Source organism: Petaurus breviceps, unplaced genomic scaffold, assembly GCF_028583685.1.
Source record: "Petaurus breviceps papuanus isolate PSGF00001 unplaced genomic scaffold, PetGlider_PUasm1.0 218, whole genome shotgun sequence".
Lineage (NCBI taxonomy): Eukaryota > Metazoa > Chordata > Mammalia > Diprotodontia > Petauridae > Petaurus > Petaurus breviceps.
The window spans coordinates 7,869,210-7,941,298 of record NW_027185872.1 but is presented as its reverse complement, the minus strand read 5'-3'; the positions used below and the strand labels follow the sequence as shown (position 1 = coordinate 7,941,298).

The following is a 72,089-nucleotide window of genomic DNA, read 5'->3' as shown; positions in this document are numbered from 1 at the left end:
GACTGAGTCTACTTGGCTATGGTCACATACCTAGGCAGACACCAAAGGGAATTTCTACATTCATGTAGTCACAGATCCATGGAATGCTGAAATATATAAGACAACTAGGGAGGAATTCCAAAAGGAAGAGGGGGAGAGGGAAGGGAAGGGAAGGGAAGGGAAGGGAAGGGAAGAGAATGGGAGGGGAAGGGGAAGGGGAAAAGAGGGAAAGGGAGTGGGGGAGGGAAGAGAAAGGGAAGAGAAGAACAAAAGGAAGGAAGAAGAAGGGAGGGAGGAAGGAACTGCTTTGCTCAACTGGTACTGGCCAGTACCAAACTACAAGCAGCCCAAACTACTCATTTGTTCTTGAAGAGGAAGGGCTGTGCATATTTACCATCTTCACTTTCTCCACTGGAACTACCTGGGTCCATTGGCAAGCTATAAATCAGGACAACTGGAGATGCCCCCACTACAGGATTAAAGAAGATAGAAGATAGAATTTTCAACAAAAGAAAGAGAAAATACACCAAGGGATGTAAGCAGAGAGGCAGACGACAAATGGATAGGCAAGTGTGCTCTATGCTAGACAAGAAAGAGAAAAAAGAGATGTGAGGAAGAGAGAAGAAGCAATGGATCAGGGTTACTTATCTGTCAGCAAATAATTCTCTCTCCCTTTAGAAATAGAGAAACACATTTGGATCCCTCCTTTCCTGTAGTTCATTGCCCTCGTAGCCTGCTGGTCTACTTTTCACTGGGGTCTTGGTCATCATATCTGGGGGCCCATCCTCTCTACTTTGTGCTACTTCTACCCCATTTCTTCCTCACTCAAAAACTGATGAATTTTCTACACTATTCCCTGGCCACAACCAGCTATTGTTTTTCTCAAGGTCATCTTGAGCCTTTCAGTAAACTTCACCCTTAATGTTAAAAAATGAATCAGGACAGATCAGTGACTTCTTGTGATTTAGAATCCTTTGAATATCAAATCTTGTGGCAACAGAGCAATACTCATCTGCCATTAACAAAAACCTGCCACTTGGATCCAGTACCCCAGACTCAAAGAGTTTCTTCCAATATTATTTCCTTTGACCCAGGCTGTCTTTGTGGGCCTCAGTAAACAGTGTGGGTTCAGCAGCATATTTAAAAGGACAAAGAAAGGGAGGTGGGGGGGCAAGCAGCTCAATCAAGCAGTTGTCAGGTGCATGTGGCACTAAACTGCCCCACTGTCTCTTCCATCTGTAGAACTGGAGGATGGGAACTAAGAAAATTTGTAGGAAAGTTACCTTGATTTTCTGTCCTTAAGAACCTGTGAACTCAAGGGCTAGGTGCAAAATGAATGGACAACAGCTTAGCTAATTTGTTCATTTCAGCTGTCTTCATGATCGATGCGGATCAGTGTATGGTCAATTTGGCCACAGAGATGAGGATCAATCATGAAGACAGCTGAAATAAATAGTTGGCCTGCCCCCAAGATGGTGAGTCTGTCATCTGTAGACCTGGCCAGAGTGTGGTAGCCTTAGAAAAAGTCACCAAAATAATTTTTCACTTAAATGACAGACCTTTATGAAATTGGAATAAATTGGGCTTCTTTTGAATACTCACATTTCATTCTTTCCATACTTTCACTCTTTATTTACTTCCCAAACCTAAAGTTGTTTTTTTCTACAGAAAGTCTTGACATCTTCCAGACCCATTTATGGGCACTCCAGTTTTGTTTTTTTTCCTGTTCCTAGGAACCTTCTTTTTGCATTAAACTGCCCAGGCCAAGATGTGACATCTGCATACCCAGATATCGATTATTATTCCAACTAGGCATCCTTGATGATTTAGATTTGAAGAATACCCCTTCATTGATATGGTTCTTAACATGAGACCAGAAACAATATGTGATAAAACAACATGGGCTATTCACCCTTAACTAGGAGTAGCAAGGTATGACAAGTGATTCCTTCAAGTAGCCTAGTGACAGAGCACATCCAGCTGAAAATCAATTTATGATTTAATTTTTTTTAACATTGAAAGATGTTGGTATTGCTGACAATGCCATCTGTATATTTTGGCAAGCACAAGGTACCTGCCAGTAGTCTTTCTGACCTGAATGGCATGTGGTGAAACCAACCCAAGCCCCCAAACCAGGTTTTGCTCCTCTAGAATCTGTTGACCTTTTAAAATAATTCTACATATATGGATGGCCATCTGTTGACTTCCTACCCACTAAGATATCATGTCATTTATTGTTTCACTCAGATTACAGTAAAAATACTTCTGGATTTTGAATCAAAAAGCCTAGTATAGAGTCCAGTTTCTAGCATTCAGAATCTGCATGATGTTGAACACCTCTCTGTACTTGGCTAAACATCAGTTTCCTTATATACAAATGCACAAAATCACACTCAATAAGTATTTAGTAATTACCTGCCATGTGAAAGCACAGTGGTGCTGTATAGGTCTGTGAACTTGAGGATCAGGTCCTCTATCAGACTCTTCTTAAGTAAGATTTTGAGGTGAAGCTCTTGGTACACAACAGTTCGGGTATGATGATATGAATAGTCAGTGATGAATGTCACAGGTAAAATCCTGATACAACTAAAGCTGTCAAATAGCCAAATGGGCTGCCTTGAAAGGTAGGCAGTTTCCCTCTTGTAGGTACTCAAACACAGGCTTGATAGATACCTGACTAGTCTCCAGTAAAATTTATTTTCTTATGTAGGATGGATTAGGCTGTCACCAAAGTCCGTCCAACTCTCAAAAACATTCTACTAATATAATAATATTACATATATATATATATATATATATATACATATATATATTATATGTATACATTATATTGTAATAGTAATGGAATTTAAAGATCCCCCTGTATAGGCTTGCTTTTCAGGTTTACATTGAAACCCAGAGCTTGTGAATCCCACTTGTGGGATGGACTTGTTGATGTGAAAAGAGAGGGTCTGCACTGGGAGGAGTTGGTGCCCTGGATTTAAAGAGTACAAGCAGAGAGAAGCCCCAAGCAGAGAGAGGCTGAAGAACTTTTGGAAGTAGTATTGTGGAGAAAGAGAGATAGGATTGTTGAAGGCCAGTTCAGGCTGCCCAGGACTTTTGAGAGCTGCCACCTGGAGCTGCCAAGGATTGAGGAGACATGACTGTGGTGCAAGTATTTTGTGTGTCTCTTTTGATGTTATTTTGCCAGATTTGTCCAATGGTGAAGGACAGTGCTGTTGTTGCAGCAGTCCTGGAACCCTGCTATTGGTTCAGAAGCCCTTTTTGTTATATGTTTATAGAAATCCTGGAAGAGGGTTTTGCTGATATTTTCAGGGGTCCTGAGACTGTTCTGCAGGCAGAGAGTAAATTGATGGGGACACCTGTAATGTATATTGTGGCTTTGTTAAGCTTTGTCTCCCTAGGAACAGAGATTGCTGAAAACTTGCCTTGGGTCAAGATGAAGAAAAGACCTCTCTTTGGGTACTAAATGCTGTGATTATATCTTAGCCTTGCTTTAGCTCAGGGGTGGATGGCCTTTGTGCTCTCCACTGCCCCTTTTGAGAAGGTGCTTGTCTTTACCTGATGATAACTGGAATTCAGTTGTGATCCAGGGGTGGGAAACTTGATGTTTTGTGCTCTGTGACTGTAATGGTAATGTAAATTTATGTTGTTGCCATCTTTCTAAGATTGTATTGTGTAAGATCATCCCTTCTCCTAGGCTTAAGTGCACCTGGAGTCTGTGGTGGGAGGCTTGTTTTTCAGGAGATATTTTGTGATTGGGCAGTGGGTCAAGAAGGTTTTTACACACTCTGAGCCAGTAGAAGGCTATATAATCCCTGATGTGAGGCCTTGTTTGGGGGCTCACTTTGAGAAATGTTGGTTGATTTGACCAGTCAAGACTCTGGGCAGCCATGGAGAGCTCCCTGGCTTTGAAAATCCCAGATGTTGATGCTTCCTTCTTTGGAGACTGACTAGGTATGTATGTAATGGTTGGACAGTTAGAGGCCTGTACGCTTGAAATGTTTCTCTGTCTTGTAATTTTTGCTTGTAACCTCTGTATACTGTGAAGTCTGGGGTGCTGACTTTCTCCCCTGAACTGGTTAAATGATATGTTTGATTGATTAAAGCAAGATTGTTAACCCATTTTGAGTTGCTTTCCTTTAGAAAATCAGATCTGAGAACCTGTTCTGGCAGCCACCTGGGGATGCTGGGGTGCTTTCTGCTACAGTGACTGACCAAATGAATGTGCTTTGTTTATGATTGGAAACTAATATCCATTTGAGAAGAGAGACTCTGTGCTTGAATAAATTAATGTACTTTCCAGGGGTGGAGTAGTATTTGGAAATTATTGAATCACTCTTGGTGAATGCTGTATTTTGATTTTCTTTGTTCTGTGAATGTTTTGCCTTAATTTGTCACTGAATAAAATGGAGAGTCACTATGCTGGTATTATGAACCTTGGAAGTTGCCTTTGCTTGACATTACACACACACACACACACACACACACAATAAAAATGACAATTTTACCTAAATTAATTTATGTATTCATTGCACCCCAATTAAATTACTAAAATTATTTTACTAAATTAGGAAGACAAGCAAGAAAAATATCAACATTCATTTAGAATAACAAGTCAAAAATATGAAAGGAGGTAATAAAAAAAATATAAAGGAAGGAGGTTTAGCAGTACCAGATCTTAAGCTATATTATAAGGCAATATACTAGCTAAGAAATAGAAAGGTTTGACAATGACAGAGAGTAGACATACAATTTGCATCAGCAAATAAATGCAGTAATCTTGTATTTGACACTTGTAAAGAACTAGGATTTTGGAATAAGTATTCATTATTTGGTTTCAAATTTGGGGAAAACGAGAAAGCAGCATGGTGGGAACTGTGCATGGACCAGTATCTCACATCATTTACCAAGATAAGATAGGAATGGATACATGACCTCAACAGAGAGATTTTAAAAGAAAATTAGAAGACAATGAGTCATGTGACCTATTAGCCTTATGGATAGGTGAACAATTTATGAATAAACATGAGACACAGAGCAGAGGAGGTGAAAAATGGATAATTTTGATTGTATTAAAATGAAAATATTTGTATGCATAAAACAAATATAGCAAAGATCAAAATGAAAGCAGAAAATTGGGGGGGTATTTATAACCAGATTCTTAGATAAAGGTCTCATATCTCAAATATATTAAGAACGTTGTCAAATCTATAAGAATATGAGTTATTCCCCAATTGATACATGGTTAAAGGGTATGAACAGGCAACTTTTAGTCAAAGAAATCAAAGCAATATAAAGTCATTAATAAGGTTCTAAATCATTAATGAGTAGAGAAATGCAAATTAACACAACCTTCAGATACCATTTGACATTTATCAAATGACTAAAATGATTAAAGGGGAAAATGACAAATGTTGGAGGGGACATGGAAAAGTAAGGGTACTGATTCATTGCTGGAGGATCTGTGAACTGATCCAATCATTTTGGAGAGCAATCTGGAATTATGCCAAAAGAGGTATTTTATAGCCTATACCCTTTGACCCAGCCCAAACAATACTAGGTCTATTTCCAAAGATGATTAGGGAAAAAAAAAGGAAACGAGCCCATATGTTCTCAAATGCTTTTAGCAGCTCTCTTTGTGGTGGCAAAGAAATGGAAATTGTGTGGGTGCTGATCAATGGGGATATTACTGGACAAGTTGTGGTATATGATTGTGATGCCATAAAAAATGATGAGCTCAAGGATCCTAGAAAAAACATGGAAAGACTTGCACAAAATAATTAAGAGTGAAAGGAGCACAACCAGGAGAATGTTGTATAGAGTAACAGCAATATTGTTTTAAGAATAACTTTGAACAAATTAGTATTTTTGACTATTATAAATATCCCAATTGATTTCAAAAGACATGAAGAAGTACATCATCTACATTCAGAGAAAGAAGCATAACTAGAAGTTGTGTACAGAATGGTTTTGCATATATTTACGTGTGTGTAATATACATATACACATATTTGTGTCTAATGATATCCATCTCTTGGTGGGGGGTGAGAACAAAGAAAAAAAGGAAATTTACATGATCGTTTTATTATATATTTAAAAGGAATAGCAAGTTGTAGATAATAGACTTGCAGTTTCATGTACAATGGTGTGTTTTTTTTTCTATTCTGCTATGTTATGGAAATACTTGTTTTATTTCTTAAGTTCAGAACCAAATAAATAAAATTGTAAAAAGGATTCTGAGTCCAACTCTAGAACGATAACAGTAGTAGTAATAGCTAACTATTATATATTAATAGTTATTATATATTAATATAATAAGGTTACTATCGGTCCAGTACTATGCTAAGTACTTTACAATGATTATTTCATTTGATCTTCACAGTGACCCTGAGAAGGAGTTGCTGTTATTGTCAGCATTTTGCTCATGAGGAAACTGAGGCAAACAGAGGTTGTGTGACTCACCGAAGGTCACACATCCAATAATCATCTGAGACCATGAACTCAGGTTATCCTGACTCCAGGCCTGGGGCTTCACCCTTCTACTACCAAGCTGCCTCAGGCTCCAAGTCCCTCAGTGCATTTGCTGCAAATAATATTTAATAGAAGTAAGTCTCCTTGGCACCCTGTTCCCCTGCTGCTGCTGAGGTGAGCTACACGAGATGCTCATTAAGTCTGATGACAAAGTCTGCCTTATGGCATTTTGGCACATGATAGCAAAACTAAAGACCCTCAGCAGTTACCAGAACTTAGGCAGAACAGAGGTAACCATTTGGTTTTCCCCCTAGACTTTCAATTCATACCAGGAAAATTTCCTCACCCTCCCTATGCCTCTGAATCGGCTAGAGGAAAGCTAATGTCTGGTAAATATATATACTCCTACAGCTGCCTTGCAGTTCGAGGGAAACACCATGCAATATTGAATCATAGATGATTCAGAACATCTCTGGACAGTTGGATCACACTATTCACCTGTTTCTAACAGTGTCTAGTACTCTTCTAGTTGAGAGGAGCCTTAGAAATCATCTGTTCCAACTCATATCTGAACAAGAATCTTTGACCTTAATGACCCCCTTGAGTGAGGTCAGGGGGCATCTAATTGAAGAACTTTAGGCAGCCCAGAGCCTCAGCTTACTAAAATGACAACTAGCTGGATGTATCATTGTAAGGGTTATGGGATTTAAGGATCTTCCATGCCCCATTGGACTTACTGATGTAGCAGGAAGGGGCAGAGCAAGAGGAAGCAGAAGCCAAGCTGGAGTTCCTGCGGTGGCTAGTGGTGGCGACGACGGCAGCAGCAGCAGCAGAGGCAGCAGCAGCACAAAGCCCTTTGTGAGTCAGCCAGAATTTCTGCTAAGGACTCCTGCTGAGGACTGCCAGGGGCCTGAGCTGCTGGGAGTGCACTTCCCAGACGCTGGGTGGTTGCTGTGAGTGGGGAGAGGAGGACCTTTGCCTGAGGTAGCCTGTTCTGTTTTAAAGGCTTGAGAATGTGGGTGCTTTCTACTTTATCTACCTGTGCCAATTTCATAACTACTCTGATGGCTTTCACCTTATGGTTTTGGGAATCAGTCTTTTGGTATCTTAATAAATTTTCTAGCTTATTCCCCCATATGGAAAGCATGATGTATTTTGTGATGGATAATTATATCAGCATATTTGTAATTTCCATAGGCATTGTGAATATGGCATTGCTGATACATTTGGCGACCAGGATGGGATCACAAAATGTCAGGCCTCTTTTTGGAAGCAGTGGGGCTTTAGAGGGAGAAATGGCTATTCCAGGATGGGAGGATTTGCCTTATTCCTCTCTAGCCAGAGAATGGGCTAAAAGCACAGGGCCCTGTGAAAACTGGGAACCAAGGCTAAAAGAGGGAGAACCTGGAGATTTGGAAAGATGTTTGAAAGCAATACCCATAGAACCAGGCAAAGAACTGGCAGGAGTGTGCAGGAGAGGCTGGGTGCTGCTAAGAAGTTATTGCCTTATGTGTAAAAGTAGGGATAAGCTGCTGGAGGAAAGATCTCGGATGGCTAGGGAGTCAGCTGGTTTGCCTAAGGATTCTTCTATGTCACAGCACTCAGAAGAGCAAACTGGAGGGACTCATGTGGTCCAGGAGCAAGCTACTGTTCATGTAGCTAAAAGGAAGCAAAAAACTAGCAGAAGGAATGTGCATGCAGCTTTTGTACAGGCTGGGCAGAGTTGCCCTGACAGCTTCCAGGAGAATGTGTGTGAGGAGAATGGAGCAAGGTTAGACGAGGAGTCTTCTAATGTAGAAGCTCTCCCCATACGAAGAGGAAGACAGGAGAACCACCGAAGCAAAACAGAGTCCAGGGAGAGAATTGAGGATTTCACTCAACAGGAGATCACTGATATATTGAGTAGATTTACCCAAAGAATGGGGGAGTCTTTAGTGTCTTGGATAGTAAGAATCACTGATGAAGGCGCCGGAGGAATAACACTGGACAGTGAGGACTGTTTAAAATTCATAAGTATCAGTCAGAATCCTTTTGTACACCAGGCTTTTAGGGATCACCATATGCAAGGAGGAAATAACAAAACTAATCTGCTAGCTTTAGCTGCAGAAGGATGCAAAAAGCAATATCCAACTGAATCTATGTGGCCTAGGGGAGACAGACCCTGGTACTCACTTAGAGACTGTATGAGAAAGCTAAAGGAGGAGGTAATGAAAACTGCTATCCTGATTGGAGATGCAAATGCATATTATGATACCCCCCTAGGAGTTCCTCATAGAAATATCATGGTGAAGACGGCTCCTCCTGCTTATAAGCATCTAATTCTGACTCTATTAATTGGAGAAATAGGGCACCCTCTTTCAGAGGTGCTGGATAAGATTTCACAATTAAGCAATTTAGGGGAATGGGAAAAAGACAAATTGCCTGGAGAGAGAAGAGTAAACAGCCAGAGGATTCAAAGTCAAAATAGACCAACAAGAAGGGAACTGTTTACTGCTCTATTAAGAGCTGGGGTGGACTTTAGAAGAATAGATGGTATTCCAACTGAAGAGCTGCATAAGCTGTACCAAGAAAAGGTACTTAGCATTAGAATGAACAGGGAAGCAGGAACCACCCCTGCAGATATTTCTGAATCTGAATCTTTCTATCCAAGTTTGCCCCACCTTCAGGGGGAATAGGAGATAGGCCAAGCCCCAGCCCAGATAAAAGAAATATGCAGAAGAGATTGCAGACCCCATGTTGGTTTAACAATATATTGGAAGAATGGATCAACTACTGTGACTAGGGCACTGATTGATACTGGGGCTGAGGCCACACATATCTATGGAAACCCTGATAAGTTTAAACATGGAACTCTTATTACCATCACAGATCTAGGAGGCGCTGAAATATCAGCCAGACAAGTTAAAATAACAATGAAAATTGGGCAGTTACCTAAGAAAGAATATACTGTGGTTGTTGTACCCATTCCTGAATACATCATTGGAATAGATGTATTGAGAGGCATGACTCTGAATTTACCTGAAGGGAGATACCAATTTACTGTGAGGAAGATAGGAATTAATACAGTTTTAGTGGGAAAACTAAAAATGGACCCAATCACTTTACCTGAACCTTCTGAAGTAATTACTTTAAAACAGTATCGTGTGCCAGGTGGGCAAGATGAAATTACCACTACTATAAAGGAATATGTTGAAGCAGGAGTGTTAGTCCCTACAACCATAAGATGGAATAATCCTGTCTGGCCAGTAAGAAAATCAGATGGGAAATGGAGAATGACTGTGGATTATAGACAGTTGAATAAGGTGACTCCTTCTTTGTATGCTGCTGTTCCAGATACCATCACCTTAATAGAAAGGATCCAGAAATATGATGGGACTTGGTATGCAGTTATTGACTTGGCAAATGCCTTCTTCACCATCCCAATAGACCCTAAACAATAGGACCACTTCGCTTTCATTTGGCAGGGTAGACAATATACTTTCACCCGCTTGCCACAAGGGTACATGCATAGCCCCACTATTTGTCACAGGATTGTGGCTGAACAGTTGGATGAATGAAAGCTACCTGGTGTACAGCTTACCCACTACATTGATGATTTCATGATACAGGGAAAAGATGTAAAGAAATGGAAAGGAGTTTGACCCTTCTAATTGAACATATGAAAAGTAAAGGGTGGGAAAGTAACCCTGCAAAGGTTGAAGGACCACCTCAAAATATGAAATTTTTGGGTATACAATGGAACAAGGGGCTACGGGAGATTCTTCCTCAAGTCCGACAAAAGATTCAGGATTTTCCTACCCCTACCAATAAGAAGGAGGCCCAAAAGTTCATAGGATTGTTTGGATACTGGAGTCACCACATTCCACATTTGGGACAGATTTTAAAACCTTTATATAAGTCACACGGAAGAAATATGAATTCGATTGGGGACTTGAGCAGAGTAAAGCTTTTGAAGAAGCCAAGGCCGCCATACAATTGGCCCTAGATTTGTGGCCCATGCAAAATGGTCCAGTGGAATCACAAGTGACTGCACAAGATGTACAAGCTTATGGCAAAAACAACAAAGCCGAAATGTACCTTTGGGATTTTGGTGTAGGAAACTCCCTTCATCTGGAGTCCAGTATACACCTTTTGAAAAGCAGTTGTTAGCTGCATATTGGGCTTTGGTGGAGACTGAACAACTGACCCTGGGCCATGAAGTGATATTAAGACCTGGAATCCCAATTATGACCTGGGTAATGAGTACCCCAGCTTCTCACAGAATTGGACATGCCCAAGAGGCTAGTATAATCAAATGGAAGTGGTATATTCAAAATAGAGCGAAAACAGGCAAAAGTGGAGTCTCTGCTCTACATGAATCTGTAGCAAACATAGAAATTGAGAGGAATGACACACCTCCTGAGCCAAAGCAACAGTTGGTACAGTCCACTGTAAAATGGAATGAGGGATATGATGTATTAACTGAGGAACAAAAGAGATATGCATGGTTTACTGATGGGACAGCAAAATATTTGGGGCAAAAAAGACATTGGAAAGCAGTAGCCTATAACGCATGTACTAGAAGAACTTTGGAAAGTACTGGGATAGGTGAAAGTAGCCAATATGCTGAACTTATGGCAGTATATCAAGCCATCAAAATAGAACAAGGAGGACAGTGTCATATATTCACTGATTCATGGGCGGTAGCTAATGGGTTAGCTACATGGATGCCCATGTGGAAAAATGAAAATTGGGAAATTCATGGCAAACAAGTCTGGGGCAAAGAATTATGGGAAGATATCTGGAACATGTCTTTAGTCACTGACTTGTCAGTTTTTCATGTAGATGCTCACATGGCCCCCACCACACCAGAACGTGAGTACAATGCTCATGCTGATCGACTGGCAAAGATTGCTACTGAACATATTGTCCCTACTTTGACAACAACTGATGATCCGGTATTAGCAAAATGGGTCCACCAAACGGCAGGCCATTTGGGGGTCCAGGCCACACACCAGTGGGCACAAGATCGAGGTTTTAGAATCTCTCATTCACTGTTAAAACAGATAGCAGAAGAATGTCATATATGTTTATTGGAAAAGAAGCAAACTGTTCCTCGGGTAGTAACTGGAGAGATAGCAAGAGGAAAAGTCCCAGCCCAAATCTGGCAAATAGATTATATTGGTCCACTACCACTGGATAAAGGATGTAGATTTATATGTACTTGTGTTGACACCTATTCAGGTGTACTAGTAGCATGTCCTTATAAGAATGCAACCCAGAAAAACACTTGTAAAACTCTAGATCTCATAAGTCTATATTATGGAACCCCAATGCAGATTCAAAGTGACAATGGGTCACATTTCAAAGGCAATGAAATGAAGAAGTATTGTATACTAAACAATATAGAATGGATATATCATATTCCATATTATCCAGAAGCATCTGGGTTAATTGAAAGAATGAATGGATTACTGAAAGAACAGTTGAGGAAGTTAAGTTCCAATAATTCATATCAACATTGGAAGGATAATTTGTTCATGGCTTTGCATAATTTGAATAATAGACCATTGGGAGGAAGTACACTTCTAGCCAGAATGATGACCCCCAAATCTGCAAATTAGAAAACAACAAACACATAAGATCCCAAATATTGAGTATTGGACCTTGAGGCCAGATGTCCCAGCACTGTACCCAGGACCACCTGGTTTGGTGGGGTATGATTTACATTGTTTAGAGGACTTTTGGTTGGACAGAAAAGAAATAAGAAAAATTTCCCCTGGGATATGCATAAGAATCCCTAAAAATCACTTTGGACAGATTTTACCCAAATCAGGATTAGCAGCTCAAGGAATACATGTATTGGCTGGAGTAATAGATTCTAATTATCAAGGAGAAATTGTTGTAACATTCCATAATTTAGGTGAAGGGCCCATACAGATTCATAAAAATGATAGGATAGTTCAAGTGATTATCATTCCTTGTAAAACAATACCACTTGTAAAAACTGACCCTCCTTCCAAAATAACTGTCAGAGGAACTGAAGGATTTGGTTCTACTGATAGAATAAAATCAGGAGCTAAAGTATGGGTAAAACGAAAGCCAGATGATGTTCTAAAAGCTGCAGAGATTATAGCACATGGGAGGGATAACACTGTAACTATTGTTTATTCTGGAGAAGATGTTTACAAAATTGTACCCTTAACTCATTTATTCTACTGTGAGTGAGGCTACAATAGCCTGGTTATTTTCTCTTTGCTTCTTCTTGATTTTTTGTTTCTTCACCTTGTTTGCCTGCTACCACAGGCTTGGTACCCTCCATCTGTAGATGCCTGATAGCTTAAACTGGATGTCACCCCCTGTCTGCAACTGTGATGTGTCACCCTTGGACCTGGCATCAAGCATATTAAGAACTGACCTCTCAAATGGGACCCCTCAGGACAGGGACAGCTCCACATTCGATTTCAGCAGCAAGTAACCATGGAAGAAGAGATCTTCACCCCTTACCACAAGATTGTGGGGCCCCATTTGTTCAGGGTGGGGGGAATGATGGGGAGCTTGTGCTCAAGCCCCACCCTAAAATATGGTTTTCTGTGTTTATTGTGTGCTATTCTTGTTATATTGTTGTGAAATTTTGTTGACACCAGTTATTCCTACTCTATTTTTGCCAAGTAAGGGCCATGAAAGATCTTGGGGCCGAATGTAAGGGTTGTGGGATTTAAGGATCTTCCATGCCCCATTGGGCTTGCTGACATAGCAGGAAGGGGCAGAGCAAGAGGAAGCAGAAGCCAAGCTGGAGTTCCTGCGGTCGCTAGCGGTGGCGATGACGGTGGCAGCAGCAGCAGAGGTAGCGGCAGCACAAAGCCCTTTGTGAGTCAGCCAGAATTTCTGCTAAGGACTCCTGCTGAGGACTGCCAGGGGCCGGAGCTGCTGGGAGTGCGCTTCCGGGATGCTGGGTAGTTGCTGTGAGTGGGGAGAGGAGGACCTTTGCCTGAGGTAGCCTGTTCTGTTTTAAAGGCTTGAGAATGTGGGTGCTTTCTACTTTATCTAGCTGTGCCAACTTCATAACTACTCTGATGGCTTTCACCTTCTGGTTTTGGGACTCAGTCTTTTGGTATCTTAATAAATTTTCTAGCTTATTCCCCCATATGGCAAGCATGATGTATTTTGTGATGGATAATTATATCAGCATATCTATAATTTCCATAGTCATTGTGAATATGGCATTGCTGATACAATCATAAACCTTTGGGCAAGTCAAGATGAGTCTTTCAATGATAACAATATTGTGCTTGATATTTATATAGGCAGCTTAGAAAAAGAACTTTATAATCACCATCACATTTAATTCTTAAAACAATCATCCCATATAGGTGGGATTGCAATCTCCATTTTATAGATGAAGAAACAGGCTTAAAAAGATGAAATGATAGACCCAGGGTCACATTCCTAGTAACTGTCTGTAATGGTAATGTAATTTGAATTTGAAGATCCCTTTGTGCTGGAAAAGGTAGCAGGTACTTAGCACTTAGTCACTGAACAAGCCTCTGTTGGGGAAACAGAAGGTATGAACTCCTGTATCCTGTTCATATAACAGGAAGGGGTTGGCTGAAACAGGAAGCTAATGCTGTGTGTATATAAGGAAAAGCCCCAGAGAGGCACAGTCAGAATTTCTCAGGACTAACATCTGGTGGCAGAGCAGCTACAGAAGAGAGAAGGGAGAACTGAGCCAGAATTTCCTTAAAACTTGTCGTGGTGGAGCTTCTTCCAAAAAGGTGCCCTGAGCCCTGAGCCCTGGGCTCTGAGCTTGCAGCCAGCCCACAGCCAGCAGCCCAGAGGTAGGTGACTGAGGAAGCATAACTGGGATGCTGAGACTTTGTTTGTGGCTTGAGTCTTTATTTCCTAGGAACAGAAATGGTGAAGGATCTAACATGGACCAGACCCTGTGAATGCCAGTGTGGAGCAGGGCCTGCCCAGACAGCTGGACAAGGAACTGGGAGCCTCTGCCATGGAACCCAGGTGACAGTCTGGTGAACCCAGGTAGAATCTGGGACCATGGAAGGGGATCCAGGTAATCTGAGAACAGGCCCCAAGTCAAGATGGAAAGACTTCTCCCTGGGTACTGAGCACTTATGGAATTGTAGTTTACTAGTGACCTAAAGGGTGGAGGGTTTGTATATGATACTTAGTAATTGATTGCTGAATAAGTTACTGATTGAGTTAATCAAGATTTTGACCCAGGAGTGGAAGACTTTGACTATTGTACTTTGAGACTATATTGTGATCTTACTTAGTGATTGATTGCTGAATGAGTGACTGACTGAGATAACTTAAGACTTTGCCCTGTGAGTGAAAGACTTTGACTTGTACTTTGAGATGGCTGTCCTTTGTTCTAAATATTGTGATCACTTTGGTGAACACAATGTGGCCATTTTAAATGATAAGCTATTTGTGAATATAAGTTGTAACATTGTGAATGATGTTACTTGATTTTCTGTGAATGTTTAGCTTTGATTTGTTATGGAGTAAATAGCGTTCACTATACTGTGTAATCAGAATCTTAAAAGCTGTTCACAGTAGCAGCCCTTCTGGAAAGCTTCTGTGCATGGTATTACACTGTCTCAACAAAGTTCCTTGAGTGGGGGCACCACAACCTGCCTCTGAATCCTTGGCACCCAGCACAGTGCCTAATGCAGAGTGAATTCACGATAGATATTCATTGATGTATTTGGACTCGGCTCCTGATTTCCAGTCATTGCACACAGCACTGTACTTGTATTGATTGACAAGTGCATTTATTTTTGATCAAGGACTAGAAGAAATGTTAAAAAAAAAAACAACGATCTGGGGCAAATATTCCAATACTTAGAGAAACTGCTTAGCCTTGCCTTCTTCACCAGGAAGAAGAAAAATGTGTGCCCGAGTCAGCTGCAGATTTCAGTTGGTTAGGGAATTCATTGGCTCCCAGAGAAGTTAGACAAGCGTGCTCTCCCATTCCTCCTAATGTATCCAGATGTAAGAAATTTAAATTTTGTTTCAAATATAGTAAACATTCTATTGTAAGGACAGAGTGTCTGCCAAATACTAACCTCAGCTATTTTGGTATTTTGCTTTCAGTATGAAAAAAGTGTGAAACTACATAAAACTAACTACTTTGCTCTCAAATATTGTATTTAATTTGCTTGAATTGTATCAAATTGTGAAGTGGCAAGTCCCAGTCAGGCCAAGTGCCCAGAGAATAAAAGGGAGCCTGAGGGACTCTCTTATGGGACAGCAAATGCAGAAAATGCTCCCTCTGTTGCTATTTTCATTCTTGTGGGCTTAGCAAAAGCCTTGGGAAAAGTGCCCGTGCTTCTAATTCAGCTGGAGCCCCCATTTGGAAGAGATATTAGTATCATAAGGAAATCATGAATTTCAATCTGTGGTTTATGTCGTCCCTACCATTAATGAACTCTGGGTATGGAATATTTGCTATTTAAATGCCCAATGTCTCTAGAGAAAAAAAAATGTAGATCTTGTTTGGTTATTTCTTCCAAGAGTACAATAATTGTAGCCCTCAAAACTGTTGGCCTTGTCTTACTGTGCTCAGTATTCTGTGGCCTCATTGCGTCTCTTTACAGACATGTATGTACATAAGCATATCCATATGTGTATTTGCAGACAGTCAAGGATGTGGAGAGTACCCTGGCCTTAATGCCTTTTACCTTCTCTATTGCTTATTTGTACTGAGTTGGACATGTTGTCACCTGTTAGACTGGGAGCTCCTTGAAGGAAGGCACTGTCTTATGCCTTCCTTTGGATCTCCAAGAATCAGTGTGTAGCATAGAAGAGGAGCTTAACAAATATTTTTTGACTAAATGACAAGAGAGAGAGAGCGAGAGAGAAACAGACAGAGAGAGAAACATAGAGAGAGAAAGAGAGACAGAGAGAGAGAGAGAGAGAGAGAGAGAGAGAGAGAGAGAGAGAGAGAGAGAGAGAGCACGGTTTCATTAATGTAGAGAATCCTCTTGAGGGAATCTCTCATTACAACAGTTTAGTGTCTGCTATACAATGTCTAGAAGGAGAAAGGTATCTCAGTTCCCTTGTTTGTAAATGAGGATGATAGTAGCAACTATCTCTCAGGTGCTTGTGAGGATCAGATGGGATAATATTTGTAAAAGTGTATATGCGTGTATACATACATACATACATGTATATATATACACAAACACATATATACATATGCACATGTACAATTTTTATTTTAAAAAGTTTCATTTTTAATTTATGGAATAAAACAAGAATTTCCATAATATAGTACAATAAAAGAGATAATTGTACATGATACTGCAAATCTAGTATGCACAACTTCCTATACCTTTCAAATATACAGGAAAATTATCATATACATTCCTTTTCTTTTTTTCCCCTCCGCCAACCCTTACCTTAGAGATGACTACCATTAGACACAAATATCTGTGTATGTATATAGAGATGTATGTATGTGTATATATGTTTATGTATATGTAAAATTAGTCTATAAAATTTTTCTATTCATAAGTTCTTCCTCTGGATGCAGATAACATCTTTCTTCATATGTCCTTTATAGCTAATTTGGGTACATGTAATAGGCAAAATGACTTATTCATTCAGATTAAATCTTAAAACAATTTTGCTCTTATTATATACAATGGTCTCTTGGTTCTCCTTTCATTCTTCATTTTGTGCAAGTCTTTTCATGATTTTCTTTTCTAAAATCGTTAAGTTCATCATTTCTTATAGCACAGTAGTATTCCATCACAACCAAATGCCACAACTTGTTCAGTCATTCCCCAATTTATGGGTACCCCTGCAATTTCCAGGTCTTTGTCTCCACAAAGAAAGCTGTTATAAACATTTTCAAACACAAAGGCTATTTTAGTTTTCACTTAATTATCTTTGGAAATAAGCCATGTAGTGGTATTTCTGGGTCAATATAGGTACTTTAATTACTCTTTAGAAATTATTCCAGATTAACTCTCCAAAAAGGTTGGATTAGTTCATAATTTTACCAACAATGAATTAGTATCCCAATTTTATGTTTGCTGCTTTATCCTTCAATCATTTTAGGAAATCTGATAGGAGCAAAATGATATTTTAAGGTTGCTTTAATTTGCCTTTCTCTAATCAATAATGACTTAGGCATTTTTGTATGAATTTACTTTTTTTTTAATTTCTTCATCAGAAAACTGCCTATTCACATCCTTTGACAATTTATCAATTGGGGAATTACTCATATTTTTATAAACTTGACAAAATTATATACATATATATTATATAATATGTTATAGGTCAAGATGGTGGAGTAGACTGGCTCTGGCTCCCACCACCTCCAATTTGTGTAAAATGGGATTCTGAACAAACTTTGGAGATACAGAACCCACAAAATGACACAAAGAAGCTAACCTCCCACTGAGGAGAGGACCAGCACAACACTCTGGAAGCCAAGCCCAGCCCCACACCAGCCAGAGGTTTTAGCCCCACGGTGGACCTGACCAGCCCCTGGCAGGAGGGACTTCAGATCACCAGAAGATGTGGCAGTTTCCAGAATTATCAACACATAGATGCAAAGGACAAAATGAAAGGTCAGTGTAGTGTGAAATTTGGGATCCAGTAGTTGGGAGGGCATTGGCTTTTGCCACTAGGGTGAGAAGCAGCTGAGGCGCTGAGGCCATGCAGCTACCCTCACGTGGCAGCTTCAGCTCCTGGCCTGCAGAATGCAGGGGGATGAATCAACCAGTCTGAGGGGTATTCGCTCTTGCTTTAACCTGCTTGGATCTGGATTGAGGTCTAGGGTGGATGTCCTGGGGTGTGTGATCAGCTTGCCAGAGCATGTGGAGACCTCAGAGAGTACACCCAACTAATACTTTTGGCACCTGAGAAAACCCCAGCATTTGGGATGAAAGCTCCACTGTCTGACAGCGGAGTCTTACTGTCGCAAAAAGCCCAGGGGTCAAGTGACTGAGTGGTGACATAAGCAGGCAGAAGAAGCAAAATAAACAGAGTACCCCAACTTCACACTCCTATTTTGGCTACCAAAAGTATCAAATCATGGAACAGGAGGAATACAGTGAAGTCGGAATTCCTGCATCAAAAGCTTCAAAGAAAAATACAAACTGACTACAGGCCATAGAGGACTTTAAGAAGCAAATAAGAGAAGTGGAGGAAAAATCGGGGAGAGAAATCAGAATGATGCAAAAAAAATTATGAAATGAGAGTCAACAGCCAGGCTGAGGAAAATAACACCTTAAAAAATAGACTAACTCAAATGGCAAAACAGGCTCAAAAAGGGACTGAGGAGAATGCCTTAAAAAGCTGAATTTGCCAGATGGAAAAAAGAATCTCAAAAGCTCACTGAGGAGAATTATTCCTTCAGAATTAGATTGGATCTAATGGAAGCTAGTGATTTTATGAGAAATCAAGATGCTGTTAAACAGATCCAAACAAATGAAAGAATAGAAGGTAATGTGAAATATCTCATTGGAAAAACCACTGACCTGGAAAATAGATCAAGGAGAGATAATTTAAAAATTATTGGACTACCTGAAAGCCATGACCAAAGAAAGAACCTAGAGATCATCCTTGAAGAAATTCTCAAGGAAAACTGCCCAGATGTTTTGAAACAAGAGGGCAAACTAGAGGTTGAAAGAATCCATCAATCACCTCCTGAAAAAGATCCCAAAAAGAAAACTGCTAGGAATATCATAGCCAGATTCTGGAATTCCCAGATCAAGGAGAGAATATTACAAGCAGGCAGGATGAAACAATTTCAATATATTATATGTTATATACATATATATATATATATATATATATACACACACACATATATATCACATACACACATATAAATATAAAAACCTTTATCTGATAAACTGTTTATACTTTTCCCCCTATTTTCTGTTTTCCTTCTGATCTTGACTACATTTGTTTTATTTTGTACAAAACCTTTTTTAAAATTTAATGTAATTATTACTATCACTACCAATACTACTACTACTACTGCTACTACTGCTACTATTGCTATTATTATTGAACAGGTTAATTTCCTTGGCCAGATCTTTTAACCAATGCATTGCATGTCAGAGGCAGAGTTTGTACCTTCTGAAATATTTCACATTTTCTTCAATTTTTTTTCTTCTTTTCATTTTGTTTTATTGTTTATTTATAACTCTGAAGTCACAAGTTTCTCTTTGCTCAATTGTATTTTTAATGGGTTATTTTCTTTCTTTAGTTTTCCCCCCAAATTTGTGCAGTTATTCTTTTTAAGAGTTATTTTCCTCAGTGATTTCCCCCCTTTTTAAATAAATTAATTTAATTATTTTTAGTTTTCAACATTCTTTTCCATAACTTTTAAATTTTCTATACCTTCCTCGCCTGCCCAAGATGGCATGCAATCTGATATAGGCTCTACATATACTTTCTGATTAAACATATTTTCACATTAGTCTTTTTGTATAGAGGAATTAGAACATATGGTAGTAGTCATGAAAAAGAAAAAAGCAACACAAAAAAGAAAGCAAATAATATCCTTCTATCTGCATTCACACTTCATATTTCTTTGTCCAGATATGGATGACATTTTTCATCATACATGTTTTGGAGTGATTATATGTCCTTGAATTGCCTTCAGTGAATTGTTGTTATGTCTTTTTCTATCTGGTCCATTCTGTTTTGTAAGGTTTTATTTTTGCCATTATTTTTATGCTTGTTTTATTAAGCTGTTAATTCACTTTTCATAATTTTTTTACCCCATTCTCATTTCTTTTTCTATTTTTTCCAATACCACTCTTAACACTTTCTTTAACTCTCCCAGGAATTCTTAGAGTGGTTGGGTCCACTTTGTACTTTTTCTTTGGGGGTCAGGCCTTTGCCTGCAGTGGTTTTGAAATTGTTGTTTTCTTCTGATTTTATACCTTCATCTTCTCTGCCACTGTAGTAGCTTTTTTATGCTCACATTTTGTTTATATTGTTCATTATCTCCAGCCTATGGTTAACCTTGAACTTTATGTTAAAGTCGGACTCTGCTTACCTGGGGTGGGGAGGCACTTTACCAAGCTTCAGCCATTTTTTGCATTGCTGTTTTCAGAATAAGTTCTGGGCATTTGCAATTTTTGATGTTTCCAAGGTGGTGTGACGTCTTCTTACTGTTTTCTTGGTCTGCACTCTGGTGTTTACCCTGGAAGGGCCCCGGGTGCCCGGAAACTACATGAGTCAGTGTTCTCTTTGCTTTGGAACTGTGATCATGACCCCTGTTCCCTGATGACTGATCACCAGTGCTCCTCTTTCATGTGGAAGTGCAATTCAGAACTGTACATGGCCAGTGGTTGCCAATTAGTTACCTTGTGCTAATCCCCTTAGAATCTCTGAACTAAAAGCTCCTGAATGTTGCCTGTTGCTGTTGCTGTTACCACTACTATCATTACTATCACCTGTGTGGGCTCCGGACAGTCCTCCACCAACTTCTGCTGCCAACATCTTAACTTTTCTTTGACCCAAAGAAGGCTCCCCCTTACCTTTTGTTAACTCTGCCACTCAAAATTTTAATTTGAAGCTTTATTTTAAATTTTTTAGAGGGGTATATTTGGAAAGTTCAGCTTAGTAGCCGTTCTCAATCTGCCATGTTGCCTACATAAAAATCTTTTAGCTCCCATTGACTTATTGAGATATAGTGCAAATTTTATTAAAATTTATCTCCATTTTGCCAATGGGGAAACAAGGCCTTACCCAGGTAAGGAATTCACCAGAAGTCACACAGCCAGTGAGTAAGTGTATATGTATATGTAAGTAAGTATATGACTGTGTGTGCAAATATGTCTGGATTGAGAAGCAGGGACTACACCTTTTAGTTTTCTCTTTCTACTTCATTGTCTTGCACTCAATTGGTCCTTGATAAATTCTTGTTTAATTGGAGTCCCTGATTTCCTTAAGGTCAGAAATCACTACTCTGTCTTCTAAAACTACAGTCAGTCTTCTAAAACTACATCCGAACTTCTCTTTCTCACTAGCGACTCATAATTTATGTCAAAAAGGCAAGAGACTGAAAATGCTCATCAAATGCTTTTACATAAGTCATCTCTTCTTTGGCAAAGTCAAGTGTAAAAGAGAGGAAATAATCAAGGGCATTGTAATAAACAATGATTATTTGAATTATTACGACACTTTTCCACATTTTACTTTTCATTGAAGCAGGAATAATCTTAATGGAACTATTTTGTGAGTTATCCATCTACTTGTATATTTCAATAGATCAGTGATCTGGTTTTGGACACACACACACACACACACACACAGCAGGAGAGATTAGAGTGGATTAATGCCTTCTTTCCATCGTGGCTCTCATTCATATCTTTACACACTTCCTCCATTAGATTTCTATGTAACATTCTAGGGCCCTTGGGCTAGGACTCAGCATTATTTAGCTCCCAATGGAGCATTTCAAATGTTCCATTTTCCCTCACCTTCTAGATATTATGACCAACTATGTTTTTCTCATCATACATCTTTTTGCTAATGTCTTTGATACCATTAAAAAATCTTTTTGGTGCAGAATTCCTTGGTATTAATATTCTATGTGTTAATATGATCACCAATGTCCTTCAGGTGATCCATATTTTGTCTCCTTGTGTATTGTGCTATTCTGTGATTCACCTTTATACATCATCAAGGGATTATTAGTGTTAAAGTTTATGCATGTGTGTGTGTGCATGTGTGCACACCTATAACCTTTCTGTGAGAAAATACATCACTGTGGATGCTATAATATATGTTTTATATATATAATATATATACACACATATGAGAGAGAGAGAGAGAGAGAGAGAGAGAGAGAGAGAGAGAGAGAGAGAGAGATGTAGATACAGTGTAGATCTACTGACCAGATCAACATGGTCTGGCAAAGAATATTGTTGATGGAAGCCACTTCTTCCTTTCACATATTTTCATTCCTTTGATACATGAGTAAAATATTCTTAACATAGGTTTTGCAGAGTTGAGAATATAGACAGATGGTTTACTGGTTATTTATATCTTCTTGCTAGCCTTTTTTGAAAGCAACCACATCAATATTTTTTCCCAAAATTTTAGTATGACAGATTCATAAAATCCTTATTTTAGAAAAGACCAAAGCAGAAATCTAGTTGAACCTGTATTTGAAAACCTATCCTCCCTATAATATCTGGAAAAATTAATGTTCATCCCATTTTAGGTTGAAGACCTCCAAGAAAGAATATAAAACAACACCAAGCAAACACTAGCATCTCAGGCAGTTCCTTTCACTTTTAAAGTTCTATTCGTTACGCCCCAAACCCCCAGCCCTTACATATTTTTTTCTCTTTTTTCTTCCATCTGGGGACAAGTGGAACAAGTCAGTTGTTGCTTCTACATTGCAGTCTTTTAAAGACTTGATCGATACTCACATGGCATTGAATCAAAGCTCTTCCTTTCTGGTTGTCTTCCTCTGTGTAGCCATAAGTTTATCGATCCCCTTTCTAAACAAATCTGCAAAAACAGTTCCCCAGAGGGAGTGTGATAAGGGCCACCATTATAGCGCCTTATCGCTCCCCTTTGTCCAGGAAGCTCTTTACTCTTTCATGAAATATCTTGCAGGATAATCCCTTCATTTTCTCCAGATTGTGATGCCTCCATCATTGGTTGGGTCCATCTGCTCTTCCCATCTTTGGCTTCTGAAGCAGTTTGCATGCTCCCTCTCACAGCACATTGGACCTGTCAGGGTGGAATCTACATGTGATGATATCTCCTTTTACTGAGGCAGACTAACTTGTGGCACTTACTTGGCTATCTCTTTTTATTTTTCTCACCTTTTCTAAGAAGAAAACAGAACAAAACTATTCTTCTGTGTTTATCCCTTGATGTTCTGGCTTTATTATTATTATTTATCTGAGCTTCTGCTAAGCTCATTGTAAGTAACGCAAGGAAGTGAGAAGAGGGAGGCAGAGAGATACCATGGATTTAGATTCTACCAATTGGGAAAAGCAAAGGGAAGGTGAGAAAAGAAGCCCCATTGCCTTCTAAGCTTTGCTGCCTATTCAAACAAAGCATGAAGCCCTCCAATGTTCAGGGGTGAGAGTGTGACCTTTGAGGATCTTCTATAGCTTTTATGGCTTATGTTCCTGTAATTCTGCCAGGGTACCCCAGGAAATGATTTTTTTAAAAAAAACTTCTTTACTCAGTCTTCAGTAAAATGCACAAAAGTCCACCATCTAGAATTGTCATCCCTTCCATTTTACATCTCAGATGGAGAGGTGCATAAACAATAACTGAATTTGAAGTCAGAAAAACATTTTAATGCAACTTTTCTTCTTCTATTAAGTCCTCCCCCGGTCCTCCATGTTGGGGGAGGACCCCAGGTATATCAGCAATGCAATATTCACAATGCCTACGGCAATTAAAATATGCTGATGTTGTTATTAATCACAAAATATATCAGGCTTGCTGTATGGAGGATAAAGCTAGAACATTTATTAAAATACCAAATGGCTGAGTCCCAAAACCAGAAAGTCAAAGCCATCACAGTAGTTATGAAATTGGCACAGGTAGATAAAGTAGAAAGCACCCACATTCTCAAGCCTTTAAAACAGAGCAGGCTACCTCAGGCAAAGTTCTTCCTCTCCCCACTCACAGCAACTACTCAGTGTCCAGGAAGCATGCTCCTAGCAGCTCTGGCCCCTGGCAGTCCTTAGCAGGAGTCCTTAGCAGAAATTCTGTCTGGTTCAAAAAAGGGGTTCGCACCTCCACCTCCACCTCGGCACTACTGCTACCACTGCCACTGCCACTGCTAGTCACTGCAGGAACTCTAGCTTGGTTTCGGCTTCTTCTTGCTCCACCCCTTCCTGCTACATCAGCAAGTCCAATGGGGCATGGAAGATCTTTGAATCCCATAACCCTTACACCAGGGCAGTAGTCTTTCACTCTCTGCACTGAGCTCCACCCCCTTTACTGTTGGGCTATCTTCCACCAGTAGATTGGAAGGTCCTTGAGGGCAGGGACTACCCCCTTTTGATTTCTCTTTGTGTCACTGGTTCTTAGGACAGTGCCTGGAACATAAGAACATTTTAAGAAATATGTGTTGACTGACTAACTTAAAAACTGATGACTGAGGACTTTAGACAAGCACTTGCTGCGTGGCCCTAGGCAAGTTATTAATCCTCTCTCAGTCTCACTTTACCCATCTGCTAAATTGAAAGAATTAAACATAAAACAATATCCCAAGGAGAAGGTTAAAGGAGATGATATATGCAAAAGGCAAACCTTAAAAAGCCATATTGTGTAATGGAGGTGGTGTTGCCTTTAACTGTGGTAAGAAGAAGGTGGATCTTTCTCTCCTACCCTTAGAATTTTTTCTGGAAGTGTTGGGTTTTTTTCTCAAAAGTTTTGTTTGGCTGCTGCCTGTCTGTAGGTGCCAATATCTTTCCCTACTCCAAAACCTCTCAAATAAGGCTGCCTGTCTCATTGGTGGGCATTTCTGGCTTTTCCACTCTGATCTCAATCTAGATATGAAGTTACTAATAAACCACCATGATTCATAAAATAAAGTTCCTTTGCATTAATTTTCAACTCTTTAGGCCTTTGAAGGTTTCACTTCATTAAAATTGTTAGTTGACAACAACTTTGACATTTATAGCTTATAGATAAAACTGACGAAAGGTGAATTTTCTCCTCATACTATTAAAATACTAATGATAAAAGATATTTAGATATTTACTGGTCATATATGTATAACAAAGGTAACATTAGAATGAAGTACCTTTTCTCTCATTCCTCATTGTCTGGGAACACATTTGATTTGATTTGATTTTTTCTGATGTTAAGTTGAACACAATATCTTGATCTAAGTTTACATATGCACATATGCACATATACATACATACACACATACACATATATGTTGTATTGCTTTAGTTGTTGATATTATTTTTAATTTTCTTGGCAAAGATACTGACTGCAATGGTTTGCCATTTCCTTCTTCAGGTCATCTTATATTAAAGAAACTGAGGCAAATAGGTTTAATTGACTTGTTCACACAGCTCATAAATGTCTCAGTTCAGATTTGAAAGCAGGTCTTCCTGACTCTACAATCAGTTCTTTATCCACTGCCCTCAATTGTCCATAAACATTTGTCAAGTTGTTAATAAATGCAGAGTGTTAGGAATGAAAATAAAATTTAAGTTTTTAAAATGAAGGAGCTAGCAATGCCTTGAGAAAGAAATCAGTCTATACACAAGGGAGGAGATCCAGAGCCCATGGAAAGTCAGACAAAGTGATTCCAAGAGCTAGAAGGCAGTGAAGATGGCAGTGGTTCTAGTGATGGGGGAGGCAGGTGGAAAGCCTTCCTGTAGGCTCTTTTTGAAGGGAACCACAGATTTTAAGAAGGGGAGGATGGATTGAATTCCAGACATGGGGGACATTTGCTACAAAGTCTCTGAGATGGGCTAAATGGGACTGGAGGGTCTTTAATTTATCTAAGTGTTTTCTTTCTCTTCCAACATTTAGCGGTTAATATTTTCTCAAGGGCTTTTGATGTTAGCCAGCGGCTCACATCAGGGTATAAAAGACAACTGTAATAGAAACAAACACACTTGAAGTCAAATTTATTGGAGGATATTTGGGGGGTATAGTTGATTCATCTTTGCTCCCCAGGGAGGAGGTACAGTACCAGTGAGGGCTCTCAGAGCACTTGCACTTGGAGGGCATACTTCAAGACCTGCAGAAGTGCTCTGGCACCCAGTAGCTGCTCAGCTTCTTCGTTCTTCTTGCCCCACCCTGACCCCTCAGGTTAAGATGAGATTCTAAGTGTGAAGTCCGGGCAGAATAGGGCCTGGACTATTTCCTCATATGCTGTAAACAGGCTTCCTTCTTCTTAGCAATCAGGTACTGAGGATTTTTTCTTCCCCAAGATCAACACTCTTGGATGGCAGCATCAGAGGGCCAATGGATCTGTGAAAGATCTTGGCCCTGGAGCTGTGGAAGGACAGCCTGAGTGGGACATAGATAAATACAGGTAGTGCTTCATTTGTGGACTCAGAACAGTGCATAAACTGCTGGCTGTGAGTGCAGATGAAAGGAGCAGAAACCCCAGGGTCAGAGAAAGGAAAGTGTGGACAGATCAAATCTATGCCCCTCATTCTTATGTTTTTTTCTTAATAAAATTGTAGAGTTAATAAATATATGTGTCTAGATACCCATTGGCACAATCCTCCATAGGCAATTCCATCTGCTTTTATAAATTTGGCAACTGTGATTAACAAGTCTCTAATAAGGGCATCAGACAGCATCCCTCCTGTACTTAGGCTAGTTTAGTTTAACAGACACCAAAGAAAGATCCCAATAAGAATCCTTGTGTGACCATGAGTAGTGATGTCTCCCCGGGATGTCTGGGCACTAGCTGTACTCCTGGGGTGAGATACTGAAGGGAAAATCAGTGACCAGGGAGCTGTGGGAGCAGTAGAGTGCTGATGACTGCCTTAAGACCAGCAGATGTGTTCTGAGAAGTTTGTCCTAGAACTGGAAACAACACTGAAAAGATTTAAAAAGGTAGTTGCCTGTGCACTTGACCCAAGGCTAGTCACTGATCCTTACAAAAGAGTCTAGGCAATCCAACTCCAACTAGTGGGTGACACTGTGCTGAAAACCAACTTGTCATTCCTTGCTACATGCCTGGCAAAATTGCCTCATCAGATCTCTTCCTCAAGGATCTTCAAGCTGTTGCTGCATAGATCTTAGGTTCTCTGATTGCAAAACCAGGAGACAAGCTACACTGGAGATGTTTCATTGACACCAAGTTACTATCATGAGTGGATCACCTGATGAAAGCTGGGAAGAACAACTTAAATCTTCCACCAAAACTTGAATCAAGTATAGCGAGGATAAAACCCAAGAACCCACCAGCAAACTACAATTTCTAGAAGTGGGGTGGTCTACGTAGGTAATGGTTGTGAGGAAAAAATAGGACTCTGCAGCATTTAAATCAAGTGTAGTGTAACACTTGGGGGGAATTAATTATTGCATCTCCTGAAAATCCATAATATTGTAACACAGGAAGATTTCAGCATTACAGAAAAAAACATTATCTATCTGTCTGTCTTTCTATCTATCTATCTATCTATCTATCTGTCTGTCTGTCTGTCTGTCTGTCTGTCTGTCTTTCTATCCATCCATCCATCCATCTATCTATCGAGAAACCCCTGATGGATACAGGTTTCCTTGAAAACCGAGCAGTCCCACAGGCATTGAAGATTTCATTAGATTACTGCGTGGATTTCCCACAGAAGGCAGCCGTTTTTCTTAGGCAGACTAAAAAGCGGATACTCCAGACTTAGCAAGAAGCTGTAATTGCATTTTCTTGGACTACCAATACTGAAGAAGGCAGACCTCTATGTTTTACAACGATGATAACCACCAAACACCTTGAATGTTTTGCACTAAAAACCCATCCTCTCATCATGCAGTATCTTTTTGTGCTGTTCTATTCTTTTCTAAGTGTTCAGACTCTGTGTAACTTTGGGCATCATCGACCCTTCAGATCAAATACAATTCTCTCCAAAAGTTAACAACCACAACACATGCACAAACGACACATGAATCTTCCTGAATCTTCTCATTTCTTCCTGTCCATCTCCTAAAACTAATATCTTATTTATTGTGGTGATAGGATACAAGCTCTGAAAACCCCACCCTGAACTCTCCTTGAATTTCCCCACTTAATTTGGGGTACCCCTGAGGTTATAATTATCTCCTCTGGCCTTTCATTAAATCTATGCCCAATTCGCTGTTACCCTTAAGGTAGCCTAGGCCTTCATTGTACTTTACCTCTGGAGTGCCTCTGGCTACTTCCCATTCTTTATCCTACATAACCTCCATTCTCTTGGTTCCTGGTCTCTAGTCACCTGAGCCTATTGACAGTTGCATCAAGATCCTCCCTGGACCCCTCTTCCAGTCACCCCACACTACTTAGCCAACCCTAGATCCCTCCCACAGTCTTTCTGTATAAAAGATGCATCTTTTTTTCCATAAAAGTGCTCAGATGGAATCTGGCCTTCATACATTATCAACATAAAAGCTCAGATTCCTTAAGAGTCTAGCCAATATGGCAGATCTTTAGAAGAACTCCCACCTTCTATCCATGTTCTAATAAACCTTTTCTTTGGCTTAAAGAAAGTTGGGGTAGAATTCATTTGGGCAGCACCTGTGTGTCACTGTTTCAGGGTCCCAGCACCCCTAAATCTCAACAGTGGTACTTATAGCTATAAGTATGGACCTTTTCTTTTGCTTGTATTTTGGGATTAATAAGAGGAATGCCTTTTAAATTGAAAACAGGCTTATTATTGTTCTCTTTCCTCACACAATCTTCTCCCATTTATCTAACATTCATCTCCCTCATTCCCTTCTCATGAACTTATCTTTGTCATTTATTCATCTGCATCCTTCTGACTCTCCTTTCTTTCTTGAGCTCAGTTTCTTTTCCCATTGCAGTGGGTAGAGTGGGGTGTTGAGAGAAATACAGAACCTGGGATTCTCAGCTTATCCTTTGATACTCTATAGCTGTGTGATTTCATGCAAGGCCTTTCACCTCTGCACCTCAAATTTTTTCATAGGTGAAATGAGGAAAGTAAAGCTAGATGATTTCTAAGATATTTTCCAGATATGAAAGTTGGTGACTACCCAGAAGTCTCAGTGGTAGGATTATCAATCACCTCACAAAAACAATGCCCTCCAGTGTTACATTTTTTTTTGTGTATTTTATTTATATACATACAAATAGCCTGAAAAATAAAATGATCCAAATAAAAAAAGTAAAAAAAAACCGGACACAGGAAATTATGTAATTATTTGTTATTATTATTGTTTTATCTTTTTATTGGGGATGCTTAGGCAAAGTGATTCTATCTTTCAGCAAAAAAGAAATGCATTTTGTCTCAAAATTGAATTATACACACATATATTTGTGTCTATCACATATAGACAGATGAAGATTCACAATATGTATATAATGAATACTTATAGATACATTATTGTACAATATACAAAACATGTGCAGAACATTTTAGGTATATATGTATATATACATGCACATATATTCATATACATATGCATATGCTTATGTGTGTGTGTTTGTGGTGTGAATGTATCTGTGTGTTCTCTACCCATGTAGGAATGTATAGCTATATATTGCACTATATTACTTCATATTACAATATGTGTTAAACTCATTATTTTGTATTATATTGATAGTATTTTTTACAATATAAGATGCCATCCTGTCCTATCTTATCCCAACATAACACTAGCCAGGCAGGATAGTACATGGGATTGAGAGCTGGTTTGCGAGCCAAGAGAACCTGACCCTAGTTCCATCTCTACAAATCACTGGCCATGCTGTCTTGGAAAAGTCACTTGACCTTTCAATACTTTACGTAGTTCTCCAGCACTTTGGAAGAAAGTCAATTTGCTTTGGTAGACAAAGTTTCCTCATCCAGGATTTTATTCTGCCAGTCAAATAAAAGACACAAGTCAGTCCTTCTCCACTCATGGCATATCATTGCTGAATTTCCAATGTTAAGGTAATGCCACCATGCATTCTGTCCCCACATCCACACACTCTTTAAATAGTATTCATTTTTTCCCCAATTACATATGAAGAAAAATTTTTAGCATTCATTTTTATAAGACTTTGGGTTCTGAATTTTTCTCCCTTCCTCCCTCCCTTCACCTATTCTGAAAATGGTAGGCAGTTGGATACAGTTTATACAAGTGCTATAATGTAAAAAGATTTCCATATTTGTCACAGTTGTGGAAGAAGAAACAGATGAAAAGAAAAAAATAAACATGAGAAAGAATAAAGTAAATGAAAATATTTTGCTTTGATTTGCATTCAAAGTCCATTAGATCTGGATAAGGATAACATTTTTCTTGAGTTCTTTATACTTGTCTTAGATTATTGTGCTTCTGAGAATTGCTGAGACATTCATAGATGATTATCACACAATGTTGCTGATACTGTATAAAATGTTTTTCTGTTTCTGCTCATTTTATATTACATCTGTTCACATAAGATTTTCCAGGTTTTTATTAAATCTTCCTGTTCAACAGGAAGATTCAACCTTCCTGAGCTACAGCAAGGTTAAGATATAATCACACCATTTAGTACCCAAAGAGAGATCTTTTCTTCATCTTGACCCAAGGCAAGTTCTCAGCAATCTCTGCTCCTGGGGAGACAAAGCTTAACAAAGCCACAATATACATTGCCAGTGTCCTCATCAATTCACTCTCTGCCTGCAGAACAGTCTCAGGACCCCTAAAAATATCAGCAAAACCCTCTTCCAGGATTTCTGTAAACATACAACAAGAAAATCCTTCTTCAGGGCTTCTGAACCAACAGGAAGGTTCCAGAACCTCTGCAACAAAAGCACTGTCCTTCACCAGGGGATGAATCTGCCAAAACAACATCAAAACAGACAGACAAAATACTGGCCTCACAGTCATGTCTCCTCAGTCCTTGGCAGGTCCAGGTGGCAGCTCTCAAATTTCCTGGGCAGCTCGAACTGGCCCTCAACAGGCCTCTGTCTCTCTGTCTCTGTCTCTCTGTCTCTGTCTCTCTCTGTCTCTGTCTCTCTCTCTCTCTGTGTGTCTCTGTGTGTGTGTGTGTCTCTCTTTCTCTGTGTGTGTCTCTCTCTGTGTCTCTCTCTCTGTCTCTCTCTCTCTCTGTCTCTCTCTGTCTCTCTGTCTCTCTCTCTCTGTCTCTCTCTGTCTCTCTCTCTCTCTCTCTCTCTGTCTCTCTCTCTGTCTCTCTCTGTCTCTCTGTCTCTCTCTCTCTGTCTCTCTCTCTTTGTCTCTCTCTCTCTGTCTCTGTCTCTCTCTGCCTCTATGATGCTGCTTCCAAAAGTTCTTCTGCCTCTCTCTACTCAGGACTTCTCTTTGCTTGGGCCTTCTCTTTACATCCAAGGCACCATCTCCTCCCAGTTCAGCTCTCTCTTTTCATGACAACAAGTCCATCCCACAAGTGGGCTTCACAAGCTCTGGGTCTGAAGACTCAACCTGAAAACCAAGCCAACACAGGGAGATCTTTAAATTCCATTACAGTTACAGCAGCAAAGTTCTTTTAACACCACTTGCTCAAGAAGACTAAGCTTCACACCTGAAGGGGAAGAAGACTGAGCAAGTTTGCTTGTTCTGCCAGTCAGTGGAAGGAGTGATTCTGAGAGTGGTCTGGGGGGTTTCATGCTTTTGAAGAAAAGTGGACTAACAGGAAGAAGAATTGTGAACAAACTGAGCAATTGTTCTATTTTTCTTTTTAATTACAGGCTTCATCTTTCTGCACTTGGTATCCATCTAACAGATGAGTAAACGTATTCAGTAAAGCTGTAAACGACTAAAGTCCGGCAATGGGAATGACATTAAATGGGCAACATCTAGCAGGTTGTTTTACTAGGAAGGCAAATTGCATTTAGGGGTGTGTTGTCCACTGCATTTAAGAGGAAGCACAATAGAAATAAAGGAAAATCTTTCAGGAATTGTCTGTAAGTTTGCATAATTGCCTTCTTAGATCTGAGTCTAAAGTTCTATTCACAAATACTATACTGAAGCAGCTTCAAAGCCTATTTTCCCTGTTACCATGCGTCTTTCTCCCTGACCTCCCAAATTCTGGTGGAAGGCTGATTCTAAGCAGAGAACTCTGCTTTGTGCATTTTATTGAGAGTTTTGTTTTAACTTTCCTTCAAACTCCAAATCTTCATATAATTAAGAGAGGTCACCACAGGTCATGAAAGACAAAGTTTGAACTGTCACACTACATTTCAACTAAATTCCAGTAAATGAAGAGACCCCACAGTGCCCAAGGGACCATCATTTTGCATGGGAACAGATCTCCAGTGCTAATGAATCTCTTTTCTGTTGGTTATTTTAAGGACTTTCATGACCAGGGATTCCTACATAATGAGGACCTTTGGCATGCATTACAAATCCTTGTATGACTTCTCCTGCCTCACTTCAAGGACTAACTCATAGATTTATGTAAACCCAGGAATATAGCCAGCAGCACAGGACAACAAATCTTGGTCTTGCTTGGTTTCCAACTCAAGGGTGCAGTAATTCGGAAAGTTTCTACTTCATATTTTTCTTTTTGACATTAATGTACATGCATATGTATAAACCTATATATACATTTACATTTATACATATATTTGTATACATCTTCACTACTATATTCCCAGATAAAGTCCTTACCTATACAAGGTCATCCCTTGTAATAAAGGGGAAAAAAGAAAAAGTCATTAGTTGAATTTGAAAGCATGTACTGTGTTCTGAATTCCATCTTGAGAAGTTAGAGAATCTTATCTCTTCTCTACGGCCTGACAAGGTCATTACCATAAGAAAATATTCAGTTTAATTTATTTTAGTCTTTTTCTCATGCCATTTATATTGTTATAGATATTATAGGCATTATTGTCCTGGTTCTGCTTTCAGGCCATTAAAGTCTCCTGTGTTTTTTTGGTATTCCTTATATCTACTTTTTTAGTTAAATTATACTATTTCTCAATTGATGGAAAATCATCTCTTATTTACAGTTATTTACTCTCATGAAAAATACTACTATCACTTTCTGGATGTTTATGAAACCTTCGTATTTTGAACCTTTAATTTGAAATCCAGCAGGTGACTTCTAACAGTGGACTTTGTTGGTCAGAGGTTATGGATATTTTAGACGTTTTTTTGGAATAATTCCTCAATGCTTTCCAGAATGATTGTCTCAATTCTCAATTTAATAGTGATGATTATGATGGTGATGGAGACTATGATGGTGGTGATGATGAGGATGTTAATAATTCATTAGTGTGCTCGTTTTTCCATAGTCATATTACTAACTTTTATCATCTTTTACAGTTTTCTGGGTGTAATGTCTCAAACCTATTTTGATTTGTCTCTTCCTTAGTGATTTAGCACATTCCTTCATATAATTCTTAATAATTCACAATTCTTATTTTCAAAATGATTTGTCCATAAACACTTAAATGTCACATAATTGATTCGGGACTGTATTATATATTTGTGTAAGTTGACTGCACTTTATTTTACCTAATTGTGTTAGGTGACATATATCTATATTAGCTGGCATCTTACATATCAGACTTTTTAAAGAAATATTTTATGCATTTTTCTCCAGATGAATGCTTCTTTGTTGCTTTTTGCTTAATTTTGTTCAGAGAAGAAGTTTTCCATTTCATCAGATATTTTGTATTTTCTTACTATCACTTTTCCATTCACCTGCTAACATTAAGTGTGGTACTATACCTTATGTCTCCCCCACTCTCTCTTTTTCTCTTTCTCATTTTATAATGACCTTTAATATTCTGGGGACACAAAAAGTGGGTGCATCATGAGACATGGGGGGCACTTGCCTCCCCTGGCACATCATACAAGCCCAACTTAAATGCCCAGATGCTGGGCACCACCCTGAACCCTGCTGGGAGCATCCCCTCTCCCAGCAGCATGGCAGCTTCCACCCAGTACCAGCAGTTGATCAATGACTATGGACCACATCTCTGGGTTACACCCAGGGTACTGGGAGCAGCCAGGTTCTCCAAAGCAAACATGCAGAGCTCCTAGCCATCATGGTGGAGCTAGGCAGAGATCAGACCCACGTATGCAGGGCACAAAAGTTCCATGGAAAGGCTGAAGGGAGGCATCATTCATGCTTGAAGATCGGTGTGACAATGCCTGGCAGAGACTGAAGGAAATGCAAGATCCTACTCTCCCACTTCTTTTTTCTTTTCCAAACTTTTCCATTTCTTTTTTTTAATGATTCTGCAGTCTTTTTTTTTTTTTGGTATTTATTAATCTGTTTGTCTACTTTTACTTTACAAGATTCAGTTCCACAACCCCTTGAGTTTCAAATTTTCTCCTCCTCGCTCTCCTCCCCCACCCCATGGCATGCAACCAAGTATATCATCTGCAAATACTTTCACATTAGACATTAGTCAGGTTATAAAGAAGGAGTGTAACCAATGGGAAGAACAATGGCAAAGAGGAAACAAAACGAAACAAGAAAAAGAAAGAGAGCAGGTAATTTGCTTCATTCTGAGTTCAAACTTTGTTCTTTCTAGTTCTTTCTCTAAATGTAAACATCTCCTTCCATCATGAGTCTTTTGGAATTGTCTTATGACCTTGCATTGTTGAGAAGAATCCAGTCTATCAAAGTTAGTCATCACACATATGTTGTGTCTGTAATTGTGTACACATTTCTCTTCATTCTGCTCTTTTTATTCCACTTCAGGTTGCGTAAGACTTTAAAGGTCAATATGAAGTCTTTCTGTTCCTCAATTCTTATAGCTCAATAGTATTACATTACATTTATATACCACAACTTGCTTAGCCATTCCCCAAATGATAGGCATCCACTTAATTTCCAATTCTTTGCCACCACAAAAGGAGTCCAATAAATATTTTGGGACATACAGGTCTTCCTCCCACTTCTATGATCACTTTTTGGCTACATCCCTAGACGTACTATTACTGAGTAAAAAGGTATGCACTTATATATAGCACTTTGGAGATAGTTCCAGATTGCTCTCCATAATGGTTGGATCAGTTCACAACTCCACCAATAATGAATGTGTTCCTGTTTTTTCCACATCTTCTCCAGCATTTGCCATTTTTCTGTTTTGTCATCTTAGCCAATATGACTGGTGAAATGTGGTACCTCAGAGTTGTTTTTATTTTCATTTCTCTAATCAATAGTGATTTAGACCATTTTTCATATGCTTATAGATATCTTTAATTTCTACCTCTGAAAACTGCCTGTTCATGTCCTTTGACCTTTTATCAATTGGGAAATGACTTGTATTTTTATAGATTTGACTCAGTTCTCTGTATATTTTAGAAATTAGGCCTTTATCAGAGACCCTGGTTGTAAAAATTCTTTCCCAGTTTTCCACTTCCCTCTTAATCTTGGTTACATCAGCTTGGTTTGTACAGGAACTTTTCAATTTAATGTAATCAAGATTAACCATTTTACATTTTATAATGCTCCCTAACTCTTGTTTGGTCATAAAGTCTTCCCTTCTCCAGAAATCTGATAGTTAAACTATTCTTTGCTTTCCCAGATTGCTTACAGTATCAGCCTTTATACCTATATCATGCATCCATTTAGACTTGATTTTGGTATAAAGTGTTAGATAATGGTCTATGCCCAGTTTCTGCTATACTATATTCCAGTTTTCCCAGCAGTTTTTGTCAAATAGTGAGTTCTTATCCCAAAAGCTGTGGTCTTTGGGTTTATCAAACAATAGATTACTATAATCATTGACTGCTGAGTCTTGTATACCCAGTCTATTCCATTGATCCACTACTCCATTCTGCAACAAGTACCAAGAAGTTTTGGTGACTACTGCTTTATTTAGGAGATTAAAATCTTGTATGGCTAGGCCACCTTCCTTAGCATTTCTTTTAATTAATTCCCTTGATATTCTGGAACATTTATTCTTCCAAATGAATTTTATTACTATTTTTTCTACCTCTATAAAGTAAATTTTTGGTAGATTGATTGGTATGGAACTAAATATGTAACTTAATTTAGATAAAATTGCATTTTTTATTATATTAGCTCAACCCAGTCATGAGGAATTGATGGTTTTCCAATTACTTAGATCTGACTTTATTTGTGTGAAAAGTGTTTTGTAGTTGTGTTCATATAAGTTCATATATTTGTTTTTTTCAGGTAGATTCCCAAAAACTCTATAATGTCTACAGTAACTTTAAATAGGATTTCTCTTTCTATCTCTTGCTGTTGGATTTCATTAGAAATATACGGGAATGCTGAGGATTTATGTGTTTTTTTTTTTAATATCCTGGCAACATTGCCAGATTTATTCATTGTCTTAAGGAGGCTTTTTACTTGATTCTCCAGGATTTTCTAAGTATATCATAATATCATCCTCAAAGAGTCATAGTTTAGACTTTTCTTTACCTAATTTGATTGCTTTTATTTCTTTTTCTTCTCTAATTACTACTGCTAACATTTCTAGTACCAAATTAATTAAGAGGGGTGAAAGTGGACATCCTTTTTTCACCCCGATCTTATTGGAAATGCTTTTAGTTTATCCCCATTACATATAATACTTGCTGATGTCTTTAAATAGATGGTCCTTATTATTTTAAGGAAAATTCCATTAATTTCTATATGTTCTAGTGTTTTTAGTAGGAATGGATGTCGTATTTTGTCAAAAGCCTTTTCTGCATCTATTGAGATAATCATTTGGCTTCTGCTACTTTTATTGTTGATATTATCAATTATATTGATTCTTTTCCTAACACTGAACCATCCTTGCATTCCTGAAATAAAGACTACCTGATCAAAGTGTATTATTCTTGTAATAAGTTGCTGTAGTCTTTTTGATAATATTTTACTTAAAATTTTTACATTTATATTCATGAGGAAAATTGGTCTATAATTTTCTTTCTCCATTTTTCTCTTCCTGATTTAGATATCAGTACGATATTTGTGTCATAAAAAGAATTTTGTAGGACTCCTTCTTCACCAATTTTCCCAAGTAGTTTGTAGAGAATCAGAATCAATTGTTCTTTAAATGTTTGATAGAGTTTGCTACTAAATCCATCTGGACCTGGAAATTTTTTCCTAGGGAGTTCACTTATGACTTGTTCATTTTTTTTTTCCTGAGATGGGGTTATTTAAGTAATTTACTTGCTCTTCAGTTAATCTGGGCAATTTATATTTTTGTTAATGTTCACCCTTTTCACTAAAATTGTCAAATTTATGTGTATAAAATTGGGCAAAATAATTCCTAATTATGGTTTAATTTCATCTTCTTTGGAGGTAGATTTACCCTTTTCATTTTTGATACTTGTAATTTGATTTTCTTATTTCTTTTTTTTATCATATTTGCTAAGGGTCTAGCAATTTTATTGTTTTTTCATAAAACCAACTCTTACTTTTATTAATTAATTCAATAGTTTTCTTCATTTCAATTTTATTAATCTCTCCTTTGATTTTCATTTTTTCTAATTTAGTATTTAATTGGGGATTTTCCATTTGTTCTTTTTTTTTTTTTTTGCTTTTTCAATTGCATGCCCAATTCATAGACCTCCATTTTCTCTATTTTATTCATGTATCCATTCAGGGATAAAAAACTTCCCCTAAGAACTGCTTTTGCTGCATCCCACAAGTTATGGTATAATATCTCATTATTGTCATTCTCTTGAATGAAATTACTGATTGTTTCTATAATTTATTTTTTGACCCACCCATTCTTTCAGATTAGATTATTTAGTTTTCAAATAGTTTTTTTTTTTATTTTATTAATTTGTTTGTTTCCTTTTAGTTTACAGGATTCAATTCCACAATTACTTGAATTTCACATTTTGTCCCCCTCCCTCCCCACCACCCCTCATGGAGGCTTATACTGAAGTATAGGATCTGTAAATACTTTCACATTATACATTGGTCAGGTTATAAGGATGGATTGTACTGCCTGGAATGAAAAATGGTAAAGAGGACATAAAACCAAATAAGAGAAGGAAAAAGATCAGGTATTTTTCTTCCACCTGGATATAAACTTAGTTCTTTCTCTGGATGCACATTTTTCTCTCTATCATGAGTCTTTTGGGATTGATTTATATCACTGCATTGCTGAGAAGAATCCAGTCTATCAAAGTTGGTCATCACACATACGTTGTGTCTGTAATTGTGTACAAATTTATCCTGGTTCTACTCTTCTCACTTAGGATCAGTTCTTTTAAGCCTCTTCAGGTAAATATAAAGACTGCCTGCTCCTCATTTCTTATAGCACAATAGTATTCCATAACATGCAAATACCACAACTTGTTCAGCCATTCCCCAACTGATGGGCACCCCCTTAATTTCCAATTCTTTGCCACCACAAAAAGAGCTGCTATAAACATTTTTGTACATATGGGTCTTCCTCCCACTTCTATGATTTCTTTGGGATATAACCCTAGGAGTGGTATTACTGGGTCAAAGGATATGAAAGTATTTATAGACCTTTGGGCATAATTCCAGATTGCTTTCCAGAAAGGCTGGATCAGTTCACAACTCCACCAACAATACATTAGTGTTCCAGTTTTCCCACATCCTCTCCAGCATTTGTCATTTTCCTGTTTTGTCATCTTAGCCAATCTGACTGGTGAGATGTGGTACCTCAGAGTTGTTTTGATTTGCATTTCTCTAATCAAGAGTGAATTAGAGCATTTCTTCATGTGCTTAGAGATAGATTTAATTTCTTTCTCTGAAAACTGCCTGTTCATATCCTTTGACCATTTATCAATTGGGGAATTACTTGTATTGTTATAAATTTGACTCAATTCTCTGTATATTTTAGAAATGAGTCTTTTGTCAGAGACATAGGTTGTAAAGATTCTTTCCCAATTTCCCACCCCCCTCTTAATCTTGGTTACATTGGCTTTGTTTGTACAGAAATTTTCAATTTCTTGGAGTCAAAATTATCCATTTTACATTTTGTACTGTTCTCTAATTCTTATTTAGTCATAAAGTCTTTCCCTCTCCACAAGTCTGATAGGTGAACTAGTCCTTGTTTTAGGAGACTGCTTACAGTATCAACCTTTATGCCTAGATCATGCACCCATTTACACTTGATTTTGGTATATGGTGTTAGATAATGGTCTATGCCCAGTTTCTGCCATACTATATTCCAGTTTTCCCAGCAGTTTTTGTCAAATAGTGAGTTCTTATCCCAAAAGCCAGGGTCTGGAGGTTTATCAAACAATAGATTACTATAGTCATTGACCTCTGAATCTCGTGTGCTTAATCTATTCCATTGATCCACTCCTCTATTCCCCAGCCAGAACCAAGTAGTTTTGATGACTGATGCTTTATAGTACAGATTGAAATCTGGTAAAGCTAGTCCACCTTCCCTAGCATTTCTTTTCATTAATTCCCTTGATATTCTGGACCGTTTATTCTTCCAAATGAATTTTGTTACTATTTTTTCTAGCTCCATAAAGTACTTTTTTTGGTAAGTTAATTGGTATGGCACTAAATATATAATTTAATTTAGATAAAGTTGTCATTTTTATTATATTAGCTCGACCCAGCCACGAGCATTTGATATTTTTCCAATTAGTTAGATCTCACTTTATTTGTGTGAAAAGTGTTTTGCAGTTATGATCATATAGGTCCTGAGTTTCTTTTGGCAGGTAGATTTGCAAATATTTTATAATGTCTACAGTAACTTTAAATGGGATTTTTCTTTCTATTTCTTGCTGTTGAATTTCATTGGAAATATAGGAATGCCGAGGATTTATGTGGGTTTATTTTATATCCTGCAACTTTGCAAAATTTATTTATTGTCTCAAAGAGTTTTTTACTTGATTCTCTAGGATTCTCTAAGTATATCATCATATCATCTGCAAAGAGTGATAGCTTGGTCTCTTCTTTGCCTAACTTGATTCCTTTGATTTCTTTTTCTTCTCTAATTGCTACTGCTAACATTTCTAGTACCAGATTGAATAAGAGGGGTGATAGTGGACATCCTTGTTACACCCCTGATCTTATGGGAAATGCCTCTAGCTTCTCCCCATTCTATATAACACTTGCTGATGGCTGTAAATAGATGCTACCTATTATTTTAAGGAAGGCTCCATTTATTCCTATACTTTCTAATGTTTTTAATAGGAATAGATGTTGTATTTTTTCAAAAGCCTTTTCTGCAGCTATTGAGATGATCATGTGGTTTCTGATAGTTTTATTGTTGATATGATCAATTATACTGATGGTTTTCCTAATATAAACCATCCTTGCATTCCTGGAATAAATCCTACCTGATCAAAGTATATTATTCTTGAGATAAGTTGCTGTAGACTTTTTGCTAGTATCTTATTTAGAATTTTTGCATCTATATTCACGAGGAAGATTGGTCTATAATTTTCTTTCTCTTTTTTATCTCTTCCTGATTTAGGTATCAGTACCATATTTGTGTCATAAAAAGAATTTGGTATGACTCTTTCTTCACTAATTTTCTCAAATAGTTTGTAGAGTATTGTAATCAATTGTTCTTTAAATGTTTGATAGAATTCACTAGTGAATCGATGTGACCCTGGAGATTTTTTTCCTAGGGAGCTGACTGATGGCTTGTTCAATCTTTTTTTTTTTTTCTGAGATGGGATTATTTAAGTAATTTACTTAATTTTCAGTTAATCTGGGCAACTTGTATGTTTGTAAATATTCATCCATTTCTCTAAGATTGTCAAATTTATGTGCATACAATTGGGAAAAATAATTCCTAATTATTGTTTTGATTTCTTCTTCATTGGAAGTAGATTCACCCTTTTCATTTTTGATACTCATAATTTGGTTTTCTTCTTTCTATTTTTTTATTATATTGACTAAGGGTCTATCAATTTTCTTGTTTTTTTCATAAAACCAGCTCTTGGTTTTATTTAGTTATTCAATAGTTTTCTGAATTTCAGTTTTATTAATCTCTCCTTTTGTCTTCAATATTTCTAATTTAGTATTTAATTGGGGATTTTGAATTTGTTCTTTTTCTAGGTTTTTTAATTACATGCCCAATTCGTTGAGCTCCCTTTTTTCTAATTTAATCATATATGCACTCAGGGATATAAAACTTCCCCTGACAACTGACTTTAATGCATCCCACAGATTTTGGTATGTTGTCTCATTATTATCATTCTCTTGAATGAAATTGCTGATTGTTTCTATAATTTCTTGTTTGACCCACTCATTCTTTAGGATTAAATTGTTCAATTTCCAATTAGTTTTTAGTCTGTCTTTCCCTGGCCCTTTATTGCATATAATTTTTATTGCATCATGATCTGAGAAGGATGCATTTAATATTTCTGCCTTACTGCATAAAATTGTGAGGTTTTTATGCCCTAGAACATGGTCAGGTTTTGAGTATGTGCCATGAACCGCTGAGAAGAAAGTATATTCCTTTTTATCCCCATTCAGTATTCTCCAGAGATCTATCACACCTATCCTCTCTAAAATACTGTTCACCTAAAAAACTTCTTTCTTGTTTATTTTGAGGTTGGATTTATCAAGTTCAGAGAGGGGGAGATTAAGGTCTCCCACTAGTATAGTTTTGCTATCTATTTCTTCCTCTAATTCTTTTACCTTCTCCTCTAGGAATCTGGATACTACACCACTTGGTGCATATATGTTAAGTAGTGATATTGCTTCATTCTTGATGTTGCCTTTTAACAGGATATAGTTTATTCCTTATCTCTTTAATTAGGTCAATTTTTGCTTTTGCTTTATCGGAGATAAGGATTGCTCCTCCTCCTTTTTTTTTTTACTTTAGCTGAGGCATGATATATTTTATTCCAAACTTTTACCTTTACCTTGGGTGTATACCTGTGTTTCAGATGTGTTTCTTGTAATCAGCGTATTTTAGGATTATGATTTCTAATCCATTCTGCTATCCGTCTCCGTTTTATGAGAGTTCATTCCATTCACATTTACGGTTATGATTATTATCTGTTTCTTTCCCCCCATCCTATTCCTGCCCCTGTTAATGTTCATATTTTCCCTCCTGTCTCCCTTCCCCCCTTAGTAGTTTTCCTTTTGACCACTGCCTCCCTCAGTGTTCCTTTTTCAGCCCCTCTCCCTTTTCCTCCCCCTTCCCCTTACTACTTCCCTCCCTACAAACCACTCCCACCCCCCTTTGGTAACCCTTTCTCCCTCCTACTGCCTGTAGGATATTGTTATACTTAATGAAGTATGTTATTTCTTCTTCGCACCAAGAGTGACAGGAACAAATCTCATGCAAAGCTCCTCTCCCTCCCCTCTTTCCCTCTAAAATGATATTTTTTTGCATTTCTTCTCCATAGAGTCCTATGCTTAACTGGTTGTTATTCCCTCCTTGTATCAGAACCAATGAGGAATAAGCTCATATGCTTCCCAACTTCCTCCCTTTTTTTCCTCTGCTATACAGTTTTTATGCCTCTATGAGTGGCATAATTTACTGTTTTCCACTTCAACCATTCCCTTTCTTCCATTGCAGTCCCTTTGTAGCCCTTAACAAGATTTTTTAAAAATCATCATTTTGTGTATTTTATAGTCATACCCTTTACTTTTCTATAACCCGTTTGCTCTTATCAAATAGCAGGGTGTGTGTGTGTGTTCTCCTTGTTTACCTTTCTAAGTCACTGTTGCATCTCATAATAAGTGGTTGAATTTTTCATTGAGTTCTGGCTTTTTTATCAAGAAGGTCTGGAACTCTGTTATATCATTGAATGACCATCTCTTTGCCTGGAAGAATATGCTCAGTTTCTCTGGGTATGTGATCCTTGGTTGTAACCCGAGCTCTTTTGCCTTCTAGAAAATTGTATTCCTCTGCCTCCAATCTTTCAGTGTAGAGACTGCCAAATCCTTTGCAATCCTCACTGTGGACCGTAAATATTTGAATTGGTTGTTTCTGGCCGCTTGAAGTATTTTCTCTTTTATCTGGTAGTTCTTGAGTTTGGCCACAACATTTTGAGGACTTTTCAGTTTGGGATCTCTTTCAGCAGGTGTCTGGTGGATTCTCTTGATTTCTATTTTACCCTCAGGTTCTTGTATCTCAGGGCAGTTTTCCTTAACGAGCTCTTGGAGAATGTTGTCCAGGCTCATTTTTTCATCATAATTTTCTGGTAGGCCTATGATTCTCAGATTATCTCTCCTGGATCTGTTTTCCAGGTCAGTTATTTTTTCTTTGAGGTATTTTACCTCTTTTTCTAATTTTTCATTCTTGTTGTTTTGCTTGACTAATTCTTGGTTCCTCATAGAGTTATTTGTTTCCATTTGGTTAATTCCGGTTTTTAGCAAATCATTTTCCTTGGTTAATTTTTGAAGCTCCTTTTCCATATCATACACTTTTCTTTTTAGAGAGATGTTTTCCTCATTATAATGTTTTTCTAATTCTGCTATTTTCGTTTTTGAGAGAATTATTCATTTTGCCTTCTATCTCTCTCATTTTGTTTTCAAAGTTCCTTTTGATCTCATCTAGGAGATCCTTCTGTGCTTGGGACCCATTCCCTCTTGAAGTTTCAGCTTTGGGTGTGGAGACCACATTGTCTCCCTCTGAGGTTGGTTCCTCCCTCTGAGGATAGTAGGATTCCAGAGTCTTTGTCTTTGTAGTCTGCTTTCTACCCATTTTGAGGCAGGGTCCTAGCCACGCCCTTCCTCTAGGATCTGAAGCCTTTACTGTAGAGGGTTTTGCCCTGGGGCAAGAGTTACTATTTTTTCAGGGTCAGAGGGGAGGGGATTGGGAACAAGCAAGGTTCACTCTGTCATCCTAATCTTTGGAGGTCCTGAAAGGGGCTTTAAAAAAAAAATTTCTGGGCTATGAAGTGGTAGCCCCAGGAGTGTTTGCTGTGCAGGACAGGGGCCCCTGTATTTGCTTCTTACCTTGCTCTTTCCAGTCCCAGCCCTTTGGTGAAAGGGCTGGTAGTGGACCTTGTGGTTGGTGGGAACACTTGCCCTCCAAGTTAATCAGGCCCCTTCCCGACCTTCATCTGCCACGCTGCGCCTTCCTGGCCTGCGTCTTCCAAATAGTTTTAAACTATCTTTCCATAGTCCTTTGTTGCATATGATTTTTATTGCATCATGACATAAGAATGATACATTTAATATCTCTGCCTTTCTGCACTGAATTGTGAGGTTTTTATGCCCTAGTACATGGTCATTGTGTGTGTGTGTGTGTGTGCTCCATGTACCACTGAGAAGAAGGTATATTTCTTTTGAACCCCATTCATATTTGTCTAGAGATCTATCATGCCTAGTCTCTCTGAAATGTTATTTGCCTCCTTAACTTCTTTCTTGTTTATGTGCAATCCTAACTGAAGTTCCACCATATTTGAATTGTTTCTTGATGGCTGCTTGCTGTATTTTTTCCTTGACCTTGTGATTCTGGAATTTGGCTACAATATTTCTTGGATTTTTAAAATCAGGATTTCTTTCAGGAGGAGTCTGGTGAATTCTTTTAATAACTATTTTACCTTCTGATTCTAGAACCTCAAGGCAGTTTTCTTTGACAATCTCTTGGAGGATGTTGTCCAGGCTGCTTTTTTCCTCATGGCTTTCCAGTAGACCAATAATTCTTTAATTATCTCCCCTGGATCTGTTCTCCAGGACAGTTCTTTTTACAGTGAGATATCTTATACTTTCTTCTCATTTTTCAATCTTTATGTTTTGTTTGACTGACTCTTGATGCATCATAAAGTCCTTAACTTCAATTTGACTGATTATAATTTTTAGTGAATTATTTTCCTTGGTTAGTTTTTGAAGCTCCTTTTCATATGTTCAGTTTCCATTTTAGGGAGGTTTTTTCTCCAATTAGATTTTGAACTTCTGGTCCCAGTTCACCAATTGTACTTTTTAAGGATTTGTTTTCTTCAGTGAAAATTTTTTTACAATTTGGTCATTGTAGATTTAAATGTATCTTCTACCTCCCTAATTTGGCTTTTAAAATCTTTCTTGAACTCCTCCAAGAATGCTTTTTTTTTTGGCTTAAGACCAGTTTGTATTTCCTTCTGTGGTCTCAGGTAGCAGTATAGAGTCATGTTGTCCTCTGAATTTGTTTGCTCTAACTCACCTATATACAATAGGACTGCATTGTTCTTGATTTCACAGATTCCTTCTGGCCCATTGTTATTGACTATGTCCTGAATTTTTAGAGTGGATATATGCTTCTGGGGTAGAGAGGTCCTGAACTTCTCAGGCTAGGAGGTAGGGGTTTGGTTTTTAACTTTTTGTGCTATAGCCTTTGGGTGTCTAGACTGAGCCCAAGGCCAGGACTCTCAGTGTTTCCCCTGGGTTACCCTGAGGCTCACAGAATAATGTGGGGAGGAGGGGTGGTCTGGCCACTTCAGGTTTCCACCTCTTTGCCTCTGGGCTACAGCTCAGGCAGGCTCAACAGCTGGTGGCTGGCAGTGCTGGTTTCTGCAAATTCCCCTGGTGGTGCTAAGGCACACCTGGGCTTGTGTTTTAGGGATTGTTTGCTCCATCCCCCTGGGCTTCAGATGCTCTTGCTGGTCAGCTGAGGTGGGACACCTCCAGACCTTCACTTCAGACTCAGTAAAGCTTCAGTTAAGCCCTTCCTCAATGTTTCCCAAACTGGAGGTTTTTTCCACTAATTCAGGATTTTACTTTGGGTGGGACATTTATCTCTGGGTTTTCTGGGTCAGGGAGGGGGAATCAGAGCAGCTGGGGTTTACTCTTCCATCTTGGCTCCTAGAAGATCAGGTAGGTGATTTTTAAACATACAGACTGTTGGCTGGTAGCCCCAGGAGAATCTGCTGTTGCTGCTGTGGGCCCTGAGCTTTCTCTTATCCATCTCTGACTGATTCTCCATCCTGTGGTGATATGGCTACGAATTGCCCTTGGGATGGGTGAGTTTTCTGGCTGGGGTTCCTTCTCACTCTCCTGTAGTCTGCTCTCAGGTCTGCACTGTTGCAGCCCCTGTATGTTTCACATTCCCCCTGCCCAGACCTAAGTGGGCACTTTCCTGGGCTAGGTATCTGCCACACTCTGTCTCCCAATGGTTTCAGTTACTCTAAAATCCATTTGGATTCGCTTTTTAAAGTTTAGTGATGGAATTCATGGAGGAGCTTAGCAAAGTTATTGCTTCCTTTCTCCCATCAAATCAGCTTTCCATTTCTTTGTGAAAAAGACAGAATGACACTTATTCCTCTGGTGACTTTCAGAACATTCATATGTATCCCTTATTTTGAATGGTCTAAAAGTTTGGGTTCTTCCCCCTTTTCTTCCTCCCATCCCCCACCACACTTTGCAAGAATAGGAGCAACAGCTATCTTTTTTTTTTTTTAAGCAATCGGGGTTAAATAACTTGCTGAAGGTTACACGGCCAGTTATTTCTGGGTGTGGTGCTGAGTGTATGAGCCCGGGATTTGATCTCCAGGTCGTCCCAACACTGGAGCCGGTGCTCTTACTCGCTGAGCCACCTGGCCACCCCTAAGCAATTGGGGTTAAGTAACTTGCTCAAGGTTACAAGGCCAGGTGTTTCTGGGTGGGTGCTAAGTGTCTGAGCCCGGGATTTGATCTCCAGGTCTTCTCAACACTGGAGCCGGTGCTTTTACTCGCTGTGCTACCTGGCCGCCCCAGCAACAGCCCTTTTTTTGTACTTAAGATTGGCCTTGTTAGTAGTTAGGAGCAACCTGGGTCCCTTTTAAAGAATCATCGAGTCCAGAAATTGCATTAAAAAGTTCTGCTTATGTTGCTGCTGTCTGTAGTTTACTGTCCTGTTAATCTGCTCCAGTGTTCTTCTTCCTTTGAGTACAATTAAAACCACCCAAACTGTCATTCTTTTGTACCTTTTCTAAAATCTCCAATAACTCTTAAGGATTTTTTTAATGAGTCAATGCTGACTGGAATTTGGGTATCTCCCAGTTAGAGACCCTGCTTTTATAAAAATAACTTGGGTTTTTGTTTTGTTGTTTTGTTTTTAGTGTGTGAGTATTTGCATGATTTTTCCTGCTTTGAAGTCAATTTAAAATGCATGAGTTATAAATACAAAGGACTGATCAGCCTACTAAAAAATTAAGAACCCAGAGAGATACTTTTCAGAAAAAGACTGTAGATTTCAGGTCTTGAGGTTGCCATAGAGTGATTTTAAAAAATCTGGATAAATGACTAAAACTGTTACAGGCATCTTTGTTTGTATTTATTACTTGATATAATAAAGCTTATTTTCATTAACAACTTGTATAAAAATTTTCTGGGGACTGATTCATTTAGAAATTCCTCTCTCCCCCTTCCTCCTTCCCTTCCTCCCTCTCTCTCCCTCCCTGCCTCTCTGCCTCTCTCTCTCTGTCTCTCCCTCCTCCTCTCTCTCTCTCTCTCTCTCTCTCTCTCTGTCTCTCTCTCTGTGTCCCTGTCTCTGTCTCTCTGTCTGTCTGTCTGTCTCAGTATACTTCAGTCAGTATTCAGACACCATAAGTACTTTCTCTGGGGATGGATAGTGTTTTTAATCATAACTCCCTTCGGAGTTGTCTTGGATCATTATATTACTGGGAATAACTAAGTCATTCACAGCTGATCATGAGACAATATTGCTGTTTCTTTGTACACAATACATTTCACTCTGCATCAGCCCATACAAGTCTTTCCAGGTTTTTCTGAGAGCATCCTGCTCATCATTAGAAAATATTATTTCATTTACATTTAAATAAATAACTTCTATGTCCCATGCATTATTATACCCATGGGGATATAAATAATATAAATTATATAAATATAAATTTATATTATAAATAATATAAAGAAAAAAATAGTCATTGTCAAAAAGGAGCTTACATAATGGTAGAAGAGGAAGGTTGCATTGTGGACACAGCTGCTTGAAGAGAAAAAGCAAAAAGAAACTTGGGGGGGGAGGGGGAAGAAAGCTGAGGAGATAAGTAAGGGCTTTGTGTTGGAGGCAGCTGGTGAGCTGATCATTAATGGAAGGGGGAGATTCCAAAGAGGTAGAGATGAGGAGGGAGTGCATTCCAGGCAGGCATGGGAGAGCCTATTCAGGAGCACTGATGTAGGGAAAACGATGGTTATATACAAGGAACTCATGGGCACTGGCATTCATATATTGCTACTTTTTTGCTACCCTCCGAGCTCTGTTAGGTTGACTGATAAACTTCTGAATAACTGAAAGCAAGCTCAGTTGATAATAACATAAATGAAGCTGACGTTTATAGAGCACTTTAAAAAGTTTGAATAGAGCATTGCAGACCTTCTCTAATTGAATTGTTCACCAAAACAACTTTGTGAGGTTAAAAGCTATGGTTATCCCTTTTTCACAGAAGAGGACACTTCTGTAGACAGAAGTTGTGTGCTTTTCCCATCGGACACTTGGTCTGTCTCTGAGGCTGACTTTGAACTTTGAGATTCATGAGCCCAGTTCCAGCACTTTGCTCTGCAATCTATCTGCCAAGCTGTTCTAATACAGATAGACAATAATAGATTGTATATGACTTCACAACTTCAGTTATCCCTTCTCTGAACTGGCATCATAGATTAGGACCCTAGGTTGTCTGAGAAATTTCTGTAGAAGAACATGATGACACAAGGGAAAATAATCAAAGGACAACATGGCCCCTAACCAATCCAAAATGGATTCCCTCTCATTGGAGAGCTTTTTTTTCATTAAATTTTATTTCTTCTAATTAGCAAAAATCCATTTCTTTCAAAGGATCCTGAATTTTGGTCTTCCTGATCTGGATACCCTCTAGCTTATAAATGCCATTCCTCAAATATGCCCAAAACTGAACAAAATGTTGCAGCTATGATTTGATCAGGCCAGAATACAGTAAGCCTCATCCCCTATTTCTGTGCCTTTGTCCTGGCTATCCCTTACACCTAGAATGTGCTTCTGCCTCAACTTCACCTCTCATAACTCCTGATCCTTCAAGGTTCAGTTCATATATCAGCTTCTACAAGGGTCCCTCCCTGTGGTAGACTACTCAGAAAGCATTCCTTATCCTATCAGATACCCCTCTGCTCAACACACACACACACACACACACACACACACACACACACACACACATACCATTTGCCTCAGAAGCATGTCAGGATCCTTAACTGCTCCCTGAGTCCAGTGATTCCAGAGAGAACAATAGCTAGGAAGGCTCTTCTCTTGTTGGGCTGAGTACTAATGACTTCAGCCTCCTCCTAAAACTCTCAAGCTCCTGGACACTTGGTTGCATGGACTCTGGGACATTGATTAGTAAGTAACTGGCTACACCATTTACCTCTCCTCCCTGGACTTTGCTGGGGTCCGTTGTGAACACTCAGGACAAGCTCAGAACCTGTGGGAGGAAATCTTCCAGGCAGGAAGCCAAACAAAACTTCTCTTTGTCATTGTGCGTTTCTTTTCTTTTTAAATAAACCCTGATGCTTTTGATGCCTCTGGAGCAGCATATTCCATTGTTTGGGTCACCTTGTACACTCTAGGTTTTCCATCACCAGCCAGGTTCAATAGAATGTTCTGCACATAGTAGGCATTTACTGCTCATTGATGAGCATCTCAGAAAAGCATCTGAATATGGCAGCCAGCTGTATTTCCTAATAATGTCAAATATAGATGATTGGAGACAAGAAGACGAAGATTATCAAGGGGGAAGAGAACATGTTTGCTGAACAAGACACTGGATGTGAAATAGAAATTGTTATATAATACATGAAACATGTGAGATATTTGCCCACCATACCTCCACACTCAGACACACATTAACCCGCAGTCTTTTTCTTTGGCCATTTTAAATAAAAAATAACAACGCTGAACACACACATAGGCAGACACACACACACGCACACACAAGCACAAACCCACTCTTCTTTGGCTGCAAAGAATTCTCTTTTTTTATCTTATTAACTTTGTCAATTATTCTATCCAGGGAGATTCTTTATTTTTTCAGAAATGATGAATGGAAGGAGAATCAGAAATGTAAAACCCCAAACAAGGCCTGGCTTTTCTCTGAGCCCCAGTAGTGCATTACCTTAGAGGAGACAATTTAGCCGCCTACAAGAAATGTTTAAAATTAGGCCCTCCCACCTATTCCCCTGCTGGTTAGAAGCAAAGGAGGGGAATGGAATTTAATCACAAAACCCCAGGACTCTGCTTCTTTCACACAAATGTCTGTGCCCAACCACAAGCCCTAGGATACCATCCTTTTCTTCTTTATTTGGTTCCACTTACTAAGTAACAACAATTAGCCTAGGCACAGTGAAATATGTGTCTGAACAGTGGGAACCATGATCTGAAAAGGTTTTAGGTTTATTTAAGTCCAAAAAAGTGAGAGAAACATGCTCACCTAAAGAAGCCAAAGGCAGACAGTATACTCAGAAGTGGAAATCTCCCAGGAAATGATATGGAAAAACCAAATCAAAACAAATCCTGCTGGAAATAGAATATTTTTTCCAACTCAGGGAAATACTTCTCCATTCTAGAGAACAATCTGGAACTATGCTCAAAGGGATATAAAAAAAATGCAAAACCTTTGACATTGCAATAACACTTCTAGGGTTGTATCCCAAAGAGATCATACAAGTGGGAAAAAGACCCATATGTACCAAAATATTTGTAGCAGGTCTTGTGTAGTGGCAAGGAATTGGAAATCAAGGGGATGCCCATCATTTGTGGAATGGCTAAACAAGTCATAGTATATGAATATAACGGAATACTGTTGTTCTATAAGAAATGAGGAGCAGATGGACTTCATAATAACTCGGAGAGACTTAGATAAATTGATGCTGAGTTAGGGGGGCAGAACCAGGAGAACTTTATCTGTGAGGCCTATCTTTGATAGACTGGGCTCCTCTCAGCAATGCAAGTGTATACGACAACTCCAAAAGACTCATGCTGGAGCGGGCTATGCACATCCAGAGAAAGAACTACAGAGTCTGAATGCAGATGGAAGCAAGCTACCTGCTCTCTTTTTCATTTGCTTTGTTTTCATGTATTTGTCTTCCTCATTATTCATTCCATTGGTGGTGATTCTTTTTTTTACAGTTTTACTAATATGTAATGTGAAGGTATATGTAGAAGCTATATTGGATTGCATGTCCCCATGGTGGGGGGAGAGAAAATGCATACTCAGAGCTGGTGGTATTGAATATTGTAAACTGATAGAAAATATCTTTTTAATGTGCAGGTGAGTTAGAGGACTAGATGGAGGCTAGCACTTTTTCTGGTGCTTGAAGACTGGGACAAAATGCTAACAGTGCCATACGAACTCACATGGAAGGATGTTATCATTTTTGGCAGATAATACCCTCACAGACATAATCTAGCTACAAGCAGACCAAGAGATTTACAGTATTGATTTTGTTGCATTGTACAGTATACTAAGGAATTTTGAATCATTAAATGAGCTATATAATTTGCCCCGAATTCAAAGGATGACCCAAAAAGTCAAGGAAAGCCCATTATCCTCTCTTGGCCCACCGCAACTAGAAACAACATATCTCAGGCTTTTCCCATTTCCTACCCCATCGCTGTGTTTGTTTCATTGTATAGCCAGACAGATGATGCAACTAGTTCAAGATGACTGTTTAAAAAGAAATAATATAGTAATGCAAGTGGTAAAAGAACTCTCCTATTTCCCACATGCACAGATGATCAATGGGAAGAATGGGTATTTCTAGAGACATGTTTAAAGAGGAAAGTCCGTGAGGAAAACATGTGGTCAGGGCTACACTCTCCACTACTAGCAAGTAGAAGTAAGGTAGGAATTAAAAATAGGAAAAGGGTGAGAAGGATAGTGAGGAAAATAGGAAGATGGAATATCAAAAAGTAATTATAGCTTAGAATGTGAATGGAATTAATTTTCATTTAAAATAGAAATTGATCAATTAAAAATGTGAATTCAACAATATATTGCTTTCAGGAAATGCTATGAAATGAAATGTACATGCAAACTCAAAATAAAGGCAAGCAGCAGAATTTGTTATGTAAAAATGCTGGGATACACATGTACAGAAATATTTTATAGCAGCTCTTTTTGTGGTGGTGTGATAGAAATGGAATATAAAGATTCCCCTGTATCACAGGTGGTCAAGAACTGGAAATTGAGGATATGCCCATCAATTGGGGAATGATTGAGCAAGTTGTGGTATACTAATGTAGTGGAATACTACTGTGCTATAAGAAATGATTAGCAGGCAGACTTCAGAAAAACTTGGAAAGACTTAGATGAACTGAAGCTGAGTGAAGTGAGCAGAACCAGTAGAACATTGTAGACAGTAACAGCCACAGTATATAATGACTGACTTTGATAGACTTATCACTTTTCATCAATGCAAGGAACTTAAATGACTCCAGAGGACTCATGATGGAAAATGCCATCCACATCCAGAGAAAAAACTATAGAGTCTGGATGCAGAGCAAAGCAAACTATTTTCTTTTTTTTTTCTTTCTCACAGTTCCTCACATTCTAATTCTTCTATACAACATAAGTAATGGGAAAATATGTTTAATAGGAATGCATGTGTGGAGCCTATATCAGATTTCATGCCATCTTGGGCAGGGGGGAAAGGTGGGAATTGTATAAAATTTAAAACTTATGGAAGTGAATGTTGAAAACTAAAAACAAATAAATTTTTATAAAACCAGAGCTAGTAATTGTGATCTTAAAGTTAAAGCTAAAATCAGATTTTATTAAAAGGGAAAAATAGGGAAACTACATTGTTTCAGTGATATTAATCAATAGTTTTAGAACATATAAAATGACTATAAAAAGGGAAAAAGGAAGGTATACCTGCCAAAACAGACACTGGAACTCTACAAATATAAACACAAAACACCTTTCATACAAACAAAGTCAGATTTAAATAATTGAAGTAACATTTATTGCGTGGGTGGGTAAAGCTGATATATAAAAATGACAATTTTACCTAAGTAATCTATTTATGTAATGCCATCCTAATTAAATTACTAAAAATATCTTACTGAGTCAGAAAATATACTAACAGATTTCATTTGGAAGAGCAGAGGGTCAGGAACTTTAAGGAAGCTGGGGGTGGGAGTGAATATGAAGTAACTAGATTCATTAGTATCAGACCTTAAACCATGTTATAAAGTTAGAGCAGGGTTGAAGTGTAAAATAGATCATTTGGATTATTTTAAATTAATTTTTTCTGTGGAAATAAAACCTATGTAGTCAAGAATAGAGGGGATGAAAGAAAATTGGGGGAGGGGAGTCTTGTAGACAATTTCCCAGATAGAATGGGATTGGGTCAGAATATTGTTGTGGTGTAGGAAATGATGAACTGGTGGATTTAGAAAAATATGGAAAGACTTGGCCTTATACAGGAAGATGCTATCTGCTTTCAGAGAAACATGACAAGTGGAAATAAGCATAATCTGGTCTTACATATGTGTGTTTGATTATACATGTATATATGTAACTTTTGAATTTCTGTGCATATGTGTACACATATGTACTCATGTATGCTTACATGTATGTACACAATACACTTACACATGTAATATAAATGTATCCATGATTAATTCTAGCCTTTTTGGGTGGGGGAGATAAAGTAAAAATGTCCAGCAGAAGACAAAAGAAGAGGTACAAGGAAGCAAAGAAAAGATGGACAGCTTTGAAAACAATGGGTAAATTCATTATTTACATTTTCTTGAAATTAATTTTATTTACTTTATATTGCATCCTCTCTTACATTCTGTTGTGTACACTACAATGTATTTTAAAAATGTCTTTTTTTATTTACACTTAAAACAAATTAAAAGGTTTGGTTTTCTGCCCTAAATTAAATTCCGTGAATTTCTGGCTAATTCCTGACTTTTATATTTTTCAGGTAAAAACAGGATGAAGGAAATGCTTAGGTAAACAAGGGAGAAAGAAAAATCACAAGATCTGTTGCTTGACAAGCACAGAGGAGGAAAGTTTTAAAAAATCCCCACAGCCCTTGAATGGGAGGTTTCTAACTAAAGCTTCTTTGAGGCTTCTGCTGCATGATACCCAGAGCAGCCCAATAGGTCAAATTGGATCTCTTCCTTCTCAGTCACAGTTCAGTCCTCTTTTCAGGTTCTCTTTCAGTTTCCTGCCTCTGTGCCATGGATCTTTTCCAGTTTATCTCATTAGTTCTCAGAAAGGAAAGAGGACCTATATATCTCCAATGATGCAGCTACCAATATAAGGTTGTTTCCATTTCTTAGTCTGCCCTCTTATAGACTTTGCTTCTTTAATTAATAACTAAGAGATGTAACTAGATCACATCACCCAGCTAAGAGATCCCAAGAGACAACCCTGCTCTCCAATCCCACTGAATTTAAAACTACCAACTTCAGGCCAGACAGCTCTTAAACCCCTGTTACAATATGGCCCTAGTTTAGTTCTCTCTGGTAGAGCTCTCTACGGCCATTCATCTGAAAAATTAGAAAAAAAAAAAACGAGGCCCCCAAATTTAAATACTTTATCCACACGGACAAGAAGAGTAAGAAGTTACCTCTGATTTCAGTCTGTACACTTTCCAATGTACCAGGACATGGGCATAGAGCAGATACATGTCCACAACGTGTATGTGAAAGGGCAAGATTCATAGGATCCATGTGTCCAGGATAAAGCACAGGGCAAGGGATGGGTCAATCCTAGGATACTTCATGGACACCAGTGTATTATGGCAATACCATTATCATTGCAATGATTGGTTGTTGTACTAACTGGGTGTTATGACATGTTTCTGTTACCCTCCTCTCTCCCTCTCCTCTGGGCTGCAGGTGAAGTGGTACCTACCACCACCACCACCACCACCACCACCACCACCCTCCCAGAGAAGGGAGTGGTCTTGGCCATGTTATGCTTAGCTTATCTCCAACTCCATGGTTAGACGTCAAATGGCTTCACATGTTATTAGATAGTCTGGACTGTCACATATCAAGGCAAAAGACTGGCAAAATATTCTTAGCTTTGTTCACTGTGTAATTAGAGGGAGGTATCGCTTCCCAGAGTTTTGCAACAGGTAAAGCTTTTAGACTCAGCACGTTTGACTCCATTTTGTGGCTATAAAAATGTAATTCAAGTGACCTCCCTCTTCACATCCAGATCTTAGAAATCCTTAATTTCAATTGAAACAGGAATCAAGTACTATGACTTACATAAGACCTTTGATGACCTCTCTTCTTCACTCAGATTACTAAGCTTTAATCCATTCTAAGAATTTTTAGGCACATATTTTCAATTCTCTATTTAATATCCCATTTTCCCCAAATATATATGCTGTTTTTAACATTAATTTCTTAAAACTTTGACTTCTGTAATTTAATTTTAAAAAGTGCATTCTGGGGGGCCAGGTGGCACAGTGAGTAAAGCGCCAGCCTCAGAGTCAGGAGGGCCTGAGTTTGGTTCCAGCCTCGGACACTTACACACACACACACACACACACACACACACACACTAGTTGTGTACCCTTGGGCAAGTTACTTAACCCCGATTGCTCTCCAAAAGGCAAAAAAAATGCATTCTGAATTTCCTTCCTTCCTCCCTCTTCTCCCCAAAACTTTTTTTTTTTGTAACTCCCAAAAGTTTTCTAATTATTGGGGAAATTAAAAGGAATATACATAGACAAAAGGCATGGGTGTGAGTTCAAAGGATGGTGTGATTATCTATACAATAAAACAAAGGGGAGGTAGAATCACAATGGCAGAGTAGAAACAGGATTTCCTTGAGGCTCCAGCTTCCACCTCCTACAATTTATGTTAAAAAAAATGCCTCTAGAAAAATTTTAGAGCTACAGAATCCACAAAATGACAGAGAGAAGTTCACTCCCACTGAGGAAAGTGCAGCAGGCTGGCAGCAAGCAGCTATAGCAGAACTTTGGGAGCGTAGCAAAGCCCTGGGTGAGCCTGATGTTTTAGCCTCAAGGAACCCTGACCAGCCACCTCCTGGAGGGACTTCAGATCACCAGCACCTGTGGCGGTTTCCAGAATTATCAACCCATAGATGCTAAGGAAAAAATAAGAAGACAGTACAGTCTGGTCTTTGGGCCCTGGGAATTTGGGAGTGTGGTTCTGCTTTTACCCCCAGGGTGAGAAGAAGCTAAGGCTTCACAGCTTTGCAGCTACCCACCACATAGCTGCTTCAGAACTTCAAGTATGCAGGTTGTAGTGGGACCAAGTGACTGGTCTTAGGGGTAATCACTCTTGCTTTAATCTTCTTGGATATGGATTGCTGTCTAGGGTGGAGGTCATGGGGTGTGTGAGTAGTCTTCCAGACTATGTGGAGGCTTCAAAGAGGGCACCCAACTAATACCTCCAGAAGCTGGAAAACACCAGAATTTGGGATAAAACTCCCCTTTTTGGAAGGAGAGTTCTACTGTGGCAAAAAGCTCAAAAGTCAAGCAATTGAGTGGCAACATGAGAAAGCAAAGGAAGCAAAGCAAACAGAGGAATCCAACATTAGAATCCTATTTTGGGGACAAAAAGGGATCAAAGCATGAAACAGGAGGAAGGCAATGAAGTCAGAACTCCTGCATGAAAAACTTCCAAGAAAAATATGAGGTGGCTACAGGCCATAGGAGGAGCTTAAAAAGCATTTTGAAAACCAAATAAGAGAAGTGGAGGAAAAATTGGGAAGAGAAATGAGAACCATACAAGAAAATTATGAAATGAGAGTAAACAACCCAACTGAAGAAAATAACAACTTAAAAAGAGACTAACCCAGATGGCAAAAGAGGCTCAAAAAGCCATCAAGGAGAAGAATTCCTTAAAAAGCTGAATTTGCCAGATGGAAAAAGAATCTCAACAGCTCACTGAAGAGAATCATTCCTTCAAAATTAGATTGGAGCAAATGGAAGCTAGTGATTTTTGAGAAATCAAGATACTATTAAACAGATTCAAACACATAAAAGAAAAATAGAAAGCAATGTGAAATATCTCATTGGAAAAACCACTGACTTGGAAAATAGATCCAGGAGAGATAATTTAAAAATAATTGGACCACCTGAAATCCATGATCAAAAAAATGTATCTAGAAATCATAATTCAAGAAATTCTCAAGGAAAATTGCCCTGATGTTTTAGAACCAGAGGGCAAATTAGAGCTCGAAAGAATCCACTGATCACCTCCTGAAAAAGATCCCCAAAAGAAAACTCCTAGGAATATTATAGCCAGTTTCCAGGGTTCCCAGATAAAGGAGAAAATATTACAAGCAATCAGGAAGAAACAATTTCGATATTGTGGAAACACAGTCAGGAAAACAAAGGATCTGGCAGCTTCCACACCAAGGGATTGAAGGGCTTGCAATATGATATTCTGGAGGTCAAAGTAGCTGCTGTTAAAACCAAGAATCATTTACCCAACAAAACTGAGTATCATGGTTCATGGGAAATATGGTAATTCAATGCAATTGAGGACTTTCAAGCACTCTTTATGAAGAAACCAGAGTTGAATAGAAAATTTGACATTCAGATAAATGAAGCAAGAGAAACATGAGAAGGCAAACAGGGAAAAGAAATCATAAAGAACTCATCAAAGTTGAACTATTTACATCCCTACATGGAAAAATGATAATTATAACTTGTAAAACATTTTTTCAGTATGAGAAAAATTGAAAGGAATACACACACATATCTATCTATCCATCCATCCATATATATATATATATATATATATATATATATATATGTCTATATAGGAGGGTAAATAGGCATATGAATACATATGTGAGTGTGGGTATATATGTGTACAGGTATACATAGACAGAGGGCACAGGACCATTTGGAGAGAAAAGAATGATACTTAAAAGGTGAAATTAAATGCTGAGAAAGGTATATAATGAGAGGAGATGGAGAGAGATAGAATGGTGTAAATTATCTCATATAGAAGAGGCAAAGTAAAACTATTACAATAGAAGGGAAAAACAGGAAGGCAAAAGGGAATGAGTCAAATTTATTCTCATTGAAATTGGCTTAGGGATGGAATGACATACACACTCAATAAGGTATCTAACTCTACAGGAGAGTAGAGGGTGTGGGGAAGAGAGGGGGGATAATTGAAAGGAGGGAAGGCTGGGGTGGTGGGAAGTTGCTAGAACCACTTTTGAAAAGGGACAGTATCAAAGTAGAGAATGGAACAAGTGGGGGGGTGGGATAGAATGGAGGGAAATATATTCAGTCTTTCACAATACATCCACTATGGAAATGTTTTGCATAGCTACACATGAACAAGTTATATTGAATTGCTTATCTTCCCAGGGAGTGTGGGTGACAAGGGACAAATGGAAAGAATATGGAATTTAATATTTAAAATCAAATGTTTAATATATATATATGTATATATGCATATATATACATATTATTGTGATTATTATTATTATTATTTTACACGTAAGTAGGAAATGAGATAAACAGGCACTGAGCATAGAGATCCACCATGCCATATAGAAAGTCAGATGGGGTTTGGGGGAAGTTATGGGAGAAAGCAGATTGGGGGAGGGTCTATTCAGTGGAATCACTATTTTGGGGTGGTGGGTAGGGAAAAATGGGGAGAAAATTTGTAACTCAAAATCTTGTGGAAATGAATGATGTAAACAAAAAAAATTTAAAAAGATATAAAAAATGAAAAGTAGAATGATCTAAGAAAAACCTGGAAAGACTTACATGAACTGATACAAATTGAGATGAACAGAACCAAGAGAATATTACACATAATAACAGCAATATTGTTTGATGAAGAACTATTAATGATTTAGTTATTTTCAGCAATACAATGATCCAAGACTTTCCCAAAGGACTAATGATGAAGCATTCTATCCAACTCTAGAGAAAGAATTGATATTGTCTGAATACAGATTGAAGCATTCTATTTTTCATTTCCTTTTTTATTAGAGTCTTCTTCTACAAAATGACTAATGTGGGAATGTTTTACTTGATTGTACATGTATAACCCATATCTGATTGCTTATGGAGGGGGGAGGTGAGAAAGAGAGAAGGGATAGAATTTGCAGCTAAAAACTTTTTTTTAAATGTCTAAAAATTTTTGTAACATGTAATTGGGTAAAATAAAATATTATGTATTTAAAATATAAAATTAATGGGTGATAAAGAAGAATGCACTGGGAGAAGTGGAAAGGAAGAGGTAGAATATGGTAAATTTTCTGACATGAAAGAAGTACAAAAGAGCTATTGTAGTTGGAGTGGAAGATGGGGGATGTGGGGGAAAAGCTTAAACCTTATTCTCATTGGAATTGACTCAAAGAGGGAATAGCATACACATTCAGTTGAGTAGAGAAATCTACCCTACCCTACAGGAAAACAGGACGGGGAGGGTATAAGAGAAGGAAGCACCAAAAATGGATGATTAATTAAGGTGGGGGGGGCGATAAAGTCGGAAGCAATTCTTTTGGAGAATAGACAAAGTAAAGGGAGAGATAGTAGGATAAAAAGGGAAAAAATAGATGGAGAGAAATATACAATTAATAATCATAACTCTGAAAGCAAATTTGCATCATTTATCTCATAAAGATCTTATTTCTCAAACATCTAGAAAACTGAATCAAATTTGTGAAAATAAGAGCCATTTTTCAATCAAAGCATATGAGCGGTCAGTTTTCAGATGAAGTAATCAAAACTATCTATAACCATATGAAAATGTGGCCTAAATCACTACTTATTAGAGAAATGCAAATTGAAACAACTCCAAGGATCACTCTACACCTACCAGATTGACTAATATAATAGAAAAGAAAAATGATAAATACTGGAAACAATGTGGGACTCACCTGAGATCTCTCAAATTCCCCTCCAAACAATGCAGAGTAAATTTGTGAGCACTTAGAATTCCAACAAAGTCAAGAGAAAGGAGGTAAATGCAGGCAAACAGGTACTTATTCATTGATGTCACAGAATCCATGTATGTAAGTCTTCAGGAGATTGAGTTTTAGGGTTTGGAGGCTAAAGTATGGAGCACAAGAAAAGGATAGTCTTCCTAGGGAGTCTTATCTCTGGAATCACCTGGTTCAGAGAGCAGTTGATGACCATGACTTTCTTTCTGAGGTAAATGGTGTGGTGGGGAGGTTGAGATGTGATAGAGGAGAGCAAGTGCTTTGTGAGTAGTCTACTATGGAGAGTGAATGGTATTTGTTGATATAGACTGGATAGAGAAGAAAGTATATCTTATTCCAAAGCATTGAGCAGTAGTTCAGTGAGCTAATAAAGAGAGCACACGGGGAAAGGTGAGTGCATTACTGGGCTGTGAGGAGTCATGTTGTTTTTGAATATTTTCTGTTGTATCATTATGCTATTGGGCAGAAGAGCTCCTAATAATTGTGTTAATTTCAGCTTACTGGTGGTACATTCACCCATTTTGTTTTTAATACCGGTAATTTGGTATTCTTTATTTTGTAAAATAAAATTAACCAATGGTTTATATTTTTCATAAAAAAAGATTAGTTTTATTTCTTAGTTCATTTTTTAAACATTTGGTTACATTAAATTCTCCTTTGTTTTTCAGGATTTCAGTTCTGGAGTTTAATTAAAGGCTTACACTTCCTCTCTCTCTCTCTCTTTCTCTCTCTCTCACTCTCTCTTTCTCTGTCTGTCTGTCTCTCTGTTTCTGTCTGTCTCTCTGTCTCTCTCTCTTTTTCTGTCTCTCTCTTTCTCGCTATGTAAGCATTTAGAGGTATAAAAATTTCCCCTAAATACTGCTTTGGCTGCATCCCACAAATTTTGGTATGTTGTCTCATCATTGTCATTATCCTTAATGAAATTATTGATTGCTTCTATAAATCATTCTTTGACCCACTTATTCTTAAGGATCAGATTATTTAGCTTACAATGAGTTTTTGATCTATGATTTGAATGTCCTTTATTGAATTAATATTCAATTACTATTACATTTGGTCTAAAAAGGCTCCACTTAATATTTCTGTTTTTCTGCATTTGGTTGTGAGTTTTGGGGGCCTTAATACATAGTAAATTTTTTTTTGTATATAACATTTACAGCTTAGAAAAATATAGTCCTATCCTGATTTAATTTTCTGTGGAGGTCTATCATATTAAATTTTATGAAACTATTCACCTCTTTAGTGATTTTCTTATTTATGTTATGGTTAGATTTATCTAGTTCTGAGAAGGGTAATAGTGTAGATTCACTGTGCATATGTAAGTCATTTAACTTTTTTTCTTTAAGAATCTAGATAGTACAGGGGAAAAGGGGTGGAGTCTGGACAGTAGTTTGGAGCCCCACCCACCTCTTTTCTAGACTTACAACTGCTGGGTTTGCAGGTTGCCAGTTCACGTCTCTCAAGGCCAGATTCATTTTATTTTTTCACTAAGCTTTTAGAGAGACTGGAGATGAGTTAGAAACACAGTCCAAGGAACTATGACTATGGCTGGGAGAGTAGAAGGTATGAAAGTCCATATGGGCAACCACACCAGGCATCAGACCCTAACACTGTGTTTATCAAGGGTGCCTGCAAAAGTAATGGAAGAAGGAGCAGTCAGGTGGCACAGTGAGTAAGAGCAATGGCTCCAGTGTCGGAATGACCTGGGATTGAATCCGGGTTCTGATACTTAGCACCACACCCAGAAATAGCTGGCCATGTAACCTTGAGCAACTTACTTAACCCAGATTGCTTTAAAAAAAATAATGGAAGAGAAGGAGCCCAAGGAGGTATTGGTATCCACTGGGGACCAGGCCATGATCTAAACACAAGTAGTACGTATTCTGGATGACAGACAAACCAAAAAGCATTAGAAGCAGCTACCAAAAGGATTGAGCATTACTGTGTATACAAATAATGATCTTGTCGTCAAAAGTATGAATGAATGTATTGACACCTGGAAAGAAAATGACTGGAAAACAAGTAAAAATGAAGATGCTGTCCACAAAGACCTATTCACTATACTGGATAATATGACTCAGGGCATGAATGTTGATTGGAACTATGTCACTGCTCATTCCAAAGTGGAAGGCAGTGTTGAGGCTCAAAGATCAGCCAGAAGGGCAACTGGAAAGTGAGAAGATTCAATCAGTGCTTTGCAGATGGTGAAGGTTAAAGGTCACTCTCTTTAATCCTGCAATATAATCTCCAAATCAATCTTTTTACCCTTTTCACCTACTTGTGTTGTACCTGTCTTCCATGGCTGTCTTTGGTCATTTTCTTCATAGGCTTTCTCAGTTTTTCTATGTGCCATTTTCATTTTTCTACAATAATATAAACAAAATACTATATACTATACTATAAACATACTATGAATAACTGTAGAAATTGTGCACATGTACTAATAGGAAGAGAAAGGCAGATATCCTCATCTCTGACATATCCAACAAGTCTTGCTCCAAACCACCTAGAAACGAATCCAAACTGCTTGACTGCTCACATGACTTTGGGGTAATGGGTGTCATCAACTTTGCTTACAGGTAAAAGGAACTGTGAAACAAACCTTGCTATCTCCCCTGACACTGCCTTCTAGGGACTTCTGGTTTTACCATTTTCCCTGCTTGTAGGCCCTTATCTGACTTTCTGACAATCTAAAGATGCCTAACTGGGCCATGCAATCTGCCCATCTGGTATATTCTTATGACTTTCAGGACTTAGAACTTTTAAAAAAAGTATTTTCATTTACCCAGCAAGTGAACTGTTTAATAATATGTTGTCTCCCCACCCACCAAAAGTGTGAACTTGACCATGGATTGTCTTTTTGTAGTTGTTGTCCATCCCCAGTACTGATCATAGCACTTGGAACTTAGTAGGAATAGGAGTTCAGTAAATATGTTTTCATTAATTCATAGTATCTGGTTTATGGCTACCATGACCCTTCTGATAAGTGCCAGTTTTACTTTATGAAACAAACCACCTCTTTTTCCATTTATATTCCAAATATCTTTGGGGCTGCTAGGTGGTGCAGTGAATAGAGCACCAGCCCTGGAGTCAGGAAGACATGAGTTCAAATGCAGCCTCAGGCACTTGACACACTAGCCGTGTGATTTTGGGCAAGTCACTTAACCCCAATTGTCCTCCAAAAAGCAAAAAAAGAGAAAAAAAAATTAAAAGAAAAAGAAATATCTTAAGGATTTGACAAAGGTAGAAAAAATAAGCAGCAAGGAGGGACTTTGGGAAGAGGCCCAAAATGTATTCAGTGATAGTCTGATCAATAATGATATTGAATAATTCACATTTAAAATGTGTTTTCCTTTTTTTTTTTTGTAAAATATGGTTGTGTGTGTGTTTTTTTTTTTTTACTTTTACAATTCTGGATATTGATTCCTCTTAAAAGTTTCTTATAGATGCTGGGTGTCAAAGTCAAATAATTAAATTGTTCCTGTTTAAAAAAAAAGAATCTAGATACTATGTTATATGATGCATATATATGTACATATACATGCATTTATAATTGATATTGCCTCACTCTCAATGGTACCTATTTGTAAATCATAGTTTCCCTGATTATCTATTTTAATTAGGTCTAGTTCTGTTTTTGTTTACTATGTGATCATGATATTGCTATGCTTCCCCTTTTTACTTTGACTGAAGTATAAATAATTCTGCTTAAGCCCATTATTTTTACTTTGCATGTGTCCAGGGAACTTGAAAATGCAAATGGAGACTATGTTCCTTCTTCAGGGCGGGTATTTCTGTAACAAATATCCTTGAAATACTTCCTTAGTAAAAACTCTTTCTAAAAGCTAATTGATTCTGTCTGATAGGCAATGGGAAGCACATGAGTGGGGACTAGTGAAATATTATATTAATTCTCACACACAATCCAAGGAAGATTAGTATTAAGCTTCTCTCTGGGGAACAGATACTCAAATATGAGTGGGAGTTGAGAAATTATCAGTAGAGTTGCTTATATATAAGAAATTAATTTCTGTAAGATGTCCTGTTCTCTTTTTCATATTTCTATCAATATGTGAGAAATTCCCCCCCCAAAATCCAGTTACAACTGATTGAATTTGAAAAATGCCTTTAACTCTCAATTGTTTATTACAGATCATCATTTACTCTCTTTTTTCCCTTTGAATTTGTCCTTCTATTTCTTTATCTTTGTACTTGAATAGATACTTAAGTAGTCAACCTATTTATAGAATCAAGTCTTGGGTTTTCTTGTGCATCCTTCATGTAACCCAACTACAATGCTTCCTACCTCCTCCACCCACCCCCATCTATGCTAGTTTTTTTTTTCCTTGAAAGGGAATGAAGTATTAGAGGCCATATATGGTCCCCTTGTCATCAATGATGAAAAACATAGGTTTTCATAAGGCAGGTTTCATAAATGATATTGTTATAAATGATCAATCAATCAATAAGTATATAGAAATGCTGACAGATCTGTTTTATTTATTTCATCTCTGTGCTATCATTCCAGGCTCATCTAAAAATGCTCTTGGGATAATCTTGTTTGGATTACAATCATGCCAAGACATCTATTGGCTTGTTTTCTCTATCCATTGCCTTGTAGAGTTTTAGGAGTGAGGGAGCTTGGAAGCACATATAAACATCTTCCACAAAGTAATAAATTAGTTAATATACAAATATTAACAATAAACTAACAATTTATTGCTAATAAACTTATTTATTGATATGAACTATGTCACTTGCTAATAACAAACTAATATTAGTTTATCTCAGTATATACTTGACTGTGGTACTTTTTTATTTCTTAAAGGAGTCATTGTTTTTGATCGTGTCAGTTCCAAGGCTGCTTTGACCTTTCTATTGTCATGATTGATTCACATGAATTAAACTCTCTAGGAAATATGGCCATTATCCATGATGTTTCCTTAACCATTTCCCAAATTTTATCCTCAATTGCTTATTTGAATAATACTAACATGAAGTGTTGTAAAGATACAGAATGTCTTTTGTATCTTTTATTCTAATCTTGTGTAGACTTTGATCTATGAACTAATGAATCTGAATATATTAAGAAAGTTAATTCAGAAAAGACACAGCATGATAAGTAGTCATAAATATGTATATATACAGATACATAGGTATACAAACAATATACATATGTGTATACAGATATATACATCCATGCATATATTATTTTGCCTGAATACACATGCACAAAACACATGTATGTATATGGAGATATCTATTTATAGATGGAGTCTCATTTCTTATCAGATTATTTCCTCATTTTGAGGCATGAGATTCTATTGCTTTTCTTAAAGAAATATTTCATAATATATAGGTGCAATGCTTCTAGATAATGAATATAACTTTGAATTCTTTATTTATCTTGAAGAAAAAAAATCCCAATCTTTCTCCCTTTTTCCAACTGTGCTCAGTGATAAATTGCTTCAATGTCCCAGGTAATCCATTGACTTATTTTGGAGGATTTTGTCAAGTAAATCATAGAATTTCTCTACCTCTTCATCTTTAGCAACAAAGGCAGGCATAAAACCTACCATTATGTTCTTGGCATTTTTTTTTTTTTGCTTATGCACATTATGTGAAGTCGCACAAGACAACAATACCAATTGTCTATATACATTGTTTTTCTTGTCAAATTGTTTATAGCAACACTTTGTTTTAGTAACCAAAAACTGGAGACAGAATCACAGAAATATAGAATTTGAGAAATGTGAAGGTCTTCAATGACCATCTGGTTCAATACATAAATAAAAATCATCTCCCAGCAGTAGTTCATGCTCACCAGTGTGGGAAAGTCAAAAATCAATTATGGCTTTTCAATGGAATGGAATAGTACAGCTCTCTAAGAAACAAGTTCTCTGAAAAATACAGAAAAGCAGGTAAAGAATCGGCTGATCCAAAATGATACAAATTGAAATAAGAAGGGAAGTAATTTGGAGCCTGCTCCTTTAAAATGAAGACTCTTGGAAGTAATTGGCCAATCAAAGGAAGGAGCAACAGGGCCAGAAGAATCTTTAGCCATGGGAAAGATTCAGAGATAAAGGCTCTGCCAAGAATGAGGAGAACCTGCTGGAGAAAAGAAGAAAAAGCATTTCCTTGATGAGAACGCTACTGGGAATGGGTGGGAAAATATGCTGAGAAAGCCATGACTGGGGCCCAGGTAGAAAATGACGAACAACTATGGCAGCCTTTGGGACTTCCTTAAAATGGAGATTTTTGCAATGAATTAACCTATCAGGAGTACGGGGCCACAGCAGTGGTTAAATCTTCCAGTGGAAAAAGAATGAAGGAGCTTGGAGCATTATATCAATAGAATAAGTAATAAAAAAAAGTCTAATATTTATATCATGATGATGACAAATAATTAACATTTATATAGCACACATTCTTTTCCAGATACGGTACTAAGCACTTTACAACTATTCTATTATTTTATCCTCATCAAAACCCCGGGGAATATATATAACTATTATTCTTGTTTTATAGGTAAGGATATTGAAGGAAATAGATGTTGACTTGACCAAGGTGACACAGCTAGAAAGTTACCAAGGCTAAGTTTGAAATTGAGTCTTCTTGCCTCCAGGACCAGAACCTTATCCATTGCACCATCTAGAATTATACACCTTTATGAGCATTTGTTAAATTTGGAAAAGCCATGAAAACAAAGCCGTAAATACCTTAATTTCAGGACCATAGAATCAACGGATTGGAAGTAATTTTGGAGACTGAATATAATACAGTTTGGTGTCGGGGATGTCATCCACACTGGTTTCATGAGTATAACCTTGCCCTGAATAATATTCCCTTCTACAACACCCCAAGCAAGCTACTGTATAGTTTTAGGTAACCTTCAAGTCTATCAGGCAACCTCCCAAAATAGCCTAGTTTATCTTGGAAGAGGTTGAGATGTTCATATGCCTTTCTTGCTTGTTTATTTTGCTTTACTCTTGCTACTGATATTTCATATTTTAAGGATTTTTCACCCTCATAGCCTAAGATTTCTCTACACCTAAGATCTATGACTCCTTTTTCTACATTCTGATAACAATAAATTACAACAGTCATCCCTTTCCCATATACTAACCCTAAAAATACTTCTCCAAATTGATAATGTGCTTCACATTGGCTTGGCTTCTTTTCTCCTTACTAAATAATCCTGGTGCTTTCAAATGATCATTTTCTGGACATGTTTAAAATTGCCAGGTTGTAGGTCAAGATGACAGAGTACAAACAGTACCTCCTTGTGGTTCCGGCTCTGACCACCTCCAATGCCTGTAATAGGGGACTCTGAACAAACTTTGAAGCTACAGAGCACATAAAATGACACAGAGAAGCTAACCTGCCCCTGAGGACAGCCTGGCAGGCTGGCAGGAATCAGACAGCACAGTACTCTGGGAGCCAAGACCAGCCCTACATGAGCCAAAGGTCTTATCCCCAGGGTGGGCCTGACCAGCTGCCAGCTGGAGGGACTCCATATCACCAGCAGCTATGGTGGTCCAGAATTATCAACACATAAATTGCTAAGGACAAAGTGAAATATCAGTGCAGTGTGGACTTTGGGACCCAGTAGTGGGGAGTATGTTAGGTTTTGGCCCCAGGGTGAGAAGCTACTCAGAGCTGCAGGGCAGCTGCCACATGGCAGCTTCAGCTCCTGGCTTGCAGAGTGTAGGGAGACCAAGCAACCAGTCTGAGGGGTAATCGCTCTTGCTTTAACCTGCTTGGATCTGGATTGTGGTCTAGCATGGAGGTCCTGGGTGTGTAACCAGCTTGCCAGAGCGTTTGGAGGCTTCAGGGAGGGTACCCAACTAATACCTTCAGCAGCTTAGAAAACCCAAGGGTTTGGTATGAAGCTCTCCTGTCTGGTACCAGAGTCCTACTTTGGCAAAAAAGCCTAAAAGTCAAGTAATTGAGTGGCAACATGAGAAAAGGAGGGAAGCAAAGCAAACAGAAGAATCTAACATTAGACTGCTATTTTGGGGACAAAAAGGATCAAAGCATGGAACAGGAGGAAGACAGTGAAGTCAGAACTCCTGCACCAAAAGCTTCAAAGGAAAATACAAGTTGGTTACAGGCCATAGAGGACCTTAAGAAGCAGATAAGAAAAGTGGAGGAAAATTATGAAATGAGAGTCAACAACCTGACTGAGGAAATGAGGAAAATAACTCCTTAAAAATAAACTAACTAAAAGGGAAAAGAGGCTCAAAAAGGTAATGAGGAGAAGAATGCATTAAAAAGCTGAATTTGCCAGATGGAAAAAGAATCTCAAAAGCTCAATGAGGAGAATTATTCCTTCAGAATTAGATTGGAGCAAATGGAACCTAATGACTTTATGAGAAATCAAGATGCTGTCAAACAGATGCAAACAAATAAAAGAATAGAAGGCAATGTGAAATATCTCATTGGAAAAACCACAAACCTGGAAAATATATCCAGAACAGATAACTTAAAAATTATTGGACTACCTGAAAGCCATGATCAAAGAAAGACCCTAGAAATCATCCTCCAAGAAATTCTCAAGGAAAACTGCCCTGATGTTTTAGAACCCGAGAGCAAAATAGAGGTTGAAAGAATACACCAATCATGTCCTGGAAAAGATCTCAAAAAGAAAACTCCTAGGAATATTATAGCCAGGTTACAGAATTCCCTTTTCAAGGAGAGAATATTACAAGCATCCAGGAAGTAGCAATTTGAATATTGTGGAAGCACAATCAGGATAACTCAGGATCTGGCAGCTTCTACACTGAGGGATCGAAGGACTTGGAATATGATATTCTGGAGGGCAAAGGAGCTGGGATTAAAACCAAGTATCACCTACCCTGCAAAACTGAGTACAATGTTTCAGGGGAAAATATGGTCATTCAGTGGAATAGAGAACTTTCAACCATTCTTGATGAAAAAACCAGAGTTGAATAGAAAATTTGACATTCAGATACAAGAAGCAAGAGAAGCATGAGAAGGTAAACAGCGTAAAGAAATCAGAAGCCTTTTATCAAAGTTGAACTATTAACACTCCTACATGGAAAAATTAGAATTGTAACTGATGAAACTTTTCTCAATATGAAAATAGTTGAAGGGAATATATATCTGTTTGTGTGTTTTATCAGAGGGTATATGGGCTTAAGAATATATATGTAAATATGTGTATATATGTTTATAGGTATACATAGATATAGGGCACAGGATCAATTTAATAGGAAGGAATGATACTTAAAAGGTGATATTAAGAGGTGAGAGAGATGGGGAGAGACAGAATGGCGTGAACTATCTCATATAGAAGAGGCAATGGAAAATTGTTACAGTGGAGGGGAAGAATTGGAAAGCAAAAGGGAATGGGTCAACCTTATTCTCATTGAATTTGGCTCTGGTAGGGAATGAAATACACACTAAATAGGGTATCTCACCCTACAGGAGAGTAGGGGGGAAGGGGATGAGAGGGGGGATGATGGAAGGGATGGCAGGCTGGGGGGGAGGGAAGTTGGGAGCACCCACTTTTGAAAAGGGAGAGGACCAAAGTAAAGAATAGAACAAGTGGGAAGCGGGATGGTAGGGACGGAAATATAGTCAGTCTTTTACTATATATCTACTATGTTAAGGTTTTGCATTAGCTACACCTGTACAACCTATACTGAACTGCTTATCTTCCCAGTAAGGGTGGGTGACAAGGGAGGAAGGGAATGAATATTATTTTATATGTAATTGGGAAATAAGATATACAGGCAGTGGGTCATAGAGATCCACTATGCCCTACTGGAAAAGTCGAAGGGGGTATGGGAGAAGATACGGGAGAGAGCAGATTGGAGGAGGGGATATACTGTGGGACTGCTATTTTGCGGTGGTAGGTAGGGGAAAAATGTGGAGAAAATTTGTAATTCAAAAATCTGGCAGAAATGAATGATGTAAATCAGAAGTTAATAAAGCATTTAAAAAATGAAAAAATAAAATAAAATTGCCTACATATTTCTTGAATGATGGTCGACTTTATTTCCTTCCTGTTTTGTTGTGCCAAGTTATGGCTACTTTTGATGTCTATACGCAGAATGTTGTGTGTGTGTGAGTGCACATGTGTGTATGTGTGTATTATAAACTGGATTACATAATTTACAACTTTTGATTTGTCATGTTTTGTTTTTCCCCTGGGGGATACATGTTCTGTATCTGCCCATGGGAAACCTATCAGTAGGTTTGGCTTTTACTTAATCTATTGATGCTTTTAACATTGTTGCCTTTTGCTTTTAATGCACAACATTTTCTTCCACTTTAGTCTTTCTGGACCTCAGATATGTTTATTTTTTAGTCCCAGATTTTCCAGCTTCCACTGGTTCCCCCTCACCAATACATGTGTTTTCCCACAGGCCACCACAACTGCACAATGGGTAGAGCAAAAGCTTTAGAGTCAGGAACACTTGGTTTCCAATGCGGCCCCAGACACTTCTGCGCTCTGTGACCCTGGACACATCACTTCATTTTGTTTGTGTCAGTCCTCTCATTTGTAAAATAGCAAAGCTTTCCAGTCTCTTTGCCAAGAAGAAGCCACAGGGGATCACAGAGAGCTGAACATGACAGAAGCAAGTGAATAACAACCAGCACATAAATCACACGTGTATTTCTTCTCTCATGAGCTTATTTAACTTCTGAACAATGTGAAAGTCCCTGTTTAACTTGAATGGGGGAACTGTATGAGGGTGTGCACATCAGATCTCCAGGAAGGCTACAAGAGTCTGTTTTTCATTTGGAAATTTTGCTTCACCTTTAAGAATGCTGATCTGAGAGGCAGGAACATCTGGTGTGGAATCTTGCTGACTCTAAGGTGTTTGGCAAATCACAACCTTCAGAGTCGGTTCCTGTAAAACGGTGATAATAGTGGTGCCTGTCTCTCAGGGGTATTGTAAGGGTCATATCAATTGATATAAGATAGAAAGACTTTTGCCATATTTAAAGTACTATATGAATGTTAGATATCACCGACTGTTATCATCATTACTATTCTGATACTGATGTTCATACTATTATTCATATATATCTAATTTTTGTCTGACTTTCCAATTTGACCCTTTCCGTTCTGTTCTGATAGCCTTGTCCAGGAGTACATCTGTTTATAGGTGGGGTTTGAATTTTAATGAATACTTTCTTCTTTACCTTTTTAAAAAATCATTGTATCTATTCCCCTTCTCTTTACATCACACCTATCCCATGGTGCTGGCAGCTTCGTAGTGCAGAGGAGAGAGCATTGGCCCTGAGATCAGGAAGACTCATCATTGTGAGTTGAAATCTGACCTCAGACACTTACTAGCTGTGTGACCCTGGGAAAGTCACTTATCCCCATCTGCCTCAGTTCCATCATCTCTAAAATGAGTAGGAAAAGGAAATGGCAAACCACTCCAACTTCTTAGCCAAGAAAACCCCAAATGGGGCCACAGAGAGTAAGACATAACTCACGTGACTCAAAAACAATTAACTGAACTGCTCCAGTTGGGAAAAACACTGTCTCTATCTCAAGTCTGTGGCACAGTGTCTCACAAATGATTCCAAAGATCAGAGGAAGATGGCCTCAAACTCTGAGAGCGCAAGTGAGAAAGGGCTAACTCCTAGCTACCAGGATTCTTTTCACTGGACTCCCAAGATGTTCTCTCTGGAAATGGTGGAGCTTTTCTGCTACGCTTTTTGGAGAGCTTCAAGTCTGCTTCCCTCATCGAGTCCAGTCTGTCCTTGGCTCCTTATGGAGACACTGCTGTCAACCATCCCAGGAATATGTTGCTAGGATACTGAAGGGGGAAAAGTTCCAAATACACAGTGTTAGGGAAGAAGGCACATGGAGGGGGTTAAAGCTGAAGCCTGAGACCTCCATAGGCCTAATAAGTACCTTCTCAGAGATTTACCTGAAGCACTCTCTCCTTTGTTTACAGGGCCCCCCAATATCTGGTTTCAATTGGTTCTATGGCATTATTCAGTCCTCCAAGAGTGTCACCAAATAATTCAGGAAATCAGAATAGACTCCTTATAGAGTTTAGAGAGATGCCTAGTTTGTCTTCATACCTAGCAAACATTCAACATGTGATCTCACTTGAGAAATGTATCAGGACTTAGAATTTTTAAAACTACATTAAATGATGTCTGATGGTTTTACTGGTTCATTAAATCAATCCCTACCCTTATGCTCTTCCTTTTTTGAAAAAGTGAGAAAGTATTTTCCCTTCTTCAGTCTTGTAGTATCTCTCTCATTCCCCATAATTTACAAAAGATCATTGACAACAGCTAGCTTTTTCTTCTTGTTCATTCTT

At 38.2% G+C, this 72,089-nt stretch overlaps 2 pseudogenes; both read left to right on the top strand.

Moving 5' to 3' along the window:
• The first annotated feature begins 26,924 nt into the window (after nucleotides 1-26,924).
• LOC138165985 (dimethyladenosine transferase pseudogene) lies at nucleotides 26,925-27,451 on the top strand (annotated as a pseudogene).
• Nucleotides 27,452-27,656: 205 nt separating this feature from the next.
• Nucleotides 27,657-34,302, top strand: LOC138165984 (cyclin-dependent kinase 2-associated protein 1 pseudogene; annotated as a pseudogene).
• The last annotated feature ends 37,787 nt before the right edge of the window (nucleotides 34,303-72,089 follow it).